Source organism: Fundulus heteroclitus, chromosome 7 (genome assembly GCF_011125445.2).
Source record: "Fundulus heteroclitus isolate FHET01 chromosome 7, MU-UCD_Fhet_4.1, whole genome shotgun sequence".
In the NCBI taxonomy this organism is placed as follows: domain Eukaryota; kingdom Metazoa; phylum Chordata; class Actinopteri; order Cyprinodontiformes; family Fundulidae; genus Fundulus; species Fundulus heteroclitus.
The window spans coordinates 26208560-26280648 of NC_046367.1; the positions used below are offsets into that span (position 1 = coordinate 26208560).

At 39.6% G+C, this 72089-nt stretch overlaps 2 protein-coding genes across 5 annotated transcripts; both read right to left on the minus strand.

Annotated features, from left to right (window-relative positions):
• Positions 1-20192: 20192 nt before the first annotated feature.
• atf2 (activating transcription factor 2) lies at positions 20193-48824 on the minus strand. 3 transcript variants are annotated; one of them, XM_021310275.2, is made up of 13 exons: positions 48724-48794; positions 48445-48544; positions 48058-48130; positions 45961-46057; positions 45764-45882; positions 45536-45661; positions 45050-45228; positions 41859-41973; positions 38750-38842; positions 31944-32174; positions 31138-31344; positions 26602-26707; positions 20193-23965 (listed from the first exon to the last, which is right to left on the minus strand). In XM_021310275.2, the coding sequence occupies exons 3-13, from the start codon at positions 48103-48105 to the stop codon at positions 23733-23735; spliced, it is 1554 nt and encodes a 517-aa protein (XP_021165950.2). In that variant the 5' UTR covers positions 48106-48130; positions 48445-48544; positions 48724-48794; the 3' UTR covers positions 20193-23732. The 3 variants fall into 3 exon arrangements, with proteins under 3 accessions (XP_021165950.2, XP_012707413.2, XP_021165949.2); XM_012851959.3 differs by lacking the exon at positions 48445-48544 and having other exon boundaries at positions 48724-48824; XM_021310274.2 differs by lacking the exon at positions 48724-48794 and having other exon boundaries at positions 48445-48717.
• Positions 48825-50191: 1367 nt separating this feature from the next.
• Positions 50192-52559, minus strand: atp5mc3a (ATP synthase membrane subunit c locus 3a). 2 transcript variants are annotated; one of them, XM_036139321.1, is made up of 5 exons: positions 52446-52559; positions 52147-52244; positions 51304-51378; positions 50834-51024; positions 50192-50750 (listed from the first exon to the last, which is right to left on the minus strand). In XM_036139321.1, exons 2-5 carry the CDS (start codon positions 52183-52185, stop codon positions 50636-50638), a joined length of 420 nt encoding a protein of 139 aa, XP_035995214.1. In that variant the 5' UTR covers positions 52186-52244; positions 52446-52559; the 3' UTR covers positions 50192-50635. The 2 variants fall into 2 exon arrangements, with proteins under 2 accessions (XP_035995214.1, XP_035995216.1); XM_036139323.1 differs by having other exon boundaries at positions 52358-52461.
• Between the last annotated feature and the right edge of the window lie 19530 nt (positions 52560-72089).

The window sequence follows — 72089 nt, forward strand, 5'->3', positions numbered from 1 at the left end:
AAAAGCTAGTCTATATGCTAGGTCAAGTATTTCCAGGTCATAATGATAGTTTTCCTAACCCCGTTTAGCCTAACAGGGACCTCTCTGTCTATTTGTCATGTGACATCATAAATGAGGTCAACAACATCAAAGCATAACATCATGACAATGAAAGATAATGTTATCTACAAAAGACAGACAGCATAAAAAATAAGAAAATGGTAGTTGGGTTCTATAATCTAATTTACCTGGATTTTTTATGAGGAATAATTTTGTGGTAATAGAAGTCCACGGGACCACAGTGGCGCAGGAGTTAGGGAGTTCGTCCTGCAATTGCCAAGTTGCCTGTTCGATCCCCGCTCCAACCATCTCAGTTGTTGTGTCCTTGGGCAAGACACTTCACTTCAGTGGTCTTAGGGTCTAGTGACACTGTTGTATGGCAGCCTCGCCTCTGTCAGTCTGCCCCAGGGCAGCTGTGACTACAAACATAGCTCACCACCATCAGGGAGTGAATTGATAAAGCTCTGCACAAGACTTTGTCTTCTTTCCGACCAGCTATAAAACAAATCTGTTTCATAAAATTAAAAAGAGAGATATCTATAGCAGGTAAGACAATGACAACTCATAGCCTCTGTAGTGAACCACTTCAGAAAAAGTAAGGAGTAATGAAGTAAGAAGCAACATAAAAATCAAACAATTTGGAACACAGTGTGATATATATAATATTACAGATGTTTACAAGTTGAAATTAGCATCAGACAAAGAAAGAGAGGAGGAGAGTAAAAACTTAAAAGTATATGAAATGTAGCAGGAGTCAGATTCCTTACCAAAAGTCTTTTTTTGTGGAAACGTGTTTCTGCATCGATTTGGAAAATTCAAATGTTTTAAATAATATTAATATTCTCTCCATGCTGACTTTTCTCCATTTTCAGTTGGGAATTGATGCATTAAGGGTCTTACATGCTGTGTCTCCACGTTCTGTGGAATCATAGCAGCACAAACCGCATATAAAAGCTTTTCTGTATCATATGAAATGACATCTAAATGACTCTGCTCACTCTGGTGAAGAACACAGAGCCAGTGAGGTGGAAAACATTTTTCATTTTGATTATCAGGTCTTTCTCTTTCTGCTCATTCCGGGCCTCTCGTCCTGTCTGCCACGACAAACTAATGCCGATCCCACTCAGGTTATTTACCAACCTGCTCTGTCAGGAGGCTTTGAACTGATTAGAACCGCATCAAATGAAAAATGCAGGCATGTCGGAGACTCCAAACAATTGTGTTATGAAGGCAAAAGGAGAAATCTATGCTGATGTATGAACCTCACATGACTGTGCAGTCAGCTGTGGCAGACACTTCTGGCCGTCTGCTGAAAGGCTGTCTTGTCAGGTGCATGAAATGATTGAACTTTAAATCGCCATACTGCCCCTTTATTACTTTCCAGACCCAGGGATTGTGAAGGAGGGTAATTTGAGATTTAACCCTGCAGAGCAAGGCACTAGGTTTGTTTGCTGTAGGATTTAAACGTAATAAAAGCATGAAAATATCACCGCGTCTGGACTGATCAATAAATGTCAGGCTTATATCTACCAGAGCTGCATGTTTACACTGCTTTGTCGGGATTACAGAGACTGGAGTCTGACAAGCTATTAAAGATTATGTTTTCATGTTAAACAAAACATCCAGAGGCCGTAGTAAAACACAGTTGCCACAAATGTAATAATTTAGAAAATAGCTAAAAAAGGTACATTTTACATTAACTTGTGGATGAAATTCTTTGTTTTTAGAAGTTTAGCTTTATTCTAGACCTGATTCAGTTTTAAACATTGGTGCAAAATTCAGATTCCTAACTCGCCTCTAAGATGGTGTAATTGTGAGTTTGTTACTGTTTTGTTCTTGATATGTGGGGAAATATAAAGGTGAAAAAAAATAGCAGTAGATTTGTAACAGGTATTCTTCAACAGTTGTAGAAAATCAGTTGCATTTAACCACACTAACGTTTATCAAGACTGCTGGACCAAAAGTAGATAATACCTGTTCTTAACTGCATTGAGATGCCAAGCCGATATCTGGTACCTGGATCCCAATGGAGGCATTTTATTGGCAGTGTTATTGGCTTCTTTTTTCTTTCTGTGGGATTTTTCACTCTTTTTCTCCAACCTTTGTCTTCACCCAGTCAAGCTGATCGGCATTCAACCTAATTATGACCCTAAGGATCAACAAGTCATATCAAAACAGAGAGTAAACATGCTAACATTAGGGTAGCTTAGCTTGAAGACATCGGGAGTAGGAGGACAATGTCAGCACTACAGCTTTATGCTTTGAGTTTACGCTTGGAAACAAGCGTAAACTGTGACAGTTAATACAAAATGCAGTTTTTATTTCTCAGGAAAATAAATTAATCAATAGTGATGATGCTCTACAAAGATGTTGCTCTCCTTCATGAATCTAAAACAGTAAAGGGTAAATTAAGAAAAAAAAAGAGGAGAACTTTTTTTATCATAATTTATAAACAGCTTGATTAATTGAGATTGAGGTAACTTGTTGAGATACCAAACATCACCATGTGCCATTTTATCCAGTTCATGGATCAAATAAAGTCAGAGGATTTTTGCATGTCTCTTTATATAGACATAATAAAAAGATGATCATATCAGTGTCTGGAGATCTTAAAGAAAAAAAGAAAAGAAAATCCAACATGGCTTGAAAGCAATTTTAGGCATCCTGAAAGCACACGTAATAATTAGCCATCACTTTATTTTAATAGGCAAATGTTAAAACATTGATTAGCTTTTCTTTGTTGCCTTGATTAATTCATTTGCTGGCATGAAAGCAAGCAGCTGCATGTGTTTTGTAATCAGTAGAAGCAATCAGCAAAAACCCTGCAATCTTTGCCACCATCTGGAGTGAGTGAATGACATTGAGCATAGGGAGATCAATCATGATTTTAAGGACATGAATAAATAAATTAAAAAACACAGACTTGGAGATTTTCTTGTTGTCATTTGGAACTATCATGATTCTGTTAAAAATATATTTCATAATCTTATCCGCTACAAACTCCACATAAACATATTGTTATGATCTAGTGCCTAAAATGTACACCTAACTACAAACTGCAGATGAAAAAATAAAGTGAATTAAAAGATGTTGATTAAAAATAACAGCAAAGCTCATAATTATATTCTGAGAGCCAATGGTTCTTTAAACCATTATGTGGTAAAAATTTTCATAATGGTAATTCTTCCTCATTTTCATATTGATCTAATAAAGTTGCCACATAGTATGGAAAAATATTAACAAACGGGTATGTTACTTCATGCTTATTTTAAAAACAAAATCAGTAAAGTTTCTATATAAACAATGCAACAACCTGTAGGCAGTGTTGCCTGTTCTACTTATTATAAGTGACGTCCAACCCGATTGTTTTCCCTCACCTACTGGCTGCGTGGACGCTCCCTCTCTACGGACCACTGGACTCGAAAGATCAAGTATTCACGCGAGAGCATGTACCACAAATTTCGGAAGTTCCATCTGCAGTAAACGTAAAGGTGCATTCACATTGAACGCGAATGTGTCAGGCCGAGCGACAGATTTACATGATATCCCTATGCACAGGTGCCACACAGAAGCAACGTGACGCAAAGCAATGCTAAGTGAATCCACAGAGGTTATCCTAGCAATGCAAAATGCACAATTTTGGTGATTAAAGCGAAGTCAGAGCAACACGACACCTGGGAGGGGTGCAAAGCAAAGTTCTTGGAGTTGAAAAAGCTGAACTTTTGGTGTCTTGTGGCACTGCAACAACCAACCACTACTGGATGTGGCTGTGGCGTGGGGTGAAGGACAAAAATAAATATAAAAAAAAACTGAACACGACACCAAATAAATAGTCTGTCAAAACAAATATATATTATATTTGAATGTAATTTGTGGACGGAAATGATTTATTGATTTGCGAGGACGTAGATATATCCTTGACTTCCATTCATTTTCAACCCTTTCTATGGCCTCACCCTAGCCCTAAACCTAAATGACACATTAGTCCTAAACTTAACCCCTAGCCCCAAAGTTAAGTGAGGTGAAAGACTAGTTAAGTGAGGTCAAAGACCTCACTTAACTAGTAAAATGCTCAAGAAATGTTCTCACTCAGCTGCAAGTACAAGTACACGCACACACACACTCCAAATGGTTAAAGATCATATAAATACAGGTTACTATTATTGTGGTTCACCTACTTTGATGCTGGTTCGGGTTTCGATCGAGATATCCTTGTAGAGCAAATCTTTCCTGGTACTTGTGGGCAACCAGCCTTCCTTATTTAGTATGCGTGAAATGCCATGATAGCACACCTGGAAATAAATGTTAAGCAACGTGTACCTGTGAGGATAACTGGTGTTGCCATCCTCCATTCATCCATTCATTCTTTATACCTGGCTACATCATTCTTGGAGGGTTGCAAGGGTGGCATAGCGCCAGTTTACAGCAATCTCTGACTGAAAGGGGGAACTACACCCTGGACAGGCTGCCAGTGCATCAAATAACAAGAGAGACACACATTTTAAACTACTGTTTGCACCGTATTGCATCCATAAGGGATGTTAGAGTATCCAGTTAACCCTTCATTTGTGGTGCATGCTGTCCGTTACGTTCCCACACCTCTGTCTGCTAAGCCAGGTCAGGGCGCCAGATATTTGAATCTAAAAAAACGTGCTTGAAAGTGTACAAAAAAACTTACATTGAAAGAAAAATATTTTAATTGACAAAAACATACAATCTGAAATTGAAAAAAGCAGAAATCATATAAAAATAACAAAATACATGATGTGAAATTCATAAAAAAAATAAAAAAATTTTTTAGACGAATATAAGCCTTCATTCAAACTGAAAGAAACTTTAGCTATACTTTATTATGCTAAAGTATTTCTTTCGTTTTATTAGATTTCAAAATCAAAAAATTACATTTAGTTTCAACTATATATTTTTTTCAGTTTCAACTATTTTTAGTTTTCAACTATTCTGAAATGATGGCCCTCATGAGGCTCCGTATTAGGATAGCTTGGGTAGTTTTTGGTTTTTAATTCCTCATTGTTATGGAAGGCAACCATTATTCAGCTATGTTTGGCTTATATTACAATTGTTTTCATGATCTGAAACATGTGGGAGTAAAAAACAGCAGAAATATCAAAGCAGACAAATAGTCATTCATGGCACTGTATCTAAATCCTTCTGTTGATTGATCCAAACCTTTGGTCTACCTTTACATCTACATCTTACATGTAGCACGTTTTCATAAAGCTCCTCTCTTAAGATGTTTTATACAAGCAGACAAATATCTGTAGAAGATAGAGGAGCGTAAACAAACGCAAACACTCGCACAGCATGACCTAGATAAATGCGTAAACATGCTTGTTCCATGGAAACTGTTAGTGCACAGAAACGGAAATTTTTTCAATACACATTACATCCTTTGCATAAATTGTTTTATATTAAATACAGCTTCTGTGTATGCAGAAGCACATGTTCATTGTTGACGTTAGTTTTTATATTTAACATGTTGAAAATACAGATTTTATAGAATAATCAGAGTGGTCCTTTAAAATTACTGTTTAATACATATGGATTATTTCTTGTAAGTGTTAATTGCTTCAGGACTAAAATCTTCGCCACCAGCAGGGATGGTATAGTGGCGTTGTCTTTGTCTGCCGATGAGACCGACATAATCGCCCTTTCGCTTCGAGTCGTGTTGACGAGAATGAAGAATCCCAGATTTTTTTAAATACAGACAACGAAAGCAGCAACCCCACAGTCCCGGAGGTAATATGCTGAACAAAAACAATCATGCTCCCCCCTCATGCGTTATGAGAGGAGTCCTCATTAGCTCAGTGCTGCTCTTAAACATTTGACAGTCAGATTCTGGGTTAGCAGCCTCGACTGTAATCCCATTAACTTCATCAAGCTTAGCCCGGATAGAGTCGCTGGAGAAAAATGGGGCTGAGACGGGGCAGGAGCTTACTCAAAGAAAACTAATTCTATCAAATCGTGTGCATCTTGAAAATATCTCCAAAGTCTGCATGAGTTTTTTCTATTTTTTTGGTGGTGGGGGGGGGGGCTTTGGTGTTAATACTCGGTTTATTATGTTACTTTACAATTAACTACAAAATAATATCAGTGGATTAATAGTTTGATGAAAGACAAGATCATCTGATGTTATGGATGTCATTACAAAGATTGGTTACAGTTGGAAAGGTGTTAAAAAAATATTGTAGAATATCTAATAATTGTGCCAAGAAGGCGTGTTACATTATCACAGCAGCTCTAAAAAGTACACAAAGAATAAAAAAAACAACTAGTGTTAATATGTTAGATATTTTGATAACATTGAATTGAACATGAGCAGAAACGTAATCCAATGTTTCTAGTTTAAAGTAAGCAAAATCAGTAAAGTAAAATTATATATTCAGAATAGGATGTGTGTACATCAATAAAAGCATTTAAAAACATAACTATTGATGAGTGATTGTGTGCATCTCTGTACACCTGTAGATCTGTGCTGTAATATGTCGTCCATATGTTGAGGCACGACAGCTGGAGATAGGCACCAGCACCCCTCGCGACCCCACAAGGGATAAGCGTGTTGGAAAATGGATGGATGGATGGATGGATGGATGGATGGATGGATGTTGGAGCACACAGCCAACACGGCTGAAAGGAGTTCACTTACTGCCATTTGTTACTTGATGGTATAATGCTTGCATAACAGAATACTTAAAATAACTTCATCAGCCATTACTGAGTTCAACATCCAGCTTCCTTAGCTGCAGTTAACAGCCAGGTGAGAAAAACAGGACACCACTATGAAGAGTCATTTCCTTCAAAAGGAATGTTCAGATGTTTATGGCTAATCTTTTTTCATTTATCTCTGGAAAATAAAATAAATATATATATAACAGCTAAGCACAAGATTAACCTTGTTTTATTCTCTATCCAAAACATGTAAAGAAATGTGTTTTCTAGTAGAGGTAAAGGTTTGGACACTTTACCCCTGTAAGGGTTAGTCTTGTTTGGTTAGTATAACTTCAGAGAGCAGCTTCTTTTCAACCCAACTATCAGTCTCTAATATCAGTCTGAGAAAAATTCCCTTTTACTTCTCTCTTTCTGCTGGGAGGTGTCTGTGGGGTTTCTTGGTTGGGCAGCATATTTGAAGTCTCCCCACAGAATCTAAATGAGATTAATATCCAGGCTTTGCCTGCCCCAGACTTTCTGTTTCTTAGTTCCAGCCAGTCCTTGGCCTTGGTACTGTCCAGGTTCAGAAAGCAAAAAGCCTGTACAGTTTTAGTTCCAATCATTTGCATTTCCAGCTCCACAGCATCAACAGGGACCAATGTTTAAAACAGTGGTCTCAAACTCCAGTCCTCGAGGTTCTGCAACTTTTAGATGTGTCTCTGCTTCAATACACCTGACCAATATGAGCTCATTAGCAGAGCTCTGCAGAGCTTGGCTGCATCTGAAAGGATGTAATCGGTGAGGACGATTCAGCCAAAGTGGGAGTGCGTAAGCATTCGCCGTGATAAGTGCTGTCCTAACAGTGCAGTCAGTAAATAAGGAGGTAGGAGAAGGAGCCTGTATGCATCCTCTCATAGCTCCTTTAGCATAGGGAGCTCGCAATGTTCCTTAGCAGTACTTAGAAGCTATAAGGAATCCCACAATCCTTTGCGTGACATGATGTATAAGCAAAGCCCACCTCACGGAAATTAACAAAAACGTCCAGAGAGAAGAGAGCGCACACTTTGTAGTTCATTTTCGAAAGACTGTAGGCCCGGATTTGACTAGAATCATCCATGTGCGTTTCCGTTGCGTAATGACGTCAGAGTTAAAGACTGTCTGAAATCAACACAGCAATCCTACCCAGGACAGTGTTCTTACTGTGGACGACTCCATGAAAGGTCAAGGAACAGGAGCCATAATTAGAACATTTCAGATGCTCTAATGGCTAAACTATCTCATGATGTAGTTTAGCCATTAGATTCAAGTGTGCAGAGCAAGGGACACATCTAAAAGTTGCAGAACACCGATCGAGACCACTGGTTTAAAATCACCTGGTTAAGTGAACAGGATGAATGAGGTAGGGTTTTTACTTTCTGAAGATGGATTTACTCACCTTTGGTCCTTGGTGGCTTTTGGGTCAGGGTGTATACTGGTCATATTTTAAGGTCCAGTTCGGCTTTAAATTTAAACTTATTTACACTCACTGTAGTCTCACATTTCCTCAAGCACCTTGTGATACTTGGCAGGTTTTATGGTGGGTTCTATAACGGTGAGCTGGCCAGGTTCTGCTGCAGCAAAGCATGGCCAAGCCATGACAATTCCAGCTCTTTGCTTCACAGTTGATATGAGGTTTGTTTGCCTAAAATTCTGTATTTGATTAAAATCAAAAATGTCTTCTGGTGTCTAAATAATTTTAGACTAATCTGTCCAAAGAACATTATTTTAGAAGGTATGGACTTTGTCTATGTTCTCTGTGGAAAACTTCAGTCTACCTTTCTTTATTTCTCATATATACTATCTTTTATACTTTTTATACTATCATGTCCACATGCAGCTTCCTGAAACATGCAGAAATCCCTCAGAAACTGGGAGTGCAACATTAACTGGTTTAATTACTGTTTGCAAATGAATAATTATATGTAGTGTAGTGTAGTCTCAGCTAGGGCAGCATGTTCGGAGAACAGAAGAGAAGTTAAATTGAACGTGGAGAGGGTACGGGTATTACCGATTGATGATCCTGGTGGTGGGTGGTCGTGTGAAGCCTCTTAGGACAGAAGGTGTTTTCCAAGACAAAGTGAAGTAAACATTGGAGAGCAGGTTGGCAGGAAACGAGAGTGGAGAGGAGCTGCAGAGGACAACCTTGGAGCAAGTAAGAATTTCAAGAATGAAGATCTATCTGAGAAACAAATGACTCGAGTGATCCAAACTTAGGGAACTATCTAACAGGGGATTGAACCTTGGAGATACAGAGAGCACGAGGAGTCAGAAACTCAAAAGGAAACTCAGAACAACATGAGGAAATAAACTGCAGAACACGAGCAATGCTCACAACTTGGAGGGCTAGACTTTATTACATTGGTTGATCATCAGGAGGAGAACGGTCGGCCAGCAGCCGAAGGATGAGGAGATCACAGTCAGGTGTGAGAGCCGCAAAGCGCCAGCCATGCTCATCCTCCTGCAGTCTCTTTCTGATGGTACAGACATGTGCATTACATCAGTAGTAGCAGGGAGCTGCTGTAGATCCAGTTCTGACATTTTAGTGTTTTGGAGGTTTCTTTAGAGATCTTGCAGTCAGTTCTTGAGGTGAACTCGCTTGCATGGCCAGACCTGGGCGTGTTGGCATTGATTTTGAATATTGTCCAGACAGTGGAACGACTGATATCGAACTCTTTTGAAACCTCCAAATCCCTGACCCATGAACTGCGTCTGTGTACTTCCTGAAGGCCTCTGACAGCTCTTTCAGTCTCAGCATGGTGTTCACTCTCGCTTCCACAGCCAGGATCACCAAAAACTAAAATATCCAAGCAAGCAGCCTTCAAAATCCTGAGTGACCATGTGCTTATCATGGTTATTCAAAGAAATAAAAATAAAGGAAACTCTGCACCTCTATCAATATCCCTGTTTGATTTTAGCCATTTTTGGTAATGATAAATGTGTGGGTGTCCTAATTTATGCCTCACAAGAAACTGTATGTCTTCTTAAAAATTACATTTTAAAAGAAATGCGGTCTTTTCTTCTGCTGTTACTGTTGGAAATCACTTGAAATTGCCATTATTGTTAAAATTAGAATATATGTACATCCCAATATCTAAAAAAACTACAACACACACACACAGAAGCTGTTGTAGGGCGTTATAATTTTCACACAACAGTGCACTGTGCATAAAGAACCAGTTATGTGCAAAAAAAAAATGCACTAAGCTTGAAATTAAATATTTCTGCAAATGCAAATTATTGTAAACTTCTACCAACCGCGATGGAGAAAAAACAAACAAACTAACGTTTCTTGTATGTTTATGATGAGGTATACTCTAATAAAAAAAAAATAGCTAAATTTTGGTTTCATCCAAGTAGTGTTTCTCTTTTTGACGTTGAATGAGCAAGAAGAGCAAACTGTGTGCAGGCTTTGGCTCACAATAGAATCTGTTAAGAGCTGAATCCTGTTTGACTTGTGGTAGTTCTTTAACAGTCTGGACTATGGCTTAGAGGCGATTTGGCCACAGATTGAACAGAAAAGGAAGATTCTACAAAGTCTAACACAATAACCACGGGCAACGAAGCTGAATAAAAGTGGGAGTGCAATATGGCCTCCCACAAAATGATCGACGGTGTAATGAAGGAGCTAATGAGGGGGATCAAGATTGCTGCAGGGCCAATAAATCAACACAACGGTGCCTAAAGTGATACAGGAGCAATCAGTAATACTGGACAGTGTTCATGGAGCAGAGGAGGGGGAGGATGAGTGGGGACAAACGAGGGGGGGGGGGGGGGTCTATTGTGTAATGAAAGTCAATGTCGCTCCGATCATCCTTTTCTGGTTTTGAAAAGAGCAATGTCACTGGGAAATCGGAGCATTTGTTGTCAGAGGTGAAAATAATTTAATGACAGCAGTATTTGTTAATAGGGGCTTCCATTGAAACCACCCTGCAGGTATAATCGATTCCTGTTTGAGGGTCGATGGGGGCTTCGCACTGATCAGCATGTCCTGAGGGGGGGATTCTCCTGCTTAAGCTTTGTGGAGCCAAAGGTCAAACAACGGCACTCCAGTTCAAGCATATCTTCCAGGTAGCAGCCCTCATTTAAAAAGAGTCAGTCCTCATCAGAAAAACAGCTCCACCTCTGCTAATGCTCCCAGATGAATTAGGTAGGAATACCGAGGCAATGACTGGGATCGGGAAATGAGACAGAGAAGAGAGTGGACGTAATTATTTAACTCCAGAAAAGAAGAAGTGCAAATATAGACAATGTTTTGATGATTCACATTTGGTTTGACGTTTTTCTACATCACCATCCCGTTTGGATCTGTGGCATAAACGCAACAGAAACAAACCGTGTTGAGAAGACTGGGCTCAGCTCCACGCTGGGGGGTAAATGGTCTGAACTTGTATTTTAATCAACAAGCTTCAGGCGTACCTTCGGTTGGATCTTTGGCCACTCTTCTGTCTAGAATTGGTAACATTTCTAAGCACAATAAACCTCGCTTTTAAGCACGATGCCTACATTTTTCATTAGGGTTGAGGATGGAGGTCATTCCTGAAGCTTGACGTTAGTTTCACCATTTCCAAAAACAATTTTTCAATCTGGTCCTGTCCTGTTGGAGCAGCCATATGCATAACATTTTTACTTGACTGATCAAAGCTGATAGCTGTGATGTAAAAAAAAAAAAAAAGCTGCTGGAACAAATGCACGAGCGGCTCAGAAGCCTTCGATCCAAAATAGACACCCTCAAACTCGACTGAAATTTGCAGCTGGCCATGTGGACAAGTCAAATGTTTTCTGATTAGGGTCGGAGGAGAAAAAGATTGCATAATTTAGTCTCAATAATAAAAATAATATTTGGAGGAGTCAGAGCTAACCTGTCAAGCAGGATGCTGGAAGCATATTCCTGACGGTCTGTACAGCTGAGGAGGGCGTTACATGTAATAATGCAGTCCTGGATCTACCTAACACTCAAATGTTTTTAAATTCACCTCGAATCAGCAGCCAGGTGGCTGAAACCTGGACTCAACTGGGTGTTTCCACAGTGTGAAACTGGGTTTAGATAGAAGTCCCCTCTTTCTGAGCTGAAACATATTGAGGCAGAGTGATAACATGGCCTTTTGGGTGGACGCAAATTACTATGAGACATTCATCCACATATTAGTGTCTGTGCTTCTGTGTCTAGTTTTGACTGTCTTTGGATTAGAAAAAAAAATCTGCAAAAATGTTATAATATATATTAGTTAATCATAGCAGTTCTACATTGTATAATCAGTGCAACCCCAACAACAAATGGTTGAAATAAACAGTTATAAGGTAAAAAGGAGCATGAGCTTCACGACAACGAGGAGTGCATGAAAACCAGACCTGAACTGCTGAACAGCTCTGCAAACAGACCCTCATAATCACAGAAGAAATCAGTAAGAGAGAGGATGTAAAAATATCAAACCACCAAGATAACTTGGGAATCATTTTTCATTGTTACTAATTGGCTTTAAAAAGCTTTAAATATTCAGGAACTCAAAGCATTTATATGAATCCTGTGCATTGATCCCCCCAGACAAGATCCTCATCATTGTTTTGTTTTTTTGTTTTTTGCAGTGGAACTAAACTTGTTTCAAGCTGTGGTGAGATAGTTGTTTGTTAAATTATCTATTCATGTATTTCAATAGAAATGTTTTCTTCAAACAACAAGCTAAGAGAGATTACAGGACAGCTGCAGACATGGATCTGATCTGGAGGAGACATCAACAGCTCTGAGATGTCGGCAAGGGTCAGCAGCTTTAACGCTCAGGAAGTTATCCATCATTTTTAAATCAAGTTATCCTGCCAGAGGCTGTCCTTAGATGGCACAAGGAGGCTTTAGCATGACAACCGACAACGGGAATCCTTTGAACAGTGCCTGTTTCTTTAAATTCAAACCTATTACAGTTTTAAAGTTTATGTTGTTACAGAAATTACAACTCTTGCATTTTAATTGCCGGTTCGCCCGCGCTTTATGCTCTCAATGTTTGTTTTGTTGCAGTTTTATTTGTTTTGTCCACTATGACGTGTATTGCTACCGGGTCACCCTTGTAAACGAGGGTGTAATACAGGTTTATTAGAATAATTTATGAAGTTTCAAAACATATCAACCTCTTTGATTTGTATGTAGTTTATCATGTCCCATTCTTATTTATGCTATTCTCTCTAACATTTTGCCCAGTATTGTTTGATAGCACAGCTATAAACACCAGGATCAGTGAAGCTGATTTTGTTCTTATCATGCCAAGTGGTTTGAATTACAATACCGACAAATCTGATCACTCATAGCTTCAATGACTAAACAGGTAACATTTGTGTCAAAAGGCTTTTTTGATTACTTCTACATTAAAATCATCAGATAAAAAAAAGAAATCAGAGACAGAATTTTGGGTTTTTATCATCTGTAAACCATCATCATCAAAATGACAAGAAACATGGGTGCGCTGGTGGCATTCCTTAAGGGACAGCTTAGATGCGGAGAAGAAACTTCCTCAGAATGCACAAAGTTGCGATGACAAGTAAAGATGATTATTTTGATTATCATCTTTTATCTTCATAAGCTTGAAAATCCATGATTTTCCGCTTCCTGCTGAGTTACTTACCATCTGATAACCTCCCAATCTACTACACTGCAGGTTTTTCATGTTGCAATGAGGCTCAATGTACTGGAATTATTCTACAATGCTTCTTTGACAAAAAAAAAAAAAAACAAAAAAAAACTTATTTTGATTTCTTTGCAAATGATCAGTGCCTGATTTCATTCTTATTTCCTCCTTGTTTCATATGAAATTGAATTGTATAACCTTTAGTTGAATCAAAATATGTTTAACTGAACTGAACCTTGGTTGATCGGTTTATCACTATGTGCCGGTCTGGATGGGAACGCTCAAACCGATTAAAGATATGCATCATATCAAATCTTGGCACCTTTCTGTCTGAATCACAGGAAAAAAACACACAAATAAACAATAGCATTGCTTATTTTGTTGGTCTGAACAGTTCTCCTGGCAAACAATGAAGTGCTGACTAAACACTACAAGCTCTTAGTTCCAGCCGACTGTGCAGCCTTGTATCATCATCACTCAGCGTGCACCGGACCAACATTAAATATTGATAACAAAATAAGCTAAATCACATGGGAAACGCGGCTAAGAGGGGGGAGCGGGACCTGCCTGTAGTGTAACAGCCCCTCCGGTGTGAAAAGACCTTCAGTGCATACTAATGTCAGCGGAGGCGCCTTACTGTCTCCAAACACGCTGTGGAGAGCTGATGCCCAGGGGACGGATTGGCGCGGTCCAAATCACTCCATGCACGTGCCCCGCTGAGGATTTGCATCCACTGGTGTACTGAGCGATAGCCAAGCTGATACACCTACTTAATGCCATTAAACAGATGCACATCCCCAGTGGCAGAGGCAGAGGCCTGGCTGCCCTTCATCCAAGAGCAAGAGCAAACAGACTCGGTTTGCCCGGTAGCGCGTGTGTGCGCGCAGGCCACAGACCGGGAATAATGACAAGTTATCAGTGTTTGTAGGAAGAACACATTATATCTCACAAAGAGTTCAATTAAACGTCCTCCCCGTGTGTAAAAGATTTATACTTGATGCCCCATCATTTCAATGACAATGGGGGCCATCTCTGCCGGCTTCAGCAGGCAGCTTGCATTGTGTCCCCCCCCCCCCCTCCCCTGTTTGATTTGGGACACAACCGGTGTATTTACATAATCTGAATTAAATGTAAATCAAGCTGTTTCATCTCCCATCTCCCTGGATTTGCAGGGGTTAAAGCGAGCGCTCAGAAACAGCAGCGCTCAGCAGGGGGAGAGGGGCTCCTCATTGTCAGGAAATCTGGACCCTTGAGCCCGGAGCGCCTTCATTTCGCCAACCTCTGCGTTTCTTCAGACTTACCCCAGATGCCCCCTGAAGGAGGCAGAGCAGCCAGTTTGTCTTTAGGATACAGTTCACGTAAATGAGGCAGTTTGGCCGCTAATCCTCGCCTAATTAAGAGGCCGTCTGCCTCTGCGGAATGCTAAGGGACGGAGGGCTCTACCTGTCGAATTATGGGAACAGCTGGAGCAGGCCGCCTGTCAGCAGATCTGCTCCACATTATCATCCAAATACAAATATTTTGGCACTAAAAGTTTAGCCTTCTCCCTGTACTTTATAGTATTCATGCAACATATACAAACAGATATTTTAGCGTTTCAAAATCAAGGTTTATATCGAACAAAAAGAACCATGCTGTCTCCAAGATGGGTTTCATGCTGCGACTGCAACCATAAGATTTTGAGTTTAGATGCTTTGCATCCATTTATCAAAACTATCATCAAATTTACATTAAAATCATTCTGAAATGAATAATTAACACCATGGAGCTGTTGCCAGGGGGACTTAATTAATCAAACTTTAAGAATTAAAAGGTCGCAGTACGTTTCTGTTTAGTGTTTTAATGCAGCATAAAGATTTTTTTTTTCTTTTACCATCGCATCGTGGGATTTTATGCTTTCTAAATATGCATAAAGTCAAAAGGGTTGTTATTGGCCAATGCTGTGACCTACATAGCACCATCAACGATTCTCTGCTCTGTGATCAGCAGCTAATCACGGCTGCCCTAGTTAGGCAGCGTCACAGAGAGCCAGAGTGCCACCAACTGGAGCGTTGGCAGGGAGAGCACACAGTGAGACCCTTAGTATGAATTTAGTGGCTAAAGCAAGCTCTGTTGTTTTATGTCTACTGAAACGTATTTAAACTACAGTTAAATAAATGATATGAACATAAAGTGCAGGCTCTCAGCTTTAATTTGAGAGTACCCACCTCCTAATCAGGGGAATCAATCAATTATTGTTTTATTGCAATCGGGCTTAGTTTGAAAACACGACCTGATGAACAAACACTGCAGCAATGAAAAATATAACTGCCCTCACATTCGGTTTTACACACTTCACTAAACAATATAAGACCATCCAATAAAATGGCAAAAACAACACCACTAAAATCTGATATGTATTTATTAAAAAACTAGGCTTTAATACAAGTCGCATAATATTTGATTGTTCCTATTACTCTTCAGGCATGCAGCTCTGTATCTGCAGCCTAAAGGAAGCAGTTTACACCATTTTAATATGTACCACCTCCTTTTGGAAGGGACCAAAGGCAGTAGCATATTTGACTCAAATGATATTTCTTTGACAGGTAACAGCAAAGCCTTCATTATTTAAATCAAAATCAAGGCAATAAAATGTCTGGAGTGGACTTTCAGTGCTTGCATTTAGAAGATTTGCTATGAAACCACAAGATATGTCAATATAATAGAATACTAGAAGTGGCTTAGCCTGCAGTTTGATATATTGAGCTAAATATATAATGCACTGGTGATCTAAGCAATGCAAAAAAAAAAAAAAAAAAGGCCTAGATGTTCACAACAGTGGCGGATTACGACAGGATCAGCTCCATGGTGAAGAAAAGCCTTTCACAACATCCAGGCAAGAGAAGAAATTACTTGAGGGGGTTAGACATGTCAATATAAAAGTCTCCCACATGATTTTGCTGAAAAAAGGATTTAAAACAATGTGCTGAAGTTCTTGAATAGCATTCTTTGGACTGACGGAGTTAAATTCAATCTCTACAAGCAACATGGCAGGAAATGATGATGATTTGGACATACATGGCTGCCAAAGACCCTCGATAACTGGTGTTTATTGATAATGTTACAGGGCAGAAGCAGCTGGGTGAACACAGAGGTATAGAGAAAAAAACTTCTTGCTTAAGTTCAGCCATGTTCAGTCGGTCACCAAAAAAAACGTATTGTTGCTGAAGACTAAACTTCATACAGCAAGACCCACAATCAAACAGAACAGCCTGGAAAAGCGGGATGAAACTCTTTGGGCAATCTTTGCATGCAAATGAGTTTTAACAAACTGAAACAAAATTATTTCATTTTCACAAATGCCTCTGACCCCTAACACAGGAGAACTGTAGCTCATAACATTTTAAGGCAATATTTTGTTTTCAACCTACTGAATTGAAGTCAAAACTCAGCACTTTATCTTAGTTGTTTCATTTCAGATCCTTAGTGAGAGAACCAAAGTGTCTCTGACTATGTATGCGTGGATCAAGCTGTCATTTAGTGTATGGACGGAAACCTGTTCTGAAAGGTGGCTGAAGTTTGGGAGAACTTTTAGACTTGCTTCCTGAAATGAAAAGGGGAAATTTGCTACATTTCAATGAAAACATGTTGATACCATGACGGCCACTGCTGTTAGGTTAGAAAATGACGCCACCTGCTGTCCAATCCATCCTGGTGCATATGGAATAACACCAGAAGCTAATACCGCTCTCGTTTATTGGTAAAATAAGACTAAATTTTTCTGCAACAAAGTTCCCAGCTTTTGGCAAGAAACCAAATATAAATTTGTGGAACGTTTTCATGCTCACTGTGAAGCAGGGTGGGGGATCTGTGATGCTTTGGGCTCTTCCAAAGGCTCTGGAGACCTTGTTAGAGTAGATGGCCCCATGACTCCTTTTGATATACCAGATTTAAAATAAAAATGTGCTAGCTTCTCCCAGAAAACTAAAAAAATAAAATCTTTCAGCAGAATAGTGATCTAACACATCTGGACAGGGCAACCCAGAAATACCTATCGAGGCACCGGCCACTTGGGAAATAAATCCAAAAGTGTGGATCTCACCAAGACATCAAACTAAATAAACAAAAATATATTTGTAAAAAATATATGAATGATATCGCTGTTAAATATTTAGAATACATGTCTAAAAACAGGATATTTGCTATTGATATGGTTTGTGATTTCCTTTTTCCACTGTTTATAAATGACCTTCCAGTAATGTCTGCTTCAGTCTGTAGTGAGGGTCATGAGCTTCTCTCTTCTTTTGTGGGAAAACCTAAAAGGTTTGTGTGAAATAAAATGGATAATATCTCCCCTTTGCTGTGAGCTCAAGCCTTGCGACATGTTGTAGAAGACGAAACATTTTGTTCTATTAGAAAAATTGGGTTCACATTACCAGCTAATGCTTGAAAACCAATGTTTCTCTATTAATATAATAAATGTAACAACTCTACAGATTATTTCCAATGATTCAGGAAATACTGCAGTCTCCCTGCAAGGATGGGACCATCGGCGCTCTCTAACCTCTAGTTAAACAACCTCTATGATTATATTTTCATATATTCACGTACAAACTATAACTATAAACTATGTAGTTGTAAGTATACAAACAACAAATATGAGACTTAACTTTGCCCACAATAGGCTTGACGTTTGTGAGGGTTCTGTAAATCTTTAACATATAGAGATGTTAATGCATTAAATGTTACAATAATGTAGCTGTTTTTTTTCACACGGGACTGCTGTAAACTATTCACACATTTTAGATCTAAACTCTTTGGACTCCTGCATATTTCATTTGCTTCTTCAACTAATATTCAGCTCAACCAGTAGACGTGTGTTAAGACGTTTGGCAAGGCAAGGCAAATTTATTTGTATACCACATTTCAGTATAAAGACAATGCAAAGCGCTTTACATGATTAAAATATAGGTAAATAAAACAGAATAAAAGCAAGTTGGAATAAAATGTAGAAACAAAATAAAACATGGGAAAATAGAAACTAAAAGCAAATATTAAAAACAGTTGGACTACAAACTTAAACTAATGATGTTTCAGTAAACAGTTTAACCACAACAGTCACAGGCAATCCTAAACAAATGTGTTTTCAATCTTGATTTAAAGGAACTCAGGCTTTCTGCACTTTTACAGTTTTAAGGAAGTTTGTTCCAGATAAGTGGAAGCATAGGAACTACATGCTGCTTCTCCGTGTTTGGTTCTGGTTCTGGTTCTGCAGAGTAGACTGGAGCCAGAAGACCTGAGTGGTCTGGATGGTTGATACACTGATAACAAGTCTGTGATGTATTTAGGTGCTAAGCCATTAGAGGATTTATAGACTAACAGAAGTATTTTAAAGTCTATTCTCTGAGATACAGGGAGCCAGTGTAAGGACTTTAGAACTAGGGGTTATGTGCTCTACTTTCTTAGTCTTGGTGAGGACGCAGGGCAGCAGCGTTCTGGATCAGCTGCATGCTGTCTGATCAACTTTTTAGGCAGACCTGTGAAAACACCGTTGCAGTAATCAATTTGACTAAAAATAAACGCATGAATTAGTTTTTCCAGATCCTGCTGAGACATTAGTCCTTTAATCCTGGAAATGTTCCTCATGTGATAGAAAGATGACCTTGTAATTGTCTTTAGATGCTTTTGGAGGTTCAGGTCTGAGTCCATCACTACAACCAGGTTTCTGGCCTGATCAGTGGTTCCTAGCTGAAGCAGCTGGAGCTGTGTGCTATCATCGCTCCTCTAATGATCTGAAAGTTATTACTTCAGTTTTGTTTTTATTCAATTGAAGAATATTTTGGCACATCCATGGTATTAGTATTTTTAACTTTTACAGTTGAAATTTTAACTGTTTCTAAACGTTGTGCTCTATGAAGGCTAGCTGTCAGATGGTATTTAAAATTACAAAATGCTTTAGCTATTTCATATTTTTATAAATTTTTATTATACATAATATTAATAATACATTTTATGGGAGTCTAAACTTGGCTTACAAGATAAATGGAGCTGAGTGTAATCTGCGTAGCAGTGAAAATGAATTTTACATTTCCAGAAGGTAAATGAAAGTAAATAATGAAAAGTATGGGTCCAAGGATAGGGCCCTGAGTCACATTGGTTGTGACATATGGAATTGCAATTTTAAGCTTCATTACGTTTTTTTTTTTTTGTTTTTTGGCCGGATACTAAAGCTGCTGCTAGTTGTCATTTTTTCCTTTTCACAACTTTTGCAAACAATTTATTCCTGATAGCAAACCTTTAACACAACATCAGCAGGTTTTCATCAAACCTAGAAGAGAATGTCCTTTTTTTTTTTTTACATAATGCAACTTTTAAATAAGTGTGCTAAATTAAGTAATTGGACTACATTACTCAGAAGCAAAAACGTATTGTCCATTGGCACCAAAAGAGGTTTTCCAAAAAGTCCAGAATGGGTCCAAGAAGATATTTAATTTGCCATTTTAAGCCACTAGAAGAATAAAACCCTAGTAGTGGAACAATCTGTGTCAGAATGTCTGTCATAGGGCTGACAGTTCAGGCAAGAAACTAAGACTGATTGTCCACAAGGTGGCAGTGTACACCACAGTAAATATCCGCTTGAATCACTGCTTAAGAGCAGCAACCCAACTGCTTTAGATAGTGTGTTTTTTTATACCAATGCCATAATGACGGCCTGTTCAGGTTCATTATAAAATCAAATAAATAAATCAGAAGATTTCATTCACACCAACTTCTTCCCATTTTCACACCAACTCAAAGAGGAGCATCAAATGGAAGCAGGATGACTTTTAAAAGTTATTAAAAGATTTATTACAACACTTTATCAGTTGATTTTTTTTTTTTTAACAGAACCTTCACATTACAATTACACTGTCGACACAGTATCACGCCCCGTTTGTAGCCGTTAAGCCCAGGGGGGAAAAAAACAAAAACAAAACAAAAATCACAAAAGCTTCCGCAAGTCAAGTTGTAATAACTTGTTTTATATTATTTTCTTAATGAGACATAAACGGTAAAATTCTCGCAGAGAATTATCTCATGCAGATAGCACATAACAATAAAACCTTAAAAATCACATTTTCAGAAAACAATGTGTTAGCCGTTTATAAAACTACACAGTAGTAAGCCAGTACAGACTAAGAGGGGGAAAGGCAAACTGACTTTTAAAGTGGAAATTTTGCTTCTTTACATTTACTTCAACGATTGCAATGCTCCAGGAGCCTCAGCTGTAGTGTAACTAATGTTGATGTGATACCAGTCCACATCTGAATGACATTCATTTTACATAAGAGTCAACAAGAAGTGTTTCCTAAGTTGTCAGTTCTAACAACTAATGGAGCTGAGCTACTAAAGCTGTACAATCCTATCAAACCAAACATTAAGAAGGATCACACGTGATTCATCAATAATTTTTTTACAATGTTTCCTAAAAATGTTCTTGTTCATGGAAAGCTTAATATTCTGAGGTGTTTTGCATTAGACGCTTAAGCCATAGAGTCACTAGGAAAGCAAACACAGTTTAAAAAGCAGGAAAATCTCTACAGAGCAAACATGTTCATGGGACCTTTTAAATCTGGGAGAACTGCAATCAACCCAGGTTTAATCTGCATTAAAAAAAATGTACAGAAGGTATTTATGCAAAACACATTAATGGCACTGAATAACATCACCATGAACCGAGGAATGAAAAAAAAAAAGTTACTGCAATCCTACAATCACTGCTTCAGGGACAATCAGACTTACAGATGGAATGTTAATGAGAAAACACACAGATCTAAGCAGCTCACCTCCATCAGACTATTTTACATGCAGAGGTGAGCTCAAACATTCAGACTTGCACTACGCCACTACGGCTGGTCTCAGCCAAACTCAGCTATGTGTCAGCATTCAAAAACCTACTTCTAAAAAGCTGCCGGTGCTCAACACACTCTTGAAAAGTAAACCCGTCATCTCTTAAATATGTGCAAAATGGTCAAAGAATAGAAACAAAAAAAAAATTTTTTAAACAAAGAAAGTGCATATAAATTAAGATAAATGAGCAACAAAGCACTTTGGTAAACTTATTGATGGACAGACTGACTTCCTTCGAACAAAAAAAAAAAAAAAAAACATACAGCAGGTAAAATAAGTGTTGAACACCTTAACAGTTTTTCCAATGGGGCTGTTGACATGAAATTCACACCATATGTCGGTAAGAACCAACATACTCCACACAGAAAAAAATCTAAACAACAATCTCAATAAATTAGCCTATATTTAATAGGTTGTGATGAAAGTAAATAATAATTGAACAAAGATTTGCAAAAAGCCATAGAAATCCAAGAAAACATCTGAAATATGCCACTATTTGGAAACTAATCCTCCGTATCAGTATTAACAGTATCAACATCAGCAGGTTTACTCCTATTTAATAGTCTTTATAAAAGCTTTCCATTACCAAGCTATTGCAAATAAGCCTCTGAAGCAGTAGTGGGCATATTCCCGCTAGTCCCCAAACAAATAATTGGGGAACTAGTCGTTCAGTGGATTAGCGTTCTTGCTAACTTTGGAAGCTGTTAGCGGACCAGTAACAGAGCTGTGTAGCCTCACGCAACGAGCGTGACACGCAGACAATTCACAAATGAATGAAGGTGCTTTATAGGCTTACTACGCATGTGTAACAACTCTAACAGCCGGTGGTGAAATCCGCAACATATTTAGTTAAAAAGTCTGTTGGTAGAGGGGAAAACGGACCTCCAGAAATGCTAATTTCTGCACTGTTTTTTAAGAAGCACAGAGGGCTAGAACACCATCAAATGATACCACCGCTGCATAAATGTTACATTTTAAAGTAATTTATCCTGAGTTAAAACTAGCCCCTAAAACATGCAGCGATACGCGTGTCATACACCCCGTTTGTACTTCTGGTATCTTTGGTCAGAAGACATGTGGCACGAACTGACAGTCATCAGTTAGCTTTAGCTTCAGCTAGTTTCCTTATTTATCCAGCTGTTTAGCGGTAGTAAAGTTAATATTTTTTCCGTGGAATACGTGTTAGTAGCATTTCCGCCGTAAAACATCTGATGGTATTTCAGTGGCCAAAGTGTTAAACCTTTCGTCTTTAGTTGGACGTAAAAGAGATCCCTAGCCAACTCCTATCAGGATAGCTTGGGAAAAGGCTGAAATATTCCATCATAAACTACGGAAGATTTCCGACAGATTAGCAACAGAATGCAAGATAAGTTGGTTCTTGCATTCACAGAGAGCTTTAGCACTTTTCCTCTTTTTCCAAAAGTAAAAGTAATCCACTCGACCACAAGGGTCTGTATTCACACACACTGCGCAAGACTCCACAGCTGAAGAAAAAAATATTCAGAAGGTCATTTAAAATTTACGGCAGAACATCTGAGCAAGTTGATGAAACTCTGGGAGAATACAGTCAGTTCAGTTGAGACTGAATTTAAACTGAATGAAATACACACCATGCTCCTACATGCCACCCTGAAAACACCACATCAGAAGTGAGGTTTGAAAGTGGAAACTTCATAGTTTGGGGTGTTTTCTTCATATGGTCCAGGCAGACATAACAGAATCAAAGTAGGGGGGAATGAAAAACTGTACTAACATATTTCTGATAAGAATCTGAAGACGGAAGTGGCATATTTCAGCAAGACAATGACTCAAAACACACAGCTAAGGAAGCTCTTAAATTGTTACAGAGAAATACAATAAAGCTTCTACAATAGTCCAGACAGGAATATAACATAGTCTGTGAAAAGATCTGAAGATCAGAGTCGTACAAGACGATGTGGAAAAATGGGTAATAAATCCCACCTGAGTAACGAAGAGATAAAGTTGTCATTACCAAAAATGCTTCTCTGCTGAGTACTTAAAACATTTACAATAGAACAACCAATGCTAATTATTTGTGTCTTTCCACTCTATTGTCACATCATTTTTTAGAACTAATTTGTGTTGAATTATTATTGGGTTGTAACCTACATCTGGTGTTTCATCTCAACAACCCCTCTCAAAATATAATAGCTGAGAAATGTTAAGTTAAAGAGCTTTTTACCTGCTGTAGTGCGATAAACAAGTACAACAAACAATACTGTTAAAAGCCACTTTTTTTTTTTTTTTTTTTACATGTTACACCTAAAGTGCCTTTCTTTTGTAAAGAGAAAACATTGCATTTTTAAAAGCATAGCCTATCAAGTACAAAATTTTACCAAACATTAATCCAAACAATCAAGAATAAATTAAAAACTGTATGGTCCATGACTGAAGTGGAGAGAGAATCTCCTTCCTCTGTTTGTCAGAAAAAGATTTGAGAGCCAACAGCACTCCAGTGTGGGACGCTCCGGTCGGGGTTTGGCTTGATCAGCTCCCTGAAGGCTGGGACCGGGTGCCGGCCCGCCGCGGTTGGCTCTCCTCTGTGCTCTGCGTTGATGCGGCCGAAGCGGCGCTGGCTGGGGCGGACACTGCCGGGGTCGTGGAGGACGAGGAGGAGGAGCTGACCCCGTTGGAGGTGCTGACCGAGCTGTGCTGGATGGCCTCGTTCTGGGGGCTGCTGGGGACGGACATCTCCTCGCAGCTCTCGTCTTTGTCGGAGACTGTAAAGGCATCGGAAAATATCCTGTCACCACGCTCAACATGCTCGAATCACTGTTTACTTAAATTAGACTCTAGCAGCTACAACCCAGAAGGCTTGGGATGGAATCTGCAGCCGGAGCCTAATCACATGCAAAACAGCTATCTGCATGTGGAGTATGCAAAGCATTTCATTAATCCCCATAATGCTACTTCTGCACCCCTTTCCTTTAATTAACGCTCCAATGTCAATTTAAACCTACATCATGAGGGCGCATTACATTCTGGGGCATGTGGCAGTGTTTCCCATCCCTAACTGCATTCTCATTTGTTTCTTGTTACCTTGCCAACTACTGCAGCGACAGATGATTACAGCACCTGATTTTAATGATGCTCACACTGGAGAGTAGGGAAGACTTGGAGTCGAAATGCCACCAGCTGTTAGGCAGTTGCCTTGAATTAATTGGATCCTGATGGAAAAAAAAGAGACTCCACTCTCATGCTCTGTTTCATACAGGAATAAGGAGCACAATGATAATTAATATGGCTAATGATATGAAGTCACTTGTTATGGCTCTCTGTAATTAATGACTGGGTCTCTGAGAATTTTAAAAGATTTCAACAAAAGAAGAGGCTTCAGTTTTCAGCCCTTTTTTTTTTTCTCCCCCTGTTTCAGGAGGTTAACTCCAGAATAAATTAGCCTGGTGAGTTTGTTTCATGTTCAAGTGAACATCATTACTTCTAACAACACTGAGTGGTGGCCAGCGGATTAATCGCAATACTCTAAATTTCTGCTTTCCGGGGCAGGCAGAGCTTCTTTCCGCTCTCCTGGTTCTTTTTTTTGAAGCGGGCCTTCGCTGTAAACAGATGGACAGCTCGCCGTGCCAAAGCCAAGCCATGTCCTGGCTTGTTTGTGGGGCAGTCTGGGCTTTTCCCTTCCACCTGCCACGGCTACGCCTGGGCAGGACGATGAAGGGTATTACAGGGTCCGGAGGGCGGAGCGGCCTTATGGGATTTGTAACAGGGAAAACATAGAGCTTGATGAGGTCTTTAGTGGATTGGTCAGAGTTTAAGCAAAAGGCTTTACTAATTAGCAACATAGATTACCACAGTGACTCCCAACCATGGGGTTCCCCGTGAATTGGCGTACAGTGCCCTGCAAAAGTAATCCTACCCATGAGGCTTTTCCACAATTTGTCATTGATCATACAGATTTAGGTCTGGACTTTGACTAGGCCATTCTCACACATGAATATGGATCTGAAGCACTCCATAGTAGCTCTACCTGTATGTTTTGGGTTGTTGCCTTGTTGGAACGTCATGTTTCTCTATGTGTTCAGTCTTTCCTATAATATGTTTTTCTCCTGGATTGCCTGGATTAGGATTAGGCTCCCATCAACTCTAACCAGCTTCCCTGTCCCTGTGAAAGGAAAGCATGTCCACTACTACATTTAACACTGGAGACGGTTTGTTCAGGTTGAACAGAGTGTTCATATAATATTTTGCACGCAGGCCAAATAGGTCAAGTTGGGTCCTATTTGACCGAAGCACATTTCTGCATGTTTGCACTGTCACCTGCATGCCTTATCCAAAGTGTAAATGAGACTTCTGATACCTTTTCTCAAAACAGGGGCTTCCCCTCGTCCTTTAAGGCAAGATCGGTGGATCTTTAGATCCTCCAACATTACTCTGTTCACTTCAAAAACTAAATCTTGCCGTATACAGTAATGCATTTAGGGGCTTCCTCCGAAAATGATATAAAAAAAGTGTGCCAAGTTTCTCTTAAGAAAGGAAATATGACCATAATTTTATGCTGATGTCACTAAAAGAGATATCTACCCCAAACCAAATGAGCCTTCAACAGCCTGCCCCCAGCCTGGAGTCCTGTATCCCACAGGAAGTGTGTCTGTGTGAAGCTGGCAATAAGAGCTACATAACGAACAGGGCAGCTTGGCGGACACTCCACAACGAAAATGTTTCTACAGACTTGACAAGCCTGCTGCTTTAATGGACTCATTTTAGTGGCAATCGCTGTCAATACCAGTCAGGTGATGTGTTTGGGGTTACAGTGCAGAGGGGGTGTGTTGCGTTCTTTCTGCAGGGTGGCTCATTTGTGAGGGGAGGTGAGTTATGATCACAAACTCAAAATGACAGAGGCTCTATCTGAGGAAAACGAAGAAAAATAGGTGAAATGATTCTAAATGAGACTGTGTTATGACGCTCTGCAGAGCGAGCTGACAGCCAGAAATTTAAATTGAGAGCCTCCAAAACAGAACTACCATTAAGTCTTGATAAAGATGATCACTGTAAGATGAAAACATTAGGGATAAAAAAAAAAAAGAAAAGTTTAATTACCACATACAGGTGCAACAAAAAAAACAACACACCCCGCTTGAAGAGCACAGCTATTTAACGTCATGTCGCAAATGTTCGTCTAGGCTCCAGAAAGACATTTCACAGGCCAGCTGTGGCCTCTGAATGGATGGACACAGCAGCACGACCCAAAAAGATCTCAAGTTGGGCAAAGTTTCACCCGAACAAGAAAAATAGAGCCTCCCACGTCGATGGTTCTTCCTGCTAAGACGTGTCCTTAGCTGGAGCTCGTTTTAGACGCGTTTCACATGCTGCCTGAGGCCGAGAATAATGGAGCATTACTCACTGTGATAGCCAGCCTTCTTCTGCATGACGGTTACAGGGCAATCTTTATGAGCCAGAAGAAGCTGCTTCAGCTGCGCCACTTCGTTTCTCAGCAGGGTGACTTCGTTCTTGGGCAAAGAAGAGACACACGACAGTCACAGACATGGTCTCTCTTCCCACCACAACAGGATCAGATTTGGTTCCTTCAGACAACATTTCTCTGGAAATATATGACATTTTTAAATGTAAAAAAAAAAAACAACAACAAACAAAAAAAGCATCAAAGACAAATTTTCGATAAAGATGAACCCAGAAATGTTTGGCCCTGACCGGTGCCTGCCAGACTGTTAATTCAAAAATAAGATTTTCTTTAAATCACTGAATGCAACATACTAATCGCTACCAGGCTGCACTGACTACAGCACTCCTTGGTGTGGTAAGCAGTTTCACTACCGGAGAGGTATTTACAACTCAACTCAGAGGCAGTCAAGTCAAATTTATTTATAAAGCCCATTTAATAACAACAGGTAGTTACCAAAGTGCAGAACAATTAAAGGCAAAGATTAAAGCCATACTATTTTTGAGTGGTGCTCCCCCTACTGGACCTTTTGAAAATAGCATTGTCGTAAACACCCAGGCCCCTCAGCCAACACAGTTTTTATATTCCCCTCTACCCACAATCTTTTATTTAAAACACTGCTTTATCTTTTATTATATTCTAAAGCATTAATCAGACAAATATTTAACTTTATGTTGAAATAAACCAAATTCATTGATGACAAATACCATTTGTGTAATTTAGTAAAACATTTTCCAACACTAAACCGTAACTTTCTGAGCAAAGCTTGAATCAATTTATTTGTAGATGATAATAATAATAATAATAATAATAATAATAATAATAATAATAATAATAATAATAATAATAATAATAATAATATTAAATATTAATTATTTCTCATAGCGGAATGTCAGCAGGAGCTGCAAAGCAATGTGCGGCGAGAGAAAGGCGTTCTCTCTCGGGACACTGAGCCAAGACTCCCCTGGTCAGCTGAAAGCCAGCGGGGGTCTAAAATTTGCTACATACTCCATGAGAACAAATAATTTTTTTCCTCATAGTTGGGGTGGGAAGAATACGAAAAAAGTTCGAACTGGTTCTGTCTATACATAGCGGAGAACGGTCAGGACTGCGCGACTGCAGTTCCACAGACGAGTGAAACATTTCCGTTTCTCCACCCTAAATACGCCGATCTAAATCCTGTCCAATCACAGTACTTAGGTGGTCACCCCTTGAGAAAAAAAATTCAGCTCAAACGTGAAAAAATTACGGCATTTGCTGCGGGAACAAGACAAATTGTCTCTGTTCTCTTGGAGTATGTTGCAGCCTTAAGGGCAATCGGCCGGGAGAGAGACGTTCTCTCACGGCGTGGTGAGCCTCGCCGCCCGGCGGGCTGGAGGCTGGCACGTCTGAGCAATTTTTAAATCAAGCGATATCTCAACAAACCGAGCAGATATTTCTGTTTAACAAAGCTAACTCCTTGCCTGAAAACCTTTTAAAAGTTACTTTTATGCCACGGAAAGCGTAATATATCCAACTTTGTTCATAGCTCTTACTCCCCTCCACCATTGCCGTTTCCGGTTAAAAAATTCTCTTCAACCCACAATGAATCATGGGATAGGATTAGCAATGAAGGATACACAGACCCTTCCTTCAAAATCGGGGAAAAGGACATTTGTTGGCCGCATTTGAAGGATTTGTGAATTAGGACAGCCTTCGCCGCTGCGCTGTGACGTATTCGGCCAACAAATACATCCTTCGAAGGATGAAGCCCCTGAATTGAGACACAGGCTTGGTAACACTGTTATTTATACTATTGGCCTTCCATTGGGCTGGATAAAACCAGTGAAAGGATAAAACCAGTGAAAAGTGGTCAAACCTATAAACTCCAGTTCATTCCAGAGGAAGAACAAAGACGTAAGAGGCCATTTTATAGGAAACAGGGAGAGATTTTTAGAAAGTAATAGGAAGGCAGAACAGAGTACAGAGTTACTTAGTTTTAATTTCTTAATTTTATCCCTTTCAACTTATGCCTAAAAAGGAACATGTTGGATTTAGAAATGTTGTCCCCTTGTGGAGTTTAGGCACAGATCTACGTTCTCTAGGGAATAAACACAGAGACTGATGACTTAACGCTAATCGCTAAGATGCTAAAGAAAATTTTAAACACCGTCAGCAGCTTATCTTTGTTTCAAAACACTTGTTGAACCACAATTTATATCTGTCATGATTGTCTTTGCTCCTAATATCATAATTCACAGCAGAAAGGTTCGAGTGTGTATTTTAAATATTGTTCAGTTTATCCTCTTATAATGCAGCTCTCAGGAAGGAAATCTCAATAGGTCAAAAATTTGTATCAGCAGGTCGAGGCTTCACATCTGGATTTCACGAATCGGACACACATTTCAATGCATCTCCGTTTTTCTGCATTACATTATTTAAAATACTAAGGCAGCTCCCAAGCAGGGGAATGCTTTCCCTGTGTGAACTTTGGCCACACAGGTAAATCATACCATTTAAACTAATGAAACGAGTGCGTTTCGGATCAGCTTCTTAGGCTAGCTTGACCGAACCAATAAAAACAGAAACGGGCAGATATTTGGTTTGGATGTGGCTGCAATCTGCAACTTATGACACTAGATGTCACCCATGATCGTGCTCATTAGCACAAGCAAAGCCTCTCTCTCTCACCCGGGCAGCACACACACACACGACACAACATGTACACACAAATCCAGCACATTTCTGCCTTTTGTTTCTTCCTGTAGGAATAGGCACATTTTTTTAAGAGCTAATGACGAAATCATAGTATTACACATTCAGGACCCCATTTGTTCTTTAGTACAGAGCATTATTCTGGGGAACTTGCACCACCCCCCCCCCCCAGAGAAACGACAAACACAAAAAAGGGGGAAACAACATAATAAATTAATAGAGGATAAAGTATAAAACACTGCTTGCTGCACAATAATTATGGGCCTTCACTGGCTACCAACCAGCACATTTGTCAGAGGTGAGCTGTTAGGGTTGTCAGTACAACTTCGCAGCGGCTGCAGAGATTTACACTCCTGTGTCGTTACAGCTCCCAGGAGAGCTGGGGATTTCTGCATGTCGTAAAAGAGAGCCACATTACGCTGAAGGTGACTTTAACTGGATTTAGAGCGGCCGGGGGCTCACGCAACAACCAGTGGCAGATTTAAGCTCCTTCTCTTCTCCTTTAAAAGGACTACGAGTGGCTTAATCTATTAGTCTAAAAGCAGCCAATTTATCTGATTCCATCTGGTTGGTTTTGCCGGTGCTGGCAGGGCTGAGCTATTGTAAGCCAGATTAAAAACACAGCTGGAAGAAGCATATGCATCATGTGCAGCCAGTACAATATTCAGGGTGCTTCCAGCATGTCTGCTGCCATTTAAAGCTAATATAAACACAGACGGGCTCTTTTTGAACGCTCCTTCCAATTTATCACGGCAATAAACTTTTGGCTAAAAAACAGTGACATCAGGAGCATGACAGCAGATCTGCCGCTTCCTCGAAAGGAACATTTACGTTAAATTGCGCCACGGCTGCATGTTAAAGTAAACTAAGCTGGACAATGGAGAGTTAAAACTTGCGTCTAACTTAATCGAAAGTGAGCAAAAGGCCGGGTGTAACGCTGGGAGCCCTGTGAGCTGTCTGCTCTGACACCTCATTAAGAAGCCAGTTAAGGATGATGTTAAAATAATTGTGCATCATTAGAGGCAGTTTCGCTGATCAGCTGGGCCATGTCAGCATGTTTTCCTTTTCTCGTTTTTCTTTTCTTTTTTTTACAAATACCGCTCTGCTGATTAATGCTTCGATATAAAGTCGTCTTATATCCTCTCCCACATGCGGTTTCTTCTGTCCATACCTCCTCTCACTCATCTCTGCCATGCCTTTGATCTCCCCTGATTTAAATGCAATTTATTTTGCGTATCCCCTCCTCCATCCTTTACATCTTGCTCGGCTTTTATTAGGAAAAAAAAAAAAAAAAAGACGGTAAGCAAGTAAACACCACATCTCATTTAATTGTGTGGAACGCCGACGTGCCGCACCCCCGGCTCACACTTATCAACAGAGACAGCAAATACATGAACTGTTTCGAACTTGTCAGCATCAGATCCTAATTGCTTCCTGCGAAATGAAGGTTCAAAAAGACACCTTTTCCCTGGGAGATTTTTGGGGCCATTCAGTAAACTGCCGAGACAGAAGCGGCGACACGCTTGTGTGCGGCTGACATCTGGAGGATACATCTTTATTGACGGGGACGTATCGACGTAAAGGGCTCACACTCTACTGCTGTCACACGGCAGCTCGGCTTAATCGGCTTTAACGACTTCATCACAGCAGAAGAGAAAAGCGTGTCTAACATTGCTAAATGATAAACACACACACACACATATTTACGCATCTCAGTGCAAAGACAAATAAAAACTTAGTAAAAGTGAACAGGTTGTTGCGTGCAAAAGGTGGGTGGGAAATCACCTGTAGTTGGGTATTCATGGAGCCGAGGTCCTCGGCCTTCTTTTCCAGAGACTGGACCCACACTTTCCTCTTCTGTCGACAGCGAGAAGCCGCCGCCCGGTTACGCTCCAGGAACTTGCGCCTCTTCTCATCGGGGTCTTCGCTTGTGGTCCTGCGTCGCCTGCCCCCCGTGGCTGGAGGGTTTGGTGCAGGAGGAGCAGGGGAGGCCTGAAAGAGGAGGTTGGGTAGAACGTACATGCATGTAGCTCAAAAGAACGGCAAATGACGTACACACTACAGTTAAGGTAATATTTACACTTTTTAAATAGCTATGCTTAAGCAATAATTAAATTGGCTATACCCAGATGATGCTAATATCAAACCAAGTGAATGTCAAAAACATTCCACAAAACATATAAATTACAATCAACTGTTAAATGTAGTCTTTCATGGTCTAATAATACAAAACTGAATTAAACACCGCTAAAACTGATGTAAAAATAAGTAAAATGTTCTTAAAATGTGTGTTTTTTGTCCTAGATTTGAGCAGGTAAATAAGACGATCTGCCAATGGAATGAGTATTTTGACCCCTATAATAAGATAATTAGATATACTGCACTTAAAATAGGAAAAATGTATCTCCATCTTATTTCAAGTGCAAAAATCTGGCAGATCATCTTATTTACGTGCTCAAATCAAGGAAAAAGACACACATTTTAAGAAAACGTTACTTATTTTTAGTTCCGTTTTTGTAGTGAAGGCACAGCTCAATAAAAAAAAAAATTATTTTCAGGATGAAAGCTGGGATGTTGACATGAAAACTTACGGGTGTTTCTGTGGTGGAGGTGGCTGGCTGCTGAAGGGAATGGGTGGATGCTTCCTCGGTTGTAGGCAGTTGAGGAGCGGGCGTTAAGATGGCGGCCGGGGCTGGGGTGGGGTTCGGGGTCGGAGCAGGGGAAGCGGGATTAACGGTGTGGGTTACAGCACTGCTCTGGACCTCGCCGCCATCTCCATTGGTTACCTGAGGAAGCTGCTGGCTTAATGTGGCTTTCAGTTTCTGTCAACAGAAGAGGACGGCGGCTGTCATTGAACAACTTAAAAAACAAAAATAACACTTGTTTAAAGCGAGAAGTGGTCTGCAACAATCTATGAGCCCAGAATTATTCATACCCCTGTCATATTTAGAATTTATTTCCTAGAATTTTAAATTATTTTCATTCAACCAGGAAGTTGGTTTCTGACAGGAAATGTGACAGGCATCTCTGAAAAGATTAAAAACATGCAAGAGGATCAATTTTAAGAAAAAGTGATTTCATTTGTTCCTGTTTACACTTTAGATATAATAGCACATGCTGAAATGTACTTATGCCATTCTCATTAATCAATACAAATTATTTTATTGGCATTACAGCCATCAAATCCTTGTTTTAATGCTGACCAGCTTCTAGAATGATCCTCCTGGTCTTTAGACAGTTTATCTTTAAAGATGAGCTTTAAGGTTGGAACGCCTCTCCTCCATCACCTTACTCTTTATAGAGTCCCTTCAAAACATTAATATCACTTCCAGTCAGAGGAAACATGTTGTTACAATTAAAAGGTTAGGCTTAAACCTAAATCTGCCAAAAGGATGAAGAATTCAGAGCTCTGCTGTAGGTAAATTAACTTTACACTTCAATGTAAAAACAACATCTTTAAAACCATATGTCACTAAAGGCAACATTTGACTTCCTGTGATTTAAAGAGGCATCTTTAATATCACGTAAAGCTCAAGCTGCAAACTTTATACCAGTGTATGTTTAATAACGTGCTGCTGCACTGATTTCAGGCTGTTTGAGTTGTCTAACAGGCTCAACGGACCAACAACCCTGACTAGGGTCCAGTTCTAGAAATCTGTGGTGCTGAAGCCCGTTTACAGGCCAGGTAAAAGTTTTGTCTTCAAACACACCCGCCTCTTCTCCTCATAGAGTTAAACTCTTGAGTCAAGAGAAAAACGTTTAAATGGGTCCTCAGGTTGAGGTTGTCATTTTCCTTGGAGAACAGAGTAAAAGAGAACTTAGTCTTAATGTTAAACTAATGGTTTTTTTTGTTTGTTTTATCATCAAGATACAGTAAAACAAAACAAAAACTACAGTAAAACTATAATTAATTCTAAGTTGGACAAATCGAGCTAACAGTCATTTTGATTTAAACTAAATTCAAGCTTCATGGCTGGTCAAAGTTATCAAGAATCGGTCGGAGTGGCAACGCTCCCAAAAATGGTAAAAACTCACCAATGGGAATATTGTGATCAAATTAAAGCTCCATCAGAATTAAATTGTATTCAGAATGAGACAGGTCCAGCATCCAGCTAAACACTTTATTGGAATGACATATACCAGTGGACATAGATTTTCTATTTTTACCCTCTAAATTCATTGTTGTTGTTTTTCTTTTTGCAGGTAAAACAAAACATGTCTTATGTACAACTGTGCATGTGACATGTACACTAATCCTAATTTAGATTAAGACTGACTGCCTTATGTCTCGCACCCTGTAGTGCAGGGAGACCACTAGCATGTGTTGCTAAGTCTTTAGCTTCATTAGCGAGTGCAGCAACATCTCGATGGTCAGAAGACACAGAGCAAACACACTTCTGCAATTGTGTAGTTATTGTTCACCTGCTGTAGTAATTGTTTGTTTATGATTGTTCAATAACGTTTGAAAAAAAAAAAAAACTTCTGATTTTTCTTCCACACTGACGGAAGCACAACTTATGGGGTTTTTGGGTAAATTTGAGATCTGTGCCAGTCAGAGTGCTTCTATTCTAAATGAGGCCTGGTACATATAAACTTACGCCATGATCTGATATCTAGTGTCACACCATATTTATCTCCAATAGAAACCAGAAATTGTGGATCAGTAATTGAAAGATTCAGAGATAAAAAAAGAGAAAAGTCTGATAAATGCTTCAGTTACATTTAGATTGCAGTAAATAATTAGTGGGTTCCACTAATAACGATTCAGTCATTTCCTCGTGTGGGATTTGTTCCACACATAGTTGGACAGATTAAATATATACTTTTATAGAGTTAGATTATGATCCTGCAATAAAAATGCATTCATTTTAGGTGCTGCTGTGGAAGAAATTACAGAGGGTGCTGTGAATAAGTAAAGTTTGGAAAACTATTATAGATACTAGTTTTTATGTTATACCACGCCTTACAGACTGGTTATGTATTTAAAAAAGGGACAAAGCACATTTATGACCACATTGACGTAAAAATGCCATAATTAGCCAAAAGGCTACCGTCTACCTGTAGTACATGTTCTCACAGAAAGCTGAGCTGGAAAAGTTGGAGTAAAAACTGTAAAAGCTGAACTAGTGTTGTGAGAAGATCTTACAACCTTGTGTCAGTGTAGGTTTAGCACTAGCTGAAGAAACACAGAGGCCAGCCAAAAGTCCTGACGTTATTACTGAGAACATTTACAAGATACTGTAAAATATCAGATTTTTACAACCCATTTGACTAAATTTAGTGTAGAGGAATAAATATTACATTTCCCTCAGATGTTGAGAAAAAAAAATATATAGCAACCGGATTATCGTCTTTATAACCCTACTGATTTATGTTACTGCAGCTAAAGAGTCTACAAGCTAGTAAATTATGTGTATTGTGTGCTGAATTACACACTGCTTCTGTATTTAGCCTTAGCTATTAAATAAAAAATAAAAAAAACAGGAGGTATCTTAACTGTTGTTAGCTGAAATGATTGTTACCAAAAGACTTGTTAAAGACCTTATATTTCTCCTTTTTACCATGACTTGTCAGGCTCCTCACAATTAGATTAGCGTGCTTCGTGCTGTGATCTTTTACATCAACGTCCAGCATCTATTCGCGGGAACTCTTCCTCTACAGATCGGTGTGTGAAATTCACAGGTCAATTTTCTTCAGCTCCGAACCTTTCAGCAAACAAGGTGAAAGTGAATGAGGCTCGCCGAGCAATAACAAAGTGAGGGAGAATACATTTACATGGCAAAACAGAGCGCCGCATTATTCTAACAGCTACCTTTGCCAGACCAATCTATCTACCAAATTAGTTTATCGTGTAATACCCTTCCAGAAGCTCTTCTGGCAGAAACAAGATATTATTCTCCTGGAATGGTCTGCAGAATGAGGGAAAAGCCAGTCAGATCCATATTTCATCTCTGCCATGGAAACCTCATCAGTGTAATAACCCTCCATCTCATGGGTGTTATTCAACCATCTGCTACTATATTACTTATCTTTATTTTGCAACTAATTAACAGCATAATCTTCTAAATTCAGCAAGTTAATTATCATTATTGTGGTCTTTGCAGCATCATCAGTCCTTGTAAAGTGCCGTCTACTCCCCTCCTCACGAGAGGCGGGTGGGGGGTGGGGGAGCGGGCAGGTTGAGCTGGGGGTCTGTTTTTCTTGATGCAGGCTCATTAGGTGTTTGCTGATGAGCCGAGTGTGAGGTGGGAGGCGCTGCTAGAGAACAGGGAGGGGAAGGGGGATGCAGGTCAGGCAGGATTCTGCTGAACAAAAGGTTCCATGCAGGGTGAGGCTGACTTAATGTGCCTTGCTGAGCGTTTGCCAGGATGCCCCCAGCTGGCTTTCGTTCATCGCCCCCCCCCCCCAATCAGGTTAGCCCTGGTGACGGCGTGCTGCGCAAAACGATGTCTCGGCGTTTGTCATCTCTGCACCGTGTGATCTTGAATAACTCCCTGTCCCTCCCGTTATAACTCCCCACCACTCAGGATCAATCCCTCCCATTCAACGCGCGCGCCTTTTTACGGTTTAGCCGCTAATTTCCACAGGCAGGGCACGCTGTGAACACTTACACGATGTTCACAGGTTCTGTGATCCGTGCTTCATCACGTTGCCACTGATCTCCCACACACACTCTTCACACCAGTGGGCTTTAACCATCACTTCTATTGTATAGGACAACCCGACCACTGCGATGGTCCTCACCCCTTAGAGGGCCACTCAGACAGGTTTTGTTTATTTTATACATAATTTTATTTCCAGATGTCCACATTTTTTTTTCAAAATCTCAGAAATATTCTTTCCATGAAGTATAATTGACACCATATTAATATTTTTTTTAAATGTCATAGCTGACAGCAAAATACTGACAGTTGCTTTGGAGCTAGTTTTCTGCGGGTTGTTTGTGTTTGGACAGAAATAAAATTATGCCACAGAAATATTTCCAGTGCAACAATCTGAGCTCATGAAAGAAATTATGTGATGTTGCTCAAAACGGCTTCTTTTTTTTTTTTAATTGCTCAAACAGATTTACGATTACGGAGGTTGCTGGCTGGTACAGTAGTTCAGCCGTCTTGCCATCGTAAAGGTTTTTCTGCTTTGCCTTTTCTCAAACAGGACATCATTTGTCTCATGTTACTTGTATGTAATATTTTAGCTGAATTTGTGTGAGAGTCTGGAGGTTTGCTTTGTCGTGCAACTGTCAAGAACGCATTTACATGAACAGAGGGAAAAGTAAAGGTAAAGGTAGAAAAAAAGCTTTCTCTTTTTAATCAGTAGAGCTATTACTAATTTATTCTTTTATATAAACAATAGTCAAAAATAAGGTTTAAATAAGTTGTATGTACGGAATATGTTTTTGGAAATGGTTTTATCTAAAGATGTTCTGATCAGTAATTTTTGCTCAGTTTCTGTTTTCCAGTTTTTGTAAACCTTTTACCTGCAGAAGGATATTTTAGCTCATTTAGATTTTTGTTTAGGAACTACATTCAACAATATTCAAATTACTTACTGTCCTGATCAATATTAGAAGCCAAGGTAAGGTAACTGCTGAAAAACAACTTTTTTTTTACTAAACAAAAGACAAAACAATTATGGACCTGACATTTTAAGCTGTCGTTAGCATCTTAAATGAGCGGTTTAGACCACTGGTATTTATAATTGTGAACAGCAGTCTCCATAGCCTCTTTCAGTTCATTTTCCATTTTTGATCTACAGTACCTACATGTTTAGAAGGGACCCAACGTGAAACGGTGGGCTGAAATCGCTCTGATCTGTATGTTGCTGCTCCCCAACCCCGGGTCATTTACCAGGCCACACAGAAAGAATAACTAACTAACATTCTTTCCGTTTTATTTATTATCTGAGTCAGATTCTCTCTGTTAAATCGGTCGCACTCACTCTTGAAACTTGTCTTATCACCAGTCTACAAATGCACCGATAGTGCCACGACTAACCGTATTGCTAAAGCTAAGAAGTTATTTACTATTGGTGAAGAATTGATCATGTTGGCTACTAAAAAAAAATATGCCGCAAACTTCTAGGAGAGGTCTTGACGGTCTTAAAAGTATGTATGAGAAAAAGCCAAGTTATGGAGTAGATGAGACATAACCAACACACTCCATTGTTAATGTCTCCCATTACCCCTCGATGCCTCAGGGCGTTATGCTGAGTGGTATTTTTCATGCAATTTATATTTGTTATTATTAATTATTATTACTATTATTACTATTATTATTATTATTATTATTATTATTATTATTATTATTATTATTATTATTATTATTATTATATTCAGAAAACAATTTATTTTGTTGTATTAACCCTAGACACCTCAAAGCCAGGCGTTGATAACATTGCCTGACATTAAAACCGTCGGTGGCATAAAAAAAGCTCAGGGACCACAGCTGTATGTCGTCTAGGTGAGACCAGACAGGTAAGTCATCACATCCTAGATCTGTGTCGAAATCTGCCACAGGGCTGAGCTCTGTGTGTACACGCTTGTATTTTCTCTAAATAAAAGCTAAAAAAGTTATTGTGTTCCATCCTCAACATATTATATTCAAATTCTGCTAATCGTCAGACAGACGAGCGAAAAAGTCTTTCAGAGCCTCTGCTTGGAGCACGACTGAAGCTGCTGCCTTTACGCTACTTCACAATGCTTCTGCAACTCAGAACGGTTACATTGTTTTGGGAGTTCCCCCAGAGGTGGATCAGAGAAGTAAAAATGGTTTGTCGACCCGTTCTGTGTGAAGATCTCTCAGTTCATCACGAGGTGTAACGAACTCATGAAGATCACAAAAAAACCCCCAGAAAGATCAGGAAAGGGCCTTTTGAGTCTTCTTCACTAAGTAACAACTTCCACTCTGAAGAAAGATGTTGGTCAATGTGACCGGGTAGCACTAAAGTAAAGTGTGTTCACTGATTCGTAATAACGAAATAAAAAAAACTGATATTTGAGTTTTTAAAACTCCAAATCCTCCAAAACCACGCACCAGCTAACTTCTAAGTCCAACTCTATCTTTATGTTTTAAAACTTTGTTACCAAATATGTAAATGATCACTTTTGATATTTGTAGCTATTGTTTAGTCAAATATGGTGGAATATACAGTGTGACATGTTGGCTTAATAAATAAAGCAATTTTTGATCATCAGAATAAAAAGACTGTAGATCCAGATGGAGCGTTGATTAAAGAAAGGGGGTAATTAAAATCTTACAGGGGGGGGAAAAGGCTAACAGTCTTATTATTCCCTTAATGCTAGAACCTCTCATTACCTTGGTTGTTATCATCTCCCTCAGATGGGAAATAACAGACACAGCATGGAAATGATATCTGATGTAAATGAGTTCATAAATACCAGCTTTGCTTCTGATTGGACGGGCGGAGGTTGTGGCGAGGCAGGTCCAGGGATCCCAGGGACGGCAGGCACTACGGTGACAGGTCTGACAAGCTGACAGCAGACACACAGACACAAATCACACCAGAGAAAATTAGTCTTCGGCAGGAAAAAGCTGGGTGCCCCCCACCCCCCACACCCCGCAACACAAACACAGCTATGAGTTCCCCCCCATATCTCAGCCTCATTAGGTTGGATGGCCTGTTATTTTGCGGAGGCAGCGCCACATGGAGATGCAGCGTGCACGCTAATGAACCTCTGCCTGCCTGAGCGAGAGCATATGGACAGGGAAGCGGAGGAGAGGATGGAGAGACACGAGTCAGAAGGCCAGATTCAGGCCTCTTCTCACAGCCGCTGACAGCGAAGACGGTGAGGGAGGCGGGGAACACAAGAGAGGGAGCCCCACTGGTGGCTCATGTTCTCCATCTATTTCAGCCCTTCCTTACTTGTCAGAGGCTCTCCGTGTCCCAGCAGACAGGAGAGATGGAGGCTTTTCCCTGCTGTGCCACTATCAGGAGATAATCATCTGCTGCTCAGCGTTCCACGCAGACAATCAGGACCACAATGCACAATAAGACAGGCCTCCACATGAGGGAGTTACCAACGCACAGACCACACCTCAATCTGTATTATTGTGACTCAGTCAACATCTTTTTGTACAACCTTTCCGCTGTGGCAGAGATCAGAACGTGGCTGTTTAATTCTACACGGATAAATCTCTGTAAAGTATACTGGCCTTAAGCCCGCAGCAGCTTAGCCAAATCCCATTTCTTTCCAACAGTGACAGACTGTTTCACTTGTAAGTCCATTATTTCACACAACCTCTCATTCTCCGAGGTGACTTCCAAATCACAGGAGAGCACACCCACTTACTTCCTATGTACACTTCCTATGTACAACAACAGCAGTGAAATGTGGACTATTTACAGTTTACCATAGTTTCTGTGTAATGTTTCAGTCAAGACCATGTTACATTTACCCATGTGCAAAACTGTGCATCCAGTTCAATTTTAAAACGTGCATATGCGTCAGTTCATTCAAGAAAAGCTAACATGTAAGCGAAATTGCTTCTAAACTGCATAATGTTTTAAAAATTACTACAGCAGCTCCCTGGTTGAATATGTTAATGAGGTATTTGATTAACCAGAAATGCAGATATCAGAAGTTTGCAGCCAATTCCTGATATTGCGTTTTTGTAAATCTTTGACCTGCTGATACCAATTTTAGACAATGCAGTTTTGTGTTTAAAACTAATATTTTAGGAAAAAAAGTGCTGCACTGAAATACATTTTTCTAGCCCCCAGATATATCTATTAATATTAGGACCACAAGATGAGGTTGGGCTGTGTGTGAGAAAGCAGTTACTGTAAAACAGGGTTTAAATTATTACGCAGTTTGGCATCTTGCATTACGGATTAGCGCAGTTAGCAGTGATAACACTACTAAAACAGCAGTCTGCATATGGACGCCCCTGAAAGTGTTATTAGCTTAACTCTGAGATTTCCAAAAAGCTGCCAACATCTCCAAATCCAGCATGTCACTTAGGAGAGGTCAAAAGCTCAAAAGAAGAAACACAGGAACGTAAGGCTACGTTCACACTGCAGGCCTTGATGCTCAATTCCGACTTATTTTGTGAAATCAGATTTCTCTTGCGTGTCCGTTCACATTTCCAAATATATGCGACTTGTATGTGATCTCCTGTGTGAACTGCATTCATGCACCTAAGTGTCCCGCATGCGCAGTAGAGGACGCTATGACGTCATACGTAGCAAGCGTGCTCATTGTTTGCGGAAGTAAACATGGATTATAATGCTGCAGCTTATCTTGCGTTCTTTACGTTATTCTCCAACCGGAGCTAGCACATTACCAACACAATCTTTTTAAGAAGATCGAAAAGGAACATAGACAAATTTTAGTGATGTGAGCAGCTTTACTGATACGGACTTCATTCATAATTTTCGAATGACAAAGGCCACCTTTATGTGCGTCTGAACGGATCTCTTTAGCGCTCTCACGTAAAAACACAAATCTTCGGCAGCCATAGCAGCGAGTAAAGGCGTTGCTGTGGGGCTGTAGGGACTTGCAACAGGTGCTTTTTACTGCACAATAGCCAACCTCTTTTTTTTTTTCTTTTTTTGGCCAATTTCTTTGGCATAGCCAGGTCCACTGTTAGTGACGTTTGTCAAGTATCAATGCCGTGTAGGTCAGATGAATGCGACCCTGGCCGTACAGACACATGTCGCATTTGAAAAGATCAGATACGTATCTGATTCAGGACCACATAACCAAGCGACCTGGGTCGCATTTGAAAAAATCCGATCTGTGTTGTTCAGACTGTCATGAAAAGATCAGATACAGGTCGAATATGGGCAAAAAAAAAAAGAAATCTGAATTGGGTCATTTCAGGCTGCAGTGTGAACGTAGCCTAACTGTACTGTTGCTAGTTTCTGCTAACTATCTCGCTCTCCTGCAGCCTAAATCAACTGCACACGTCTCAATATGTCAGAAAATAATGTTTGCGTTTTAAATAGCTTCTTACATCTCTGGCCTTTAGGGGACTTTATTCCACCTCACTGGCATCAAAAAGGCAACATTTCAGTCTTCACTCAGTGACAGTCTGCACTGAAGAAGGCTGTTGTAATAGCAGCATAATCGTTATTGGTATGTTGCATTTACCTAATGGAAAATGGATGGAATTCAAGAGTTTTTTTCAAGTTTGGTTGTCACCTGATTTATTAATCCATCTCTTTTGAAAATACCTTTTGCTAAAAAAACAAAAAGAAAAAAGAAAAAAAAAAAAAAAACAACAAGCTATGGTGCATTCAGTGTTCACAAAAACATCGGACTCCTCAGTTTGGTACTGACCAGTCACTACCCAATTTCCGAAGCTGAAAAATAGGCTGATTCCAGCTACCAGCCGATTTCTTGTTGAATCTCTATTTAGCGCCATCATTTGTTCAGTGGACTGAAGTCGGTGTTGGACAATGGAACATACTGAAAATCTGAAAAATCTGATATAACACAGATAATTTCTACAATTTATGTAGAGTATTTTTGTCAGAGCACTCACAGGGATTGTAGTTGGAATATGTACACTTGAGCTTGTAATAGCTGCAGGTATTGCAACAGGCATCGTCTGGCCATTCGGCAACTGTAAGAGCACGGGAAAGGTGCCAGTCACTGGGCTATAAGAGAGAAGAAACCACAATGAAGTAAAACACAAACTGTGCAAATGATCCATAAAAACGATAAATATCTTGAAGGGATAGTTTGATCTCTTTTCATTCAGGTTCTGCAGAGTTACTGTCTGCTGTCAGCATTTTACCTGCAGTAGACAGCGCCACGAGTCTCGGTATAAAGAAAAATAAAGACGTTTGAATTTGTGCCAGCAACTGATAATGGCGATGTCAGTTCCAACTTTACACGACTGTTTCATTTGCATAAGTTACGGCATTTAAACTGAAGACCTCGCTGGTTGTCTATTAAACTCGTTTTTGCTAGACAAAGCTGGTTAGGTGACAGCACAGGGAAACCGATGCACACCTCATGTTTTGTTACACAAGATTCATAAGGAAATATTTTTCTTAAAGCTCGCAAAGTGTAAACGAAACAGCATTTTAACAAATGCTACTTTTTGTGGCTGAATATGTTTCAAGATGGTGGCTTTAGAACAGGTCCTCTTTAGGTCTGGGCTATTAGCTTAAGTCATGAGTATTTCCTTAAAGCATCACCATAAGTTTTCATCCAAGTACAAGCTTAATTTGAGCAATATTAAATGATCTTTCAGGTCAATATACAGCACTTGGTGCGTATGGATGCTCCGTGCGGGCTGCCCTTTTTAAAAACTCGCCTAACTTGAGAGGGTCGGCTCCGTCGATGAACAGGTCATGTGACCTAGAGGTCATGTGATCTAAAGTGCTACTTTACAGCAGTCTGAGCTTCCCTTAAACACAAGAGCTAATCTTACGTGCTTCTACTTTTCTCATCCTCGAGTCAAAGTTTGTCACAGGCGAGGTAAATAAGAAGAAAATTATGTCTGAGGAGGCCAAAAAGAGAAGGCCAGACAGGGATGACTTCAGAGGAAAAACAAGGGTGGATCTTGCAAAAGAATTTGCTCGTTGGCGTTTGATGAAAGAGCAATCGGGTTGCAAGACCTATTCTCTTTCTGCTTTGTTATTTTTAGACTGGTACATTATCTTTTTGTCTGTTGTATCCAGAATATGTCCGAGTTTATATTTTTCAGTTTTGTAGGAGCTTAATGCTAAGCTACCAGGCTAAAAGTTGCTGTTAGGCAACAAAAAAGAAATAAAACTTACATGATCAGACATATTTTTGGTTCTCTGACATAGGATTTAATCTAGAAGGATTAATGTGGCCGTGTCTTTACAAGTGACTCCGGGACTTCTGAATCTGCTGGTCCAAAGTGGTCTGCTATCAGATCAAAAACACCAAGGGAGACTGTTTAATTTTGCGACAGTGCAATGTTGTCAGTAGCCTTCGGGGTCGCTAAACTTGGAAGTTACAGGTCCAGTGTCCCTAGTGGGTAACAGTTACAAGGTGCTAGTTTAAAAAAGGTTGACTCGGGAAACGGTCTACAGCGGGTCTAACACCCACTGCTAATAACTCCACACAACCTCACACAGAAAATGTCAGAACTATCCCTTTAGAGACAGGGTAAACACTAGTATACTACAGAAGCATGTTTAGATGACATCTAATGAAGATAAAAAGTCCAAAAAAGGAAAAAAAAAAAAAAAAAAGCTCAGAAAACTACTCTTAAATGCAAATATCTCAGACCTTAGAAGAACTTTACAACACAAAAAAAAAGACTTCACATGAGACATAAGTTTGATCAGTGTTGCCCATATACAGTGTTGCTTTCTTGTGGCAGATGCAGAGTAACCAACTGAGTTTGTCAAGTTTTCTGATATTCATTCCAATTATAAAACATCTCGTTCTCATATCAAAATCAATTTAACAGTTGTTATAACAGTTGTTACCCTAAGATAAACTAAAGGAAATATGCCGGCTTCACAAAGATGTGTAAACTTTGCTTCGTTTAAAAGATCAAGTACAAGAAAATCTTTCACCAACTCTAATAAAACACACTCAGATTTTTTGGTGATGTATATATTCCTTTACAAGCTTAGCAAAAAAAAAAACATTACGGAGCGTGTATACAGAGTATTGGATCTTACCCATTTCTAATAAAAGTACATTTGGTGTGAGTATATCAAGGTGGTGTAAAGTAATTTCAACCATAATGTACCACTTTCCTTCACCGCCGTGTTTGCCATGCTTCTACTCAGAAGTTGTGATACACTTATGGAGATAAATATCATTAAATTTGGGATACTACTGAATTGTTTGGGCCACTTTTTTTAAAAGGTGGAATGTTTGAGTAAAAAATGGTTTAAAGGAACAAAGCAAAGATGGGGAGCAAAAGTTTAATTATACTATACGCCAAATACATCCTTTTTTCATTTTCAGTTAAATGTCCCTCTGCTAGTTCCCCTGAAAACAAATTCCTTGTTAATAATCAACAAACTTCTGAAATAATTCAGTAAAATCTCTCAGCAAAATCTGAGTTTGTTTTTTTATTGGTTTGTTTTCAGGCAATGTGTTTGTCAATATGGTTAAGGTCAAGTAGTCAAGGTAACGCTTCAATGCTGTACCAGCTGTCAAGCATAGTGGTGGCAGCATCATGCTGAGGGGCTTTAGGTTGCCAGTGGTGCAAAAGTGGATTAATATGACATTCATGACCTTTAAGTACTATTTTTTCTGGATGAAAGAAAAACTCAGTTGATTTTTTCAACTCTGCCTAAAAGCAAATTTGGTATAAAAAAAATAATTAGATGTTTAACAAATAATTAGATGTTTAACAAAACAACAACAAAACCCCCGTCAGTCAGGTTGAACTTTTTTATCTTTGTCAAAGTGCCAAAGACAACTTGGATACTAAAGGTAAATAGAGTGCTTCATTAACATCACATCCAAGCCTGTTCTCTTTCTTCATTTCTCGTAAATAAAACACTGTATATTTTATCTGAACAACACTGATTTCCTTTTTTAATAAATGGAACATTATTATAATTTTTTTTATTGCAAATAAACAAAAACTGTTGTCAGAATGCAAAGAAATAAAAAAGACACACAAGCGCATGCCGCATAAAACACAAGCTCACCACAATATAACTGCACAAGTGATTTGATAAAAAAACTAAGATGTTGTTTTTAGAATGGACGCATTTCGTTACTTACACTATCGGCCTATTAGTGGAGGGGACTTGGGTAATAACAGAGCTAGATGTTGGCGATGGGAGAGCTGGCTGTATTACAACACTAGCCTCTGTGGTTGCTAGAAGTACATTGGGAACTTGAAGGGATGCAGGATGGACTATAGTGGATGTTGGCAGTGAGGCTGGCTGCAAAGATAAGTCCTGAAAACACCATACAAGACCATAGCTGCAGGAGTGCGTCATCAACACCAGATCAGTTAATAGTACACCTCTCACGATGGAGTTACTTGTTTCTCAGAGTTTTGTGCATTGGTCCCATTATTAACATTACACAAGTATTGTGCTAGAATTAAAATCCAAATTAAGAAAAATCACAAGCAAGTTTCAAGCAGGAATGTTTGGTCATAATAGCAAAACCACACGTTCTACAGCAGTTAGTTTGATCAGACAATCAGGAGAAAATCACAAACCACAAACGAACCAGGTTTAGATTTTTTTTAACCTTCACCTTGTCATCACTTGTAGTGGATTCAGGATGAGGCAGGGGGCTGTCTCTATGTGCGTCTATAACTGTGGGTTCCTCAATTTTGTTGCGTATGATGGGTGTAGCGAGAGGTGACAAATCCAGGGGTAACTACAAAACGGGGGGGGGAAAGAAACAGAATGGAGACGGAGATGATCAGAAACAGTAGCAGTAGACAAAAAAAGCAAGAGGTTCTCCAAACAAGTTCAGCACCTTTTTGATGTCATCTTCCGCCGCTTTTTTGAAGTCATGATCAAAAGGACTTGCGAGTTCGTTAAAGAGCCCGACTTCCTCGCAGTTCTTCAAAAAGCGGGTGGGTGTAGGAGTTTGGTCTGCATAGGACAGAATTTTTAGTAAAACGGACTTTAGCCAAAAATATTTTTATCATCGAAAACTGGAAGAGCCCCCACCTGCAATGATAAGATTGTCGTTTCTTGCTGGGCCAAACTTCAGTGTCATCTCATGTTTGTGCTTGTGGACAGCCAAATGGTCTTCATTAGTGAATCTCTATAACAAGAAACAAACATAAAAAAATATGTTATTGTAAGGCAAACAGAGCAGCTTATGCATAAAGGCAACAAAGTACAGTGAAGTAAAAAGCAACAACAAAAAACAACGGTTTATTTTTTTGATAGCCTAATACCAGAACTCCCCATACTTCAGTATATGTGCTTCATTTTAGTGTTTTTTCTTTCCTTTTTTTAAATTTTTTATTAAAACATCAACGAGCAGGAAAAGAGCAGCTCACTGACTCAAAATATGTTGAAAGACCAATGAATTGCAGACTGAGTCCAAAATTTTCAAGGTGTAATGCCACTTGAATTATATACAGCATGAATTATAGTTTATTTCTCTATTATAGCTTTGAAAAAAACCCCAGAAATGACAAACTTGAAGAAGCCCCTTTTTGATTCTGAATAACTTTAAAATAAAAGTCTATTGGTAGCAGTTTCCATGGCAATTATTGTCATCCCAGCAGGTGTAAAAAACCCTAAACATGCGTTTATGTTTTATTGCAGTAGTGTAACCTGACATTAAACAATTTGAAAAATCTAGATTTTATTTTTTTTTAATCACCTGTTATCACAATTAATGTCCCCTAATTAATAAATTAATTAGGGGGCATTTTTTAGGGGTATCGGTGTAAAAGGTGTCTGAATATTTATCCCCACCATACTTTTCAGTTTTTACTCGTTAAAGAATTGAGAACTCCTTTCATTTTACTATTCCACAACTATGCACCACTTTGTGCATCACACATGAAATCTTAATAAAATACACTGACATTTGTGACTGTAACGTGATATGAATTTAACTCTGCAAGCCCCTGCAAGAAGAGCCTATTACAAAAATGTATAGGAGATATTACAATGTTTTAGATGGAAACTATGGCTGGACGATAATTCAATAACAATATATATATTGATTGATGGACGTATATCGATGGCAGAAAAAACATGGTCAATAAAAAGTTCAATAGAATAACAGTTTTCCTTCCTGTTGCATTTTAGCTATGTAGGTTAATATTAAAGTCATTTCATCCTCCCAACCAATCACAAAGGCAGAGCCAGGAAAGCCCCATCACCAAGCTCCGCCCCCTTCAAATAGTCCAGAGAGCACATGTTGTTGTTTTTTTTTTTTTTTTTAAACTTGCAGTTTTGGTAAAAAGTTGACTGAATAAAGGGTTGAGTTTGAATTCAGTGTTTGTGTGTTCTGTATCTAAAAATAAGTTGCTAAGCAACAGCATAAAATGGCCAGGGCTGCACTTAAAATATGTTTTGAATTTGTTGATAATTATGGATATCGATGAAAATGATTTCTAATTTATCGATATGCTTTTTTTCTATATCGTCCAGCCCTAATGGAAAGTTTTAACAAAGCGCAACAAACCTGAAGCAGATGAAATTCAGCAGCCAGACTCTTCTATCATCAATGCAAGACTTTAGTGAAAAAAAAAATGCTTCTGTGCATACTGTGAAATTGTATTTTTTACATTGAGACATAAACCCAGGCTTGTACACCAGAATAAAAGGTTTCATTTCTTTTTTTGCAAGACTTTTGAAGATTGTTTAATCCCTCAAGCTGATCCAGAGTAAATCTAAAATGCCTGTTTTTTGCCCCGTAATGTAACATAAAAAGACATCCACAAATATTATTTTTTTTTTTTTTGTTTTGTTTGTTATGTCCCCTGTCTGGTAATATAGCATTGAGAATTGTCGTCTTCATGCCAAAAAGAGCCTAACGGATTTTACTTCTGCCACAGTGCTCTGCTTTATTTATATATGCAAGATGTTTTATTAGATTTTATGCTGGAACTATTTCATGTTAAATGGACACACAAACGGGAAGATAGGCGAAGAAAAAAGGAGAGAAAAATTCTAATTCTATAGTATGACAATAACATAAAAAACTGACTTGAAATAGTTACACTGACATGTACGTGTATAAAGCCTATATTAGTATATCAAATTTTTCTTTTTTAATGACTGAAATCTAAAAGACCTTACCTGTCCACACCCAGGAGCAGTGCACTGGAAGGGCTTATCATCACTCATATTAAGAAGTTCCTTTTACTTCCACCTATAGTAAAACAAACAAACAAATAAATAAAAAAAAACAAGTCGAACCTAAAGATGGACACCAACTGCAATGGAGAAGCTTTTGTTTATAAAGGTAAACAATAACCTGTTATAACAACATATTTGCCTATAGGATCAGCGCTGACACTAAATATGTAAATAAATGCTGCACTGACTGTAAAAGTGAACAAAGCCTTATCGATAAGGGGCGGCTGCTGGGGTTGTTTACACGTCCATTTTTCTCAGGGAAAACGTAGATATCTTTACTCCAACACAACAATTAGGGGTTGTCTTAGCGGGTGTCCCGTGTCTGACCTGCAAACTGAAAACGCCGCGCTCACAGAACAGCTGTACGGACGCTACAGCCGAAGCGTTTATCGGTTTCCAGTCGCTCCCATGGAATTGCCTTATAGCCCTGCGTTGACACACAACCGTCGCCATATTAGAAGCTAAGCATCGCTGTAAATACAGGAGACGTCAGCGTCTAGTTAAGCTCCGGTTTTATTGCACCGAACACGGGTACCTCACGGTCACACAGACGCATTTTTGACACAGCTGAGAACACGTCCCTTATCAGTTTATGCGGTCACTTACCCCCTCTGCCACAACCCTTGATTTCTAAAATCCCACGACTTATCCAGAGTATCGCGAGAGCAAGCCAACGTCTTCCGCAAACGTCATTACCCCTTCGAAGGATCAACGTTCTAAATGACAAGAATGTGGCGGATAGCGGGCGTATCTCAATAAATTAGAATACGACAGAAGTTTAAGTCAATTCACATCGTGTTATAAAGATTAACTGTATACTAAGCGAAATATTTCAGGCGTTTATTTATGTTCAATTTGAGAAATCTCGCTTGCAGATGCTTCCAACTCAAGCAAAATTCAAATAGCCTACATAAAATCAATACCAAATACTTTTTGAAAAATACAGAAATGTTATATTGTCAAACATGCTGGCCTTCGTTGATGTCCTCCATAATGAGAGTAAGCCACATAAAAAAGATGCTAAATAGGTTGGCTTTAAGTGTTGCAAACCTATGCGTGGGAAATTAATTGAAAAGGTGTGGAAGAGTGCACAAGCCACAGTCTGCAACCTTAGAGGATTGTGACGCAAAGTCAATTTAAAAGATTGAAAGAGATTCACAAGGCATGGATTGATGCTGGAGTCATTGCTTCAAGAGACACACCACACCACACCAGACATGACCTGGACGACATGCATTTGTGGCGTTAAGCCGCTCCTGAACCATCTTACCTGATCTAAGGAGATAAGGGACAAGGGGCGCAGATTCAAACCGGCTTGCTGTCTAGTGAGAGGTTTCAACACTCAGTTATGATTTCAGGAGATGTTGGGGTTGATCCACTGGGCTGTTTCAAGTCTAGAAGCAATGCAGCCATCTTCCAAGAATGGCTCCTTATGATTCGTGTTGCTCAGCTTTAGAGATGCTGACTTTATTTTCCAGCAGGACTTACACTGCAGAGTACCAAACCTGGTTTAATGACAATGGTTACACTGATAGTTCAGTAAACTGACTGATCCCAATTAAGAGTCTAGTATTATAAATGGACTGAATCTATATAGTGTTTTACACTAAAGCAAATTGGCAGGTCAGGGTAAAGTGAAAACTACTCTTCCCACTAAGCTACTCACCCAACCAGTCTAGCTGACCTGGGCATAACGCCCCAACAGTGCCACATACTGACCACCCCAAGCCACACATGGATGCAGTAATTCAAGCAGCAGGGGGGGATAAAACATACAGTACATGAACATGCAGTGCTGTTCAGTAGTCCAACACTCATGTATCTTATTAAAATTTTCAGAGAAGATGGATTTTTTTTTTTTTAGTTTTTATTAGCTCTGAGGATGACTCGGTGACCTAAATATTTTTATTTTGATGTCTGCTGTGAACTGCAATGGACTAAAACAACTCAAAAAACTTAAGACTGGGTGAAAGTTTCTTTAATATGCCAACACGAGCCAGTCAGCGACACTCAATTACTCTTTCGTAGCCTTTAAAAAAAAATTGTGGTGGGGAAGGAAAAAGAACCATTTAACTCAATTAAATCATCTAGGTTTATTCAGTGCCATATACAAAAGCAAGTTGTCACTTGCTGGCTAATTACAGTACTAACTGCAGCTGAATGTCGAAGTCATTAAGGTGGACCCCAAAAAGCTAGGTGAAAACAACGGTGATTTATGGCAGGTCTAAGCAAATCCTCCACTGAAAAAGATGACATTCATGAAAGCCAGCTGCTTTCAGTTGGGACAGCATGATTTTACAGACAAAAGTAACTGCCATTCTTAAATAGTCAAATCCATGTATTTTTTAATTGTGTAAGATCTTACATTTGTACAATACATGTTTTGCTTATTTGGACAGCGTCTGAAAGACTTGAAAAATGTACATTTCCATGACACCAACACGGAACAATTTTGGTAGCCACAATAAAATATGTAGTCACATCTGTGGAAGGAAAATTGTTGCTATGGGGGGTGCTTTTACATAGCGAACAGGATAAGGAAAGCAACCATCAAACAGAAGAGACCCATAGCTTCAGACAGAGCAAATCCCAGGATGGCATAGGAGAACAGCTGCTGCTTCAGAGATGGGTTCCTGCAAAACAACAACAAGTCACCAGTTAATCAAGACCACAAGTGTGCAAACTGCAACACGTTACATCCAAATTAAAAACAAACCTGGCATAGCCGATAATGAGACTACCGAACACAGTCCCAATTCCGGCGCCAGATCCAGCAACTCCGACTGTGGCAGCTCCAGCCCCAATAAACTTGGCAGCAGTGTCAACGTCCCTGCTGATGGCGCTGGTTTGGAAGCCTCTCAGAGAGACCTGGGTGAGGGGACTCTGTGGCATCACAGCAACAGTGCTCTGCAGCAGGAGAAGGAGAAAAAAAAAAAAACACAAAAATGAGCAACTAAGCAAGAACCAGTTCAGCTTTAAATATAAAACTGCATCAAAATTGCATCATTTCATTCCCTATCTAACACTTTCCATTCAAAACTAGAGTGACAAAATACAGGATTTTTTGATTCAACATACTTATAAAACATACAAAAAAAAAGGTCAGGGTCATACAATTACTTGAGTTTACCCACTCATTTTCATCACAATGAAATAAACAGCCCGTGCAACGCTTGGAACCTTTACCTCTGTTTTGACCTCAGGCCTGGACAGTACAGAGGCTGACAGGGGTCTGTAAAGAGCCCGGGAACCAGCACGGACCTGCAAAAATTTTACATGGAGGGGGAAGAAGAAGGAGAAGAAAAAAAGAGTTTGATTTGATTCACATTAAAATTGCAGATATCAGTTCCCAGCTTTCACATTGAAGTGCGTGTGAAAGGCACCTCGAATGTCAGTAACCCACAGCAGCTAACTGTTGCCTTCAGAGGGTATGACAATAACATTACTCACACCAACAAGCAAATTTATGCAACACTGTTAAAACTCACTTCGGGTTTAGTAACAAAAAAAAAAAAATGTGACGTGGCTAACTGCTTTAGTGTACATCCATTAGCTTATTAGATGATCTGGAATCTGCAGCATGACCTTGGAGACATGCAAATGGCTCTGGGCAACTAACACCTCAAAGCAAGTCTGCATAAGAGACAAACATCGAGCAAACTACTTAAATGGCAAGTAAAATACCTTTCTTTCTTTCTGCACGGCGAGCTAAATCATGCTAACAAAGGGTTTCATGACCTTAACACGCAAATACTCGCTGAATATGTCCGCCCAGAGTAAGGGCAATAGCAGTATAACATTTTTACTTTAAAACCCTCTCCATGCACGGTTCCTGCAAGCGTTAATTTAATGCTTCATCCGCGATGAGCCTCCGCTGGGTTTAGCATTAGCAGGTGGCTAACCCGCCGGCCTAGTTGGCGGATACCCTTGGCAGTAAGCTAGTCAAGTTCAATCCGAGGCCCACTGGATAATCTGCGAATATTAGCAAAACCCAGCGGTTCGGCCAGACACAGACGGGTCTAAACTCACCATAGCCGGCGTGGAGACAAACTTTGCACAGGCGTACATCTTGTAATTTAGGTAGTTTTTAACCGGTTCGGTCAAATCTGGTAGAAGCCCGGGTCTCTCTGGAAGAAGGAAGAGCGGAGAGAATTAAGGTCAAACGGATGTAAAAATGCCCAGCGCACAAAATGAAGACAGCGAAATGTATAGTCAGGTCCACCCTGCACGCTGTTCTCACTTGTGCGGCGCGGCGAGAAGCTAAGCGAGAGGATGAATGAGGATTTGAGAAGATACGCTTCTCATTCAAACTGCCATTACGGACTTACCGACTGCAGAGGTCGAACCACAGTGGAGGAGAGAGTGCGCCTGCGCGTCGTGATGTACAAGAGCCCCGGATGTGAGCGGAAGGTCATTTGGCAAAAAACTTTATTGAACATTAACACCGGATATAGCGACTGAGCCGAATGTTGGAAAAATTAATAAATTAATAAAGACATTTTTTGCACATGGCAAAAACATAGATTGTCAGAAGCTGGAAAAAATAATTTGCTTCAAAAATAATTTATCTTGTATATTATCTTATCTTGTGGGACATGTGTCCTTTCCCCTCTCTGTCTTTCTCATTCTCCATATATATACATACAGTGCTTGAAACTGTTTGCCCAGTTCCTGATTTATTTTATTTATTTATATATGTGTTTGTCACACTTAATTGTTTCAGAACATCAAACTAATTTAAATATTAGTCAAAGACATCACAAGTAAACGCAAAATGCCGTTTGTAATCAAAGGTTTTTATTATAAAGGGGAACACATCCAAATCTACATGGCTCTGTGTGAAAAAGTGATTACCCTCCCTGTTAAAACATAGCTTCAGTTCAGCTCCTCCAGCCCAGGCCTGATTACTGCCACATATGTTCTCAATCAAGAAACAAAGTAAAGTACAACAAAAGATCCCCACAAAAGCTAGACACAATGTCAAGATCCAAAAAAAAAATAAAAAATAAAAAATCAGGAACAAATGAGAAAGACTTTAGATCTATCACTCCGGATACAAAGCCATTTCTAAAACCCCAGCGAACCACAGTTGGAGCTATTAACCACAAACATGGAACAGTGGCGAACCTTCTCAGGAGAAGCCTGCTGACAAAAATTACCCCAAGAACGCAGAGACGACTTATCCCAAGAGGTCACAAAAGACCCCAGAAGAACATGCAAAGAACTGCAGGCCTCAAGAACTTCATGGCAGCTACATTCCCCCGATCACACTTACTAACGCGCACACATTTATTCATACACAAATACAATGCTCAGTAGGCAAATAAGGGACCCCTAACCTCCTAACCCTAAGGCAACCCTAACTAACTGTCTTGCCCAACGTCACACACACAAAGTTATAAAGGGAAGCTGTAATCAAATCCACAACCTTCCAATTGCAAGACTACACTACCCACTCCACAGTCACCTCATAGAAAATCTCAAGTTTGTTTAGAACTGCAACAAGCAACAAATTTCTAAAAAAAACAATACATCTTTTTCTTATTTTCTACCCATTTATCAACCACGAGCCTGATGCTGGTACCTCATTTTAGCTGAATCTGTGGCAGCTGTCCTTAATGACATCTGAAAAATCATAAAATATTTATTTTATTCTTCATTTTAAGGGCATTCTGCAAACCATGCAGATAAGATAAGATAAGATAAGATAAGATAAGATAAGATAAGATAAGATAAGAAAATAATTCCTTTATTGTACTGCAGTGGGGAAAGTTGGGTATGATAGTGGAATACACACAGACAGTTACACACAATTATTAGCAATGAAAAGAGCAATCTAGTCTCATCTAAAATTAGCTCTAAAGAAACACCAAGAGTAGAAGATAAAAAATGTAAATACCAGAGTAAATAAATATTACACAGTGGGAAAAAAGATTTAACAGTGAAAGAAACTCCAGCCTAGATATATAACACACAATATCGAGATATGCAATGTGCATGATAGTGCTGCAGCGCTCCGAAGTAGCTAAGGCGTGTGCACGTTACCTTAGCATCTGGGATTAGTGTAAACGGTTAATGATCCAATCAGTACCTTTGCAACCATTAGTATGATACAAACAGTTATTGAGTCTGTTGTGAGCAGCAGAGATTATAAGAAACGACCTACGGACACGCCCCTTTGAGCATCTATGATGCAGTAGTCTGTCACTGAAAGAGCTCTCCAGCTCTGCAACAGCTTCATGCATGAGGTGGGAGACATTGTCAGTCAGTGATGATATTCTTAGAGTCCTTTTGTCTCCCTCCACCTGCACTGGGTCCAGGATCCAGTGCAGTGCATCCCAGGATAGAGCTGGCCCACCTAATGAGTTAATCCAGACGCTTCCTCTCATCTACAGTTAAGCTGCTGCTCCAACAGACCACACCATGGGTGACTGCTGATGCCACCACAGAGTCAAAGAAGGTCTTCAGATCCGCCCCCTGCACTCCAAAAGATCTCAGGCATCTAAGGAGGTAAAGTCAGTTCTATCCTTTCTTGTGAAGACTATCAGTATTGTGAGTCCAGTCCAGTTTATTGTTTAGGTGAACACCCAGGTAGTTAAGAGTCCACTATCTCATCACCAGTTCACTGGATGTTCACCTGTGTCAGTGAGGTGGATCTGCACCTGTGAAAGCCCACCGCCAGCTCTTTTGTTCTTCTGTTTTACCTGCATTCAACATAAGGTGGTTCTGCTGGCACCAGCCTACAAAGCTCTGGATCCACTGTCTGTACTCTGACTCATTCTCCTCTGTGATGAGGCTGACCGTGGCAGAGTCATCAGATAATTTCTGAAGGTGGCAGCCTGGTGAGCTGATGGAGAAGTCTGCAGTGTACAGGGTGAACACAAATGGTGCCAAGCACAGTTCCCTGCGGTGCTCCTGTACTGCAGGTCAGCTTGTCAGAATCACAGCCTCATGTCCTCACATACTGTGGTCGACCAGTGAGGTAGTCTAGTATCCACTGGGACAGGTGGTGGTCCACTCCTGACCGCTTCAGCTTGTCGTTCAGGAGTCCTGGTTGGATCGTGTTGAACTCACTGGAGAAATCAAACAATATGATCCTCACAGTGCCTCCAGGATTCTTGACATTACTAAATGTATGATTCAGAGATGTCAAAGTTGTGGTACCACTACGAGGGGAGTTGTAAGTGGAGACTGCAGAGTATGGTCACTGTAAAATGGCCACAGATTTGGAATGCCCCTACCTGAAATCTCTCACAGATCTGAACAAATTTAATGGTAAACTCCAACAATGGCTCAACTCAAATCAAGTCTGTTAACATTAAAATTAAAATTGTAACAATACTTTTTGTTCTGACCCTATCAAATAAACATAAAAAATAATACACTCACCTTGACATAAAGGCACCAATATCTAAAGCATGAATTTAAAAGGTTTAAAATAAAAAGCTTGCTGACCCATAGACAGACTGATCTGAGTCAACATCTGGCCAAAGATTTTTTCCTTCAACTTTATCAGCTTGCCAGCCTCTGCTACTGAAGTGGATCCACGGAGGTTTAAAACGGCACCCTCTCAGGTTCACAGTCCAGGATGGTAATACAATGTTTATCTGCTGAAATTAGCACAGCATTTAACAAATTAAAAATAACTTTTTGCAGTATGAAAGAGGGATTCCGTACAGCTCACTTGTTAGAATTTTTTTTAAGAAAGTGGATCATGTTCAAGGAGGCAGAATTCAGCCCGTGTCTCAAGATTTAGTTTTTCTTTTCCAAGAAGAAAGAAAACCGACCCGCTGCCGTTCTCAGCCATCCCCCGTTTAATTTAACACTGTGTCCAGAGAGGCTGGTGGCTCAGGGTGCTATCTTTGTAACTTGCAGGCTGATGGCGGAGCTGTAGGCTACCAGCAGCAGGCAGGTTTATAATCGTGATGAATGACTCCGCAGCAGCTGGTCTGTGATGGAAAGGTAATGAGCAAAGGGAGCCTGCCTCTGCTGCACGCTAGGCTTAAAGGGAGGAGAGTCCCAGTGGCTCCTCAGGTATGATCTTTTCAGTTTCGCGATGAACATAAAGCCACAGATTCCTAACCTCTTAGGCAGTGAGCAGAATCAGCTGGTGCATCACATACAGTCTGTAGCAGAAACACTGAGGAAGATAGTGACAGATATGTCGCGTTAAGAAAGCAAACAAGTGCTGGGTGCTATTCTACTTGTACCTTGCTGTGCTCTGCACCATTTTATTCTCTTAATCCTAACTCAACTTTCATCCAACGTGTTGGAAAACTGTTCATATTGTTTGCACATAGAGAATGATACTTTATTTTATTGCATTTTTGGAGCCCGATGAAAGACGGTAACTTATTTAATAGGATTTTTTTTGTGTTGCAACATTTTTTTAATGTGTCCTGTCTCACAATGTACCATTAAGAACTGCTGTCTTAATGCCAAAGAGAGCCCAACAGATTTTACTTTCACAATTGGAGCATTACTGCTTTTGCCACAGCGCTCCGCTTGATTTATAAATGGAACTAGCTTTATTAGATTTTATTCTGGGACTATTTCATGTTTAATGGGCACAAAAGCAGGAAGGCAGAAGAGGGAAAAAAAAGGGAGAGAAAAAGAGCAGGCAAAAGGGTAAAAGGGAGAAAAGGTGACAAAAATAGAGGAAAGGAAAAGGAGAGAACAAGAAATTCTCAGTCTGCTTCTACACCTGCAGAGAGATATATAAAAAGAACAGCAAAACCAACCTATAAAGTTTTACAGATACAAAAACAACCAATGCCTTGATACCATCACTGAAGAATATACAGTATTATTTAATATAAGATGTATAAAGTGACAGCTAATGCTAATGATAGGGGTTTTCTCTATAAAAGTGAATCTGTGAGCACCTGAATCCAAGCACCTGTAGGTGTTTGCGACAGTGCGAGAGTAAGGTTTATCTCTAAGAAAATGTTCAATAGTGGTTGTGAGGAGCCAAAGACCCGCCGCCCAGAGCACCGAGGCAGACGTCAGGGAAAGCAGAACCCCAGACGCCCGAAAGGGCCCCCAGAGCAAAGGTCCAGCTAAGCTGCCTGCCCATCCCAGGGAAGGGCAGAGAAGAGCCCCAGGAAACCCTCCAACAGCCACAGTGCAGGAGTCCCCGGGATGATCCCGTGTGCTCCGCCGGCAGCCAGCTACGCCGGAGCAGGTTCAAACCATGGGCCAAGAGACCCGAGGCCCAGGGGCACCTTTTGGAAAATTAATCAGTATCTCTATAAAATATGAAGTCTTTTCAGATTTCCTGATGGACGACTGTACTGACTTTGGACGTGAAACAACACAGTAGTTCAACCCCAACAGAGGACATGGCTCCCCAAACAATCACTGACTGTGGAAATTTCACACTGGACTTCAAACAATGTGTAAGGACTTTCCTTACATTGTGAATTGTGTCAAAATCTGTCTGCTGGATAACTGTTAGGTCAGCAGGTTTCATCTTGACTGTGTCGGCCATAACCAAAGATTTCTTAACTAAAAATACTTTTTGATCAGTCTTATGTAATATTGTGATTTACTGCAAAACAGAATTTTGAGTTTTCATTACCTGTAAACTGTAATAATCAAATTAACAATAGTAAACACTGGAAGTATGTCATTCTGTAAGCAATTAATCTATTTTTTACTGTCACCCTTTTTAATCAAATTACTGAAATAATTGTGCTTTTCAAGATCCTCTAATATATTGAGATGTAGCTGTAAATTGTATAAGGTCATATATTAATTAAATTCAAGAAGGAGCCTACTTTGAAATCTGCTCCAATAATTTCAGGAGTTTGAATGTAAAAATAAAATAAATACTCTAAAATTTAGTTATGTTTACGTATGATTATGGTTGGATTTGTAGTCAGCTGTTTTAGTCATTTCTTCACTTTATGTCAGAGCTGGAGTCTCATCTAATCTACACAATTTTTTTCCTGTTTACTCATATTTATAACTTGCTAAACTGAGCCCTTCTGGAACTGAGTCTATATTAAACAGCTATGCATAGGAGACCGCTGTCAGACCAAATGATTCAGGGAAATTAACTTCCATCCATCCATCCATCCATCCATCCATCCATCCATCCATCCATCCATCCATTTTCCGACACGCTTATCCCTGCTGGTGTCGCTGGTGCTGGTGCCAAAAAATACTTGCTGCTATTTCTGCACAATATAACGTGAAATAAATCATTCTAGGGTTATATTATCAATTTATGTGTTGTTTGAACTTTTAATTAGTAGCTTTTGATGGAAACATTTTTTTATTAAATCATTATTTGAGATGTTTTTTATTATCCATCCACTGTCTGTACCTGCTTGTCTGTGCAGCGTTGCTTGTCTCTTTTGGTCATGGGGTAAGAAGTCTTGTACACCTTGAACAGATTACCAGTCTATCACAAGTTGACACAGAGACACACAGGACTAACAACCATATGCACCAAGATACTCACTCCTGAGAGTAAATTAGAGAGACCAGTTAACAGTCATGTTTTTGGACTGTGGAGGGAAGCTGCAGTACCCAGAGAGGACCCACAGATGCAAACTCTTTTATAAAAAAAAACCCCAGGAAGGGCTTCATTTAACTATTTATACAGAGGAGGGGTGGCCTAGTGGTAAGAGCATTGCACTTGCGGAGGTTTGGGTTAGAATCCCTCAGACTTTTCCTCTGGGCCCCTGAGCAAGTGCCTTAGCATTAGGAGTGGAATGTTTTAGGACAAACAAGACTATTGTTGTTCCCCTGAACATCCAGCAGAGAGCGCTGTGGTGTCTGGTGTGCCCATTGTCTTTGTTACTTTGGTAATAGTTCCTGCACTTAAAGAAAACATCACGGTTTTATTCCTGAGAAATGTTTTTAAGCAGAGGAGAAATGAGAAAATTTGTGGTACCAAGCATTATCGTACAGATGTGGACGGTTTCCTCCTCTTTGCAAAACAGAATTTGCTCTAGTCCTAAATTCTATATATTGTTTTATTTTTTTTAATTTTTTTTTGCAGTGCAAGGGGATTCTCAAAACAAAATTATCATACAGTGTGTGTCATTGCTTCATTTCTGCATGATGTAAAACGAAAGAGCGAACAGTAGGGCAGAGTGTATTGCAGCATCTTATAGGTCAGATCTAACCAAATGGTAAAACATGAACATCTACAATGCATTAATTGCAAGACAGCACATATCAAAGTGGCCGTTAACTACCTGAGGTCAATGTCATACTGTCTAATTAACCGGCCAGCGGCTGTGTGGTCCTTACATGGATGTGGAAGGTGGAGAAAGCAGCCTATCCCACCGCACCACGCCACCCTTTGCCCGCCTTTTCCTCCCCCCCCCACCATTCGCCGGCACACACGCACTCGCTGTCTGAGCTCTTGCATAGACCGCTGTGAGACATTCCATTTGCATGCCCGCCCCATCAAGCTGGATGCACTCAGACTGGTAATAAAAGGCATTGACCCCCTTAACCTTTATGAATTACAATTTGTGCCTGCAGCACGTCCTGTCAGAGGCCTCAGAAAAGCAGGCACCTCAGTCGGGGAGTGTGCGTGTTGTTTTGCAGTTGTTAAGGAGAGGGGAAAAGGTTTTTACAGCTCCTCGTCGGAGCTTCTGACAAGCAGCTAGGAGGCGGCCTGACAGCACAAGCAGGGTAGGGGGGGACTGCAATGCTGCTGATGGCTCCATGTTAATCTCCATGGCTGGATGCTGCACAGAGCTGAACAGTTTTCTTTCTTTGTCAAGAGCAGGGGCTGCAGTTTGGCTCTGCCCTCTGATGTGTTCACCATCTGTAGCCTTTTAAACTTTCCTTAGTCCGTTTGTCAAAATGGGAGCATCCGTTGACTGAGACTGGAAAATTACTCCTTCAACTTTAATTAATCATCCATACTTGACTGAGAATTAAGGCCCTCTTGCCTAAATGGTGGGCGAACATAAAAAAAAAAAAACATTCACCTACATACGTGGTTATCATTTTGGTTGTGTAAAGACCCCCTCAGATTGGGTCGTTGGTAATCCGCCTTCATTGTCCTTTTACGGGAGTTTAACTTAGATTTAAGCAAAATCAGGTGTATTCTGCAAAAGCTGCATTTTAAAACAAGATATAATATCACAAACAGGCTTAGTCCGGGCGCAATTTCATTACAGCTGGTCCGGACTCCCCTTCGCTGTTACATTAACGAGTTTTCCCCTCATCAAAGTTTTATTAGTGTTATCACTACCACGCTTAATACAAAATGCACTGACTGTGCTGAACAAGGATGAAACAAAGCCTTTTAAGAGACAACTTCTCAATATTTTGGGCAAGGATCAAAAACAGACCACACACAGGGTTTATAGGCTGTGTGTTCAATAAAATATAATCATTCTTTAGCATAATACTGAAGTTGGATTAAGTTAATCTAATTTCTGAAGAAGCACTAAAAGCAAAAACATAGTACAGAGATTTATATGAGTCAAGTTTCACTGTTCGATGATCTGAATCAATACCTTAAAATCAGTTTTTTCTCTATTCTTTAAATTCACCAAAACTAGAGCCTCTCACTATTTTCAGACTTTAAATGGATCAGCTAACAGCACATACATCTGCACATTGTTTCTGAATAATATATAAATTCAGATGGAGATACATTTTATGCTTTGGTGATTAAAATGGGATGATTTCTTTCCTTTCCCATTTTTAAGAGTGGTAAAGCATTCTGCAATGGGCCAGGGAAACCATGGACCACAAATTAAAAGTTCCTAGAAATGGCAATCAACTTTAGGAGTACCAGTAATTCTGACACCACAGGTTTAGTTGAAAATAATTATTTCTCAACATTTGTCCTCAAATTAATAAATTCAGTCAAACTAAATGATGGATTTAAAAAAAATCCAATTATGATTAAATGATTGCTTTACTCAAAACTCAGGATGTCATTTAAAATCATTATACATATATTAATCCTCAAACGTTTCTCAAACACCTGGTATATTGAAAATACTTTGACTATAACATCTATACAGGGCAATTGATCACATGAATGTTTTAATATTTATATCAAAATACAACAATACTTTATCTTGATCAGATCATTAATTTGCGTAAGTTAGTTTACTCTGCTATCTCCTCTGAAGTTTCCTTCTTCAAACAAAAATCTTTAGGAAACCATCTTGCAAAACATTGCCACATAAATAACAACATTATGTGGTTATCTATGTACACCAATAATAAAGCTAGTTAGTCTAAACAAGCTAAGTGTCACAATGAAAGTCATAAAACAGAGATTCACGTGTTGGACCTGGTATCATATGAAGGAGGAAATACAGGCAGGTGTCTGCAATGAGGTTCCCCTGAAAAAAAATTTTCAAACACTCAAAATCCTACTGAAGCTTAAAATAAACCAGGAGCAAAGTAGAAACACATCAAAGCATAATGACCAGCGTTTGATTATTATTTTTACTGACTAATCAGGCTTTTATTATTTAGAGACTCATAGACTAGGGATGGGTGATACATTTGTAAAATGTATTTTCTGGTGTTAACATACCAGTATGACTTTTTTTCCAGGAAAATTTTAACATGCCAAATCGTAAGTGATACAAAAACATCTACACCACCTTATAACCAGTGTACACAGTAAGCAAAAGCTGGTATAGCGAGGTTTCAGAAATTATTTTTAAAGTTAAATTAGTTTAAGTCACCCCGTGACCTCATGAGGGATTAAGCGGGTCAGAAAATGGATGGATGGATGGTTTAAGTCAAAACTCCGGTCTCCAGCTCTTTGAGGCGTCGTTTACTCCCACTCTGCCCTTCACCTACCTGCTGCTTCTCACTGCCAGACAGCTGGCTGAAAATCAGGCTCCTGTTTATTTCCCTTAATGCTGCGAGTCAGTATCTCGATGCAGTTCGATCATTTTCAATAGATAGAATACATTTTTACCAATTTAGAAATTGGGGGGGGGGCGACGTTGGTGCAGGAGCTGGAAATTTGTCCTGTCACTGGTTGGTTGTTGGTTTGAACCCTCATCCTTGGGCAAGACACTTCACCTGCTTTTCCTGCTGTGGTCAGACGATGTTGGCAATTGTATGACAGCCTCACTTCTTTCAGTCTGTGCCAGGGCAGCTGTGGCCAAGATGTAGCTCAGCACCACCGGCATGTGAATGTGTCAATGACAGAAGGCAGTGTGAAGCTCTATGGGATCCTCAGGACTTCAAAAAGCACTATACAAGTACTGGCCATTTACCGTTTCAATGATAAACTATACTTAACTCTATTATTTAATGAACAGTATCAAACTGGAATGTATTCACCTGAATACTGGACCGAACTGACTTTCTATTCCTGTACAAACATCGGATATTTTTTCTGTTTTTAGAAAGTACCTTCTGATGATATTTGTTGTGAACTGTCCCTTTATAAATAACACAACTGAAATTGAAAGTTGTGGTTTGGAAACTAAGTGAATGCTTAGAATGGGAAACTTTGATCAGTCTGTCAAGCAGCATACTGCAGGCTGGAAAAATAGAACAAGCAGCTAATATTAGCTTGTTACAGTTGTGTTACTCTATATAAATACTTCATATAAATACTGTATCTAAATAAGACTTGGCTGACCCATGTAATCAATTCTGACAACATTTAAATCACATTCAGACATCAATAAACATCTTGAATTGAAGCACGCTGAATAATAAAAAAAAATCTCTATGCTCCAATTTCAACTCAAATCTTTATGTCAATTTTGATGTACATGACTTCAGGAAAATTGTGGAAGTTAATTATCAAGAAAAACATTTTTGCGGATAAAAAAATAAATAAATCATTGTTATAAATTCAAAGCGTTAAACATTCTGATTCTGATACAACAGAATTACATTCAAAGACATCTTTTCATCCAGACTCTGATGTGTTTATCTTGGAGGGGACATTTATTACAAAATCTTCCGGCTCTGAAGCTGCAAAGAAACCCCAGGGCATCAAACCAACACCTCCATTGTGTTTATGTTTTAGATCTTTTGACCTACTTCATGTTATCAGACAGGTTCTGTATATGTGATTCTGACCCTACAGATCCAGTAATAACCAGGCCTGGATGTGGTTAGGGTAAATGAGCTCATTGGTCTAAAAAATGTGATTAGTCCCAGAAAAATCATTGTTTAACAAGGGAATGGACAGTTACATTTAATCGTGTGGCCAGGTAGATTTAGAAAGCTTTTTTTCCTTTAATAAACAAAATCATTGTTTGAAAACAGTTTTTTTTTTTAATTTACTGTTATCTTGGTCTGATATCAGTAACAGTAAGCAGAAGCGCAATTGCAATCCATAACAGAAAAGACATTATTCAAAAAAAAAAGATTTTTTTTTTTTTTTTTTTTTTTATACAATAGAATAGCTGCCTACACTCACCAGCAACCCCCGTGACCCCATGAGGGATTAAGCGGTTTGGAAAATGGATGGATGGATAGCTGCCTACACTGACTGTTAAGTATTTAGCAGTCAGCACCCGGGGGTGGAAACTGGCTCTCGTTTTAGCCGTCAACGTTCTGTAGGTAAAAGTCTGAATAACCCGTGACAAGGATGAGTTAGATCGAGAGCTATTTTAATTGCCAACCACATAAAGATGGAGGAGCACAAGACAGACTGGATGATGGTAGTGTACAAGATGATCTGTAGCTCCTGAGGAAAGTTGCACTTCTTAAGATGTAGCAGGAAGTACAATCTCTGCTGGGCCATCTTACGGATGGTGTCAATGTGTGAGGACCAGCTCAGGTCCTGAGAAAGGACGGTCCCTAGGAACCGGAAGTGATCCACAGTAGACTTGGTGTTATTGGTGATAGTGAAGGGGGTTCTCCCGGAGCCCACTGTATTCTCCACAGTCTTAAGCGAGTTTAGCTCCAGGTGGTTCTGGATGCACCAGTGGACCAGTCGATCCACCTCCTGTCTGTATGCAGACTCCTCATTTCCACGGATCAGCCTGGTGACAGTGGCGTCGTCTGCAAACGTCAGGAGTTTCACAGACGGGTCCGGTGATGTGCAGTCATTAGCGTACAGAGAGAGATGCACCAGGCATACTTCATTCTTCAAAGATTTAAAGAACATTTGACCTCCTAAAACTGATTTTGCAGCAGATCCATAATAACGCTGATGTTTGTGCTGTTGCTGAGCAGAGAGCAGCTGGAGGTGGTCTGGGAAATGTTGAATCTCGCAGCATTATTAGTCATGTAACCGGATGCCCAGCGAGGATTCAAGTAAAAAGACACATTTCTATTAAAAAAAATGAATCGGCAGAGGCATTATTCCTCCAATATCAGCTGCATTTTAAATACAGTTTCAAATCTGTTCTCACAAATACAAGCATGAACTGAGCTTTAATCCTCTCTCCTCTCTCTGGTTAACATCGGGAAATTCATTCAGTCCTCGTGAGAACAGGAGCGTGGCTGACAGGGGCAGCCGAGCGATGATTGCTTTACGGATCTCTGCTTTCTCCAGCGACTTTAAGGTCACTAAAATTTACAATCAAATGGCTTATGAAACTTTAGCGAAAGCCTCCCAAAACTCATGACAGCAAGATGAAAAGCAGTCAGAGGAGTCCGCTTGACCTCACGCTGTGGTCCGTGGCTACGCTCTGCTGTTGTCTGTTCTTTTACGACACCCTGCACACATACGGTACGCATGTTTGTGTTAGCAGACAGAAGGTTGTTAGGGACCACATATGGAGAATGGATTTGATAGACAGACACTGTATGGTGTGTACAATGTTGCAGATAAGAGGTACGGTGCAACTCAAGCTGCAGTCACTCTAAAGTCTCAGTTTACGAGACAAAAGAGCAGCTGAAGATGGATATAAAAAAAACAAAAAAAAACGATCGGATACACAATGGAGCTACTCTGTGTTCTGATATCATACTATGATTTGCATTTGCAGTCCAGGTTAGGTTTAGTTGTTTTTAGGCATAAACCTGTGAGACAGTCTCAAAATATATACATGGTAGTATGTGGGAAAGTACCAGTTTCACAAGCTTACAATAATAACACAAAAATAGAAAAAAAAGAGTGTAACTTGGTCTAATTGTATTTGTTTAAATCAGAAAAGCAACAAATATTCATTCAATATACTTATTTTCTAACAATGTCTGACAACAGTATGAACACCGTAGATTAAATTCCAAATTTTTGTGATGCAAGAGACAAGAGTGAAAAAAACATTTTATAAGTGAATTTCCTGTATGATTCTATTGAAATCATATATAAATAAATAAATAAATAAATAAATATATATATATATATATATATATATATATATATATATATATATATATATATATATATTTGTGCCAGTTCAGACGTGACAAAAACGGCATCAATTCGGGACGTAACGGACTGCGTTACCCATGATGCAATGTGGTCAAAATGGCCACCAACTCATGTGGTCAAAGGTCAAAATGGCCACCAACTCCCATCACGCAACACGGCAAAATGGCCGCCGATCAAGATAAGGTTGCTATGGTGATGGCTATAAAACCCGATCACACACGACAATCTTCCTTCTTCCCTGGCTTTAGCCAACTCGAGAAGACACGTACAGCTGTTTCCGTTGGGGTGATCCCACGCCACGTGTTCGAGTTTCTCGCTGGACCGAGATTTTTCGACGCAACGGTTATTCCCTGCTTTGCATAACAGGAGGTCGACTAAAATAAGTACTTTTAAATTCCCTCTGATCAAAAGACTGAGAGACACCGTATCTCCCAGTGATCGAAGAGGACCCCGCTTTGTCTGGCCAACAAAGCGACCGAACCCGGAGGAAGAAACGAAGGAGCTTTTTCCCCGTCCCGCTGCAGCCTGCGGACAACTGCGCTCGTCAAGACGCGTCCAGAAAGCCACATTACTCGGAGCGCTCCGGACCAGCCCCGAGGCACCTCAAAGTAACGGGGTCTCCCCTTTTATTTCTGTCTCACCAACAGGGTGTTTAGAAGTGCCTGGGCAGGCGTTAGAACTTTGTAGGTGTTGGTTAATGCTTTTATTCCACGACGAAGTTGGAATTATTTTGCTGAACATTTTCTTTGTATGTGCATGCATTTTACAATTGATTTTGCTGTGTTGATTTGTGATTCATCAATAACCCCGCCGTGGGTCACTGCTTCAGTTCTTTTCATCTTCTTCCCTGCTTTCCCCCCTCTCTCTTTTCGCTTCTTTTTATCAGTTAATCTTTGTCCGAGCTCGATTCGCGGGTTTGTTCAAACTCCCAGTTAGCTGCCCCCTCTCGAAGCGAGGCATTATCCCATCAGCGTAAACGTGGTTACGTCATTAGGACCTCCCCTCATACGTCATCGTAGCAGCCATCTTGGGAGGGTGACGTGTATCTGAACTGTAGGTAGCTTAGCTGAACTAGCTTTTGGTAAGACATCAAAGCGTCCAGTGAGATTCCCGAAGCTGTTCTGTCTGTCAATGCTGATACGTCAAATGCCGGTGTTTTGAGGGCGGTGTTAAACAACTGTGAGTTAAGATCTGCTAACCGCTCATTTTAATCCATTGTTTGTTTTTGTTTTCTTTATTTCCATATATATATTTTGCATGTTTTAGTTTAGTAGTGAGTAAGAATTCCAAAGTTGTTGAATCAGAGAATTACTGTAACAGGGAATTGCTTTTGGTTCAATAAAACCAACGACTGCGGAATAGACATTGTTTTGTGTTCAATCCAATTCACAGTTGCCTGGGTATTCAGAATTCAGAGCTAACCTCCTTTGGAGTTAACATCTGATATTAATACAGAGACAATATCATTGGATGGTGATAAGGAATAAGGATTTAAACTCTAATTGCAGTTACATTGGGGTTCTCACAGCCTGCTGGATAAACCTCGTCGGTTAACAGTCCGACCTGATCATTTATTCCAGCATAAATGAGTTCATAACAGCAAATTAACTAATGCATTAGTGGTATAAATACTTACAAGCTTATAGCTAACATCACCACCATTTGAACTATATTTGTTATAGCGGAAATTTGAGTTGAATGATTTATTATTTAAATTATAATACCAAAATTATAATTAATAATAATAATAAGCATATTCAACCAGCTTATGGCAAACAAACTTACTGCGTCTTTTTATTTTTTATATTTTCCTCCTAACATGTTTTTTTTATTGGATTTTACAGCATAAATAAAAGTACATTTAAAATAAACTAATATGTAGTGAAAAAGTTAAATTCTTTTGGTCATTCAGTTCAGTTAAGCTCATATAGATGTATTACACATAGAGTGAAATATTTCAACAATTTATTTCTTGTAATTTTGATGATTATATGTTACAGATAATGGATCCCAAAATTCAGTGTCTCAGAAAATTTGAATATCCTATTACATGAGATCAATTAAAACTGGATATTTTAAACAGACATGTCAGGATTCTGAAAAAGAAAAAGCTTATATATTTGGCTTTATTACTTGGTTGAACCTCTTACTGCATCAGTGCAGCAGGCATGGAGGCATCAGCCTGTGGTTCTGCTGAGGTGCTCAGGAAGCCCAGATTGCTTTGAGAGTGGCCTTCAGGTTATCTGCATTGTTGATCTGGCGTCTCCTCCTCTTGGCCGGGTCTGTTTCATGGCCGCTCAAGCACAGTAACACCATGGCCACTGAACCAGCTTTTGGTACCTTTGGCAGTGTGGGGAGGTATCAAGTCCGGTCAGAAAATAAAGTCAGTAGATGTATGTGTTGACTGTAGTGGACCAACACCAGGAGATGAAATGGCAAACCAAACCATTACTGACTGTGGAAACTTCATACTGGACTTCAAGCAACGTGGATTCTGTGTCTCTCCACTCTTCCTTTAGACTCTGGGGCTTTGATTTCCAAATGAAATACAAACTTGACTTTCATCAGAGAAGAGGAGTTTGGACCACTGAACAATGGTCCAGTTGTTTTTCACCTTATTCCAAGTAAAATGCTTCTGCCTTCTCTGGTTAAGGAGTGGCTTTACACGAGAAATGTGACATTTGTAGTCCCTGCTCTAAATTCCTAAATGGACTTTACTTTTCCTACTACATTTTTTCCTTCCACTCAACTTTCTATAAAAAATACTTACATATAACACTCTTTAGCAAAGATCCCCTTGTGTCTTCTGGACATCTGTCAGGTCAGCATTCTTCCCCATGGTTGTGTGAGGCAAGCCATAGCATGGCCAGTACATTCAATTAATACATTCAATTTAGATTTTCTGAATGTAATATTACGCAATATTCTAGTTTTCTGAGACATTGTTTTTCCAGTTTTAATTATCTTCAAACCATAATCATCAAAATAAAAAAAAAGAAGTATTTCACTTTAAACTTTTTCACAATATAAATTTTTTTATGTACCTTTACTTGCTTTCTGCATTTTGGTGTAAGTTCAAAATTGCAATAAGCATCTTTTAGCAACAAGAGTTTACACTGAGGTAAACAGATGGCCAATTGTTTAAAAAAATACAGTTTTGAGAACGAAATTAGCTTCTTTTTACTAGTGAATCAAGAATAGCATCATTGAGAGTTGTATAGAGAAACCATAGTATAGTGTAGTAAATTCTGTTCATTCAGTGGGAATCTTCAATTAGATTTTTTTTTAAAATGTACACACAATAAAAATAAATAAATACATGAGCATTTGCACCATACAACCTTGAGAAAACACTGATCAATCCAACATTTTCTTTATTCTGTAGGCGCATCACAAGGGGAAAAATTAGCAGTTTTAAAACCATGACTTTTTAAAAACCTTCTGTACGATGCCGGATTATGTCAGTTGTTCACTGAACATAGAGATCCAAAAGATTTGTTATTGTAATGTCTTAATACTCACTCATAACCTAAGCTTATTTTGTAAAAAAAAAAAAAAATAATAATTAAAATGAACACCTTTAAAATTCTGTAGACTGGTCATTAACAGAATTACCCAAACAACTGTAGTTTTAAGGATTATTCGTCCTAAGCTGATTTTTAAACAGCATGTTCACTCAACTTTGTGGCAGACTTTTTTTTTTTTTATGGGATGCAGGTGGTTGTATTTTACTGTGCTCGATTAAATCTCTTTAAACTAGGATTAACGTTTCAGAGCAGCGATCCCTTCTGCAAAGCAGCCTCTGAAATATGCATCCAGCACCAGGCATTCGCTGCATCCCAGCGTTTGCAGACTGAGGTGTCAGAATGGCTGCTGTCACAACAGCATTGAGTGAACGAGAGTCCTTCCTGCTTTTAATGGCCTGACCTACATCCCAGTTCAGAGAGCTAATAAAGGCAGTCTGGTGTAGGTCCTGGAGCTGCACAGTGTCACTCACAGATGCCCAACTCAGCAAGATCCGGAATGCTCAATTAGTTGCTTTTATAGGCCCCATTAATACGCATTAACTCTCTTTCCAAGTGTACGGACACAGACAAACACAAGCTGCTGGCAACTTGTCAGCCAAGTAGCAGAAGTTTTTCATACCCTTAATAAAATATATTTACTTAATAAAAAATATATCACATTTTGGCAGCATAAATATTGTAAGCATAGGCTGCAAACTGAACACTAAGTGAAGGAAGCACCAAGATACTAATACTTCAGTATAAAAAAAAGGACATGTCAGAGCTGAGCTATATTTTAAATCAATACAAACCACTAAAAAAATCTTCTGTTTTTCTTTGATAAAAAATATATATTTTAAATCTTTCTTGCTACTTACAGTGCCTTTCAAAAGTACCCACACCCCTTAAAGCTTTTCACATGTTGCCCAATTACAGCTACAAACATCAATGGATTTGATTTGAAGTTTATATGATAAACACAAAGTAGTGCTTTTCTTAGAAAGAAACTCTAGAAAGTTTAGTTGTCATTTGTTTTTAGGCTCCTCGTGTCAATGTTTTTTATAACACACACACACATCTTGGTACAATTACAATTACAATTTTTTTTGGGGTATATGTCTCTGCCAGCGTACCCGCCTCTCACCCATTGACAGCTGGAGGTAGGCACCAGCACCCCTCGCAACCCCACAAGGGATAGACATGTTGGATGGATGGATGGATGGATGTCTCTGCCAGCTTTGCACATTGACAGTGTGGTTTTTACGCCCATTACTCTTAGCAAAATAGCTCAAATTCAGTCCGATTGGATGCAAAATGTACACAAACAGCAATTTTTACATCTATTAAGTTTGAACTTCAACTGGGACATCCTAACACCTGCACACACATCAATCTAAGATATAAGATATATAGTTTGGAGCCGCTGTCCCACTGGAAGGTGCCCCTCCAACCAAGTCTGGAGTCCTTTCCAGCAACTTTAACCCGCTTCCCTTTGCCTGATGACGATGCATAACCAGAGTGTCTATCTGACACCACAATGCTTGACCAAGAGGATGATATTTTCACATATGTTTTTATTCCAGATTGTTTAGCTAGTATGTATTTGCTTTTTTTTCTCCTCCTACTGGATCTGTGGCAAACCCATGGCAAACTGTACTTTTTAAGGTCTTCTTTCAACAATATTCAATTCAATTCAATTTTATTTATATAGTGCCAATTCATGAAACATGTCATCTCGAGGCACTTTACAAAGTCAAAATCAATCATATTATACAGATTGGTCAAACATTTCCTATATAAGGGAACCCAGTTGATAGCATCAAAGTCCCAACAAGCAGCATTCACTCCTGGAGAAGCGTAGAGCTACAGGGAGAGTAGCTGTTTTTTTTTGCTACTCTTCCATTTGCGTAGTGCACAGAAAATAGTTAGATTTCTTCTCAACAGATTCTCCCACCTGAGCCATGGATCTTTGCAGCTGTTCCAGATTTGCCATGGAGTGCTCGGTTGCCTCTTTCATTAATGTCCTCCTCGCCTGGAACAACCAGGTTGGTGGCCAGGTCTAGGCAGGTTTAGAGTAAGCATTTGCACTCTAAGACTGCCATGCAAATGCGACGAGGATCAATAAATGTATGTCATAAAATTATAATGAAATGATTTTAAAATTCTGTCCGTGCTATGACTCTTGGTCTTGGATCAGCGCTTGTGCAATCTGGGATCTTTCCTCCCACACAATAAACCGATCTGGCCCACTTCACCCTTGAATCAATCATGGCACGTTATTATCCTGTCACTAGTCTGTTTCCTGAGCTCGCGTTTACCCCGTCCATGGCCCTGCTGTTGTGGCTGTTCAGTGTACATTAGGACGGACATAATTGAGATTGTGGGCGGCCCAAAGTACAGGGCTCAACCTGTTGTCGTTAATCTGTCGTATCGTCAGGAGTCACGGCGGTGCTGACCTACGAGAGGCTCCACCTTGGAGGTTTAGCTGAAGGCACTTTCATGGTAGAGGCGTGTCACCTATTTTAGGTTTTATTAGTTTGCCACCTACAGAGACCTCCCAACAAAGTGTGATCTATAGCCCCACCTCTGGCTTTAATTCTCTGATCTTACCTCGGTTCATGTTCATGTGGGACCCTATTAAAGCCTTATCTCCTCTACGTTTAGTAAACGTTTTGATGATTCAGTTTAGTAAAGATCACACTTATTTCAAGGTGTTAAAGTGATATATAAGTAAGAAAAACTCAAAGGAGCAGGAGTCATGCTTCATATATAATGAAAGCCTAATTCTGCTTTTTGTAACATACCAAATTATACAGGCAATCAATTTGAATTAATTGGAAACTCCTCAGATTTCAGCAGTCTGTCTTTAAATTAGATCGCTGACAGCTGTGCAGAAAATCTGCCTTCATTTCGTGCAAATTAAAGCCGTGGGAAAGCATTCGCGGAATAACAAGATATAAATGAATGCAATCGTACTGTTGGAAAAGGTACTTTTTACAATCACAGCCCATATTAGAAATAATAGCTAAATCTCGCCTTAGCGGCCCATTATTAATTACCTGGCAAATGGAACCTGTCTGTTTTCAAACTGAGTTATAGTGGAGGCGAGAGATCACCAAAGAAAATTAAACAGCAATCAAAGTACATTTCTATCATCATAATTCTGA

Excerpts from the sequence above, each read along its gene's own strand:
- atf2 (XM_012851959.3), bottom strand. The coding sequence starts at position 48,105 with ATGAGTGATGATAAGCCCTTCCAGTGCACTGCTCCTGGGTGTGGACAG. Across the intron at positions 45,662-45,763 it reads CGGAAGATGACATCAAAAAG|TTACCCCTGGATTTGTCACC; the intron begins GTGCTGAACTTG and ends CCCGTTTTGTAG. Across the intron at positions 32,175-38,749 it reads TCCAATCAGAAGCAAAGCTG|AAACTGAAAGCCACATTAAG; the intron begins GTATTTATGAAC and ends TTCTGTTGACAG.
- atp5mc3a (XM_036139321.1), bottom strand. The coding sequence starts at position 52,185 with ATGTACGCCTGTGCAAAGTTTGTCTCCACGCCGGCTATG. Across the intron at positions 51,025-51,303 it reads GGCCTGAGGTCAAAACAGAG|AGCACTGTTGCTGTGATGCC; the intron begins GTAAAGGTTCCA and ends CTCCTGCTGCAG. Across the intron at positions 50,751-50,833 it reads CTCATTATCGGCTATGCCAG|GAACCCATCTCTGAAGCAGC; the intron begins GTTTGTTTTTAA and ends GTTGTTTTGCAG.